The sequence below is a fragment of the Lynx canadensis genome, chromosome C1 (genome assembly GCF_007474595.2).
Source record: "Lynx canadensis isolate LIC74 chromosome C1, mLynCan4.pri.v2, whole genome shotgun sequence".
Classification (NCBI taxonomy): Eukaryota; Metazoa; Chordata; class Mammalia; order Carnivora; family Felidae; genus Lynx; species Lynx canadensis.
Genome location: NC_044310.1, coordinates 36,386,076 through 36,447,023, shown reverse-complemented (window position 1 = coordinate 36,447,023; position 60,948 = coordinate 36,386,076). Strand labels below are relative to the sequence as shown.

At 45.1% G+C, this 60,948-nt stretch overlaps 3 protein-coding genes and 1 pseudogene across 5 annotated transcripts; 2 read left to right on the top strand and 2 right to left on the bottom strand.

Annotated features, from left to right (window-relative positions):
* Nucleotides 1-1,795: 1,795 nt before the first annotated feature.
* LOC115520459 (cytochrome b-c1 complex subunit 6, mitochondrial) lies at nt 1,796-9,750 on the bottom strand. 2 transcript variants are annotated; one of them, XM_030324822.1, is made up of 5 exons: nt 9,603-9,622; nt 5,989-6,015; nt 5,353-5,500; nt 5,083-5,244; nt 1,796-2,011 (listed from the first exon to the last, which is right to left on the bottom strand). In XM_030324822.1, exons 3-5 carry the CDS (start codon nt 5,413-5,415, stop codon nt 1,979-1,981), a joined length of 258 nt encoding a protein of 85 aa, XP_030180682.1. In that variant the 5' UTR covers nt 5,416-5,500; nt 5,989-6,015; nt 9,603-9,622; the 3' UTR covers nt 1,796-1,978. The 2 variants fall into 2 exon arrangements, with proteins under 2 accessions (XP_030180682.1, XP_030180681.1); XM_030324821.1 differs by lacking the exon at nt 5,353-5,500 and having other exon boundaries at nt 9,603-9,750.
* Nucleotides 9,751-9,894: 144 nt separating this feature from the next.
* Nucleotides 9,895-30,318, top strand: LRRC41 (leucine rich repeat containing 41). 2 transcript variants are annotated; one of them, XM_030324818.1, is made up of 10 exons: nt 9,895-10,298; nt 14,364-14,450; nt 15,357-15,427; nt 23,614-24,757; nt 27,442-27,702; nt 28,219-28,383; nt 28,473-28,571; nt 29,107-29,229; nt 29,451-29,526; nt 29,621-30,318. In XM_030324818.1, the coding sequence occupies exons 1-10, from the start codon at nt 10,100-10,102 to the stop codon at nt 29,838-29,840; spliced, it is 2,445 nt and encodes an 814-aa protein (XP_030180678.1). In that variant the 5' UTR covers nt 9,895-10,099; the 3' UTR covers nt 29,841-30,318. The 2 variants fall into 2 exon arrangements, with proteins under 2 accessions (XP_030180678.1, XP_030180679.1); XM_030324819.1 differs by lacking the exon at nt 9,895-10,298 and adding an exon at nt 11,410-11,490.
* An 83-nt stretch (nt 30,319-30,401) lies between these two features.
* Nucleotides 30,402-56,447, bottom strand: RAD54L (RAD54 like). The gene is made up of 18 exons (XM_030324820.1): nt 55,848-56,447; nt 55,656-55,742; nt 54,281-54,400; nt 48,180-48,240; nt 47,323-47,458; nt 46,821-46,890; nt 46,433-46,721; nt 46,103-46,227; nt 40,597-40,747; nt 37,024-37,150; nt 35,742-35,816; nt 35,480-35,610; nt 34,837-34,947; nt 34,562-34,685; nt 34,125-34,203; nt 33,650-33,829; nt 30,744-30,907; nt 30,402-30,647 (listed from the first exon to the last, which is right to left on the bottom strand). Exons 1-18 carry the CDS (start codon nt 55,848-55,850, stop codon nt 30,437-30,439), a joined length of 2,244 nt encoding a protein of 747 aa, XP_030180680.1. The 5' UTR covers nt 55,851-56,447; the 3' UTR covers nt 30,402-30,436.
* Nucleotides 37,147-37,921, top strand: LOC115520461 (annotated as a pseudogene).
* Nucleotides 56,448-60,948: the final 4,501 nt, after the last annotated feature.

Sequence of the window (60,948 nt, the reverse complement as noted above, 5' to 3'; positions counted from 1 at the left end):
CACCTGGGTGGCTCAGTTGGTTGGGCATCCGACTTTGGTTCAGGTCTGATTTCACCGTTTGGGGGTTCAAGCCCCATGTTGGGCTCTGTGCTGACAGCTCAGAGCCTGGAGCCTGCTTCAGATTCTGTGTCTCCCTCTCTCTCTCAAAAATACTAAAAAGAAATTTTTTTTAAAAAATAGTAAATTTAAAACCTCAATACCTCAACCACATTTCAAGTGTTCAGTAGCCATCTATGGCTAGTGGCTACCATATTGGACAATACAGAATAGATACCAGTTGCCCCAATAATGTCCTTAATAACAAAAGGATCCAGTTTGAAATCACATGTTGCACTCAATTGTCTTGTCTCTTTAGTTTCCTTTTATCTGGAGCAGTTCTTCAGTTTTTCCTTGACTTTTACCATCTTGATACAAATGAGGATTACTTTGTACGATGTCTAGTTTTATAGAATGTCCCTCAGTTTTATTTATCTGGTTAGATTCAGCTTATCTATTTTTTGCAGGAATCAGTGATGCTGTGTTCTTCTCATTGCTGCCTACACCATGTGTCTCCTTAGTGGGGATACCAGCTTTGATTTAAGCTACAGTTTGTACATTCTCCTTTTGTAATATGTATCACCTTCCTTTTTTTAGGTTTATTTATTCATTTTGAAAGGGAGAAAGCACACATGCAGGTGGGGGAAGGGCAGAAAGAGAGAGAGAATCCCTGGCAGGCTGTTTGGCTCATGACCTAAGCCAAAGTCAGACACCTAACTATCTGAGCCACCCAGGTGCCCCCCTCACCTAACCTTTAATTGATTCACTTATTTTTATTAGCTTGGATTCCTGTATTATTTTATTCAATTGAGTTACAATCCAGTACTATCATTATATATTTTGATGCTCAAATTATTCCGGATTTGGCTAGTTGCTTTTGTGTACTTGACACATCCCTATCGTTCTTTGAGCATTTCCTTCTCTCTGGAACAAACAAATGTCTTGTATTTTCCCAGCTCTGGAATCACCCATTCCTCCAAGGAACCCTGGTTCCTTTTATTGGAGAATAAAGCCCTCTTTGTGGGCTGAGCTAAAGAAATATATATCCCCTACATGTTTATACACTGGCATCTGTATTTACTTACATTGAAATCTGTATTTATTTCGATCATAAATACCTCAACACTGCTCAAATCCTTCTGGTTTCTTCCTATTTGTAACTCATTCTCTCCTAGCACTTATTACCTTCAATATACTAACTTACTAGATGTCTTCTACTCATATGTATGTAACCAATTTCCCATTGCCAGCACTGCCTACCCAGGTGCCCTTTTTTCATCCTTCTTGGAATCCACTACCTTTCCCCTCACAAACTTATTATCTCCTCACTCCTTTTTAAAATATGTATGTATGTTATTTCTTAAGTAGGCTCCATGCTCAGCGTGGAGCCCAATGCAGGGCTTGAACTCATGACCCTGAAATCAAGACCCAAGCTGAGATCAAGAGTCAGATGCTTAACTGATTAAGCCACCCAGGGGCCCCCTAAATATGTGTATTTTTAAAAAGCAACCTTGTTGAATACTGAGACCAAAAACTGTCAAAAGACGCTTGTAAGAGAATTTCACATGGACTCAGCATTCGATGAAATTGAGCCATCCCTGTTCATGTTAACTGTGATAATGGCATCAAGGTAAATTTTGTATCATTAAGAGATGCATACTTGCTAGGCGACGGGTACACGGGAGTTGATTATTGTTCTACCTAGTTTTATGTTTGAAATTTTCAAATTAAATTTAAAAAAAGGACAAGAGGCAGCAGGTCTGCAGATCACTGGCCTTTATTAAGAGGAATCACTGCTAATTACATAGAAGCTACCTGCCTAGCTAAAATCCATGAGGTTCACATGAACTTACAGTTACACAAATAAACAAATGGCATGGTCAAAACCATAAGAAAGTATCCTGATGACCAGGTCATGAAGGCTGGGGTGAAGTCTGCACATTTATTTCAAGCTGTTAAAGAGTTTGTGGGCCACCTACATGGGGGAAAGAAAAGGATATCATCAAACGGCAGCTTTAATATCCTGGCTTACAAGGTCCTTCATGACCTGGAACAATACTGCTTCTTGTCTCTCCACAGCGTTCCATACACCCACACCCCTCTTGAGCCCTAGTGAACTCCCTAGTTACTTGAATACTATCTCCCTTCTACCTGGAACTCTTTCCCACTGTTTTCATCCTTTATTTTTCCTTTAGAACTTAAGTTTACATGTAATTTCTTGTAAGCCTTCTCTAAACAAACTCCTATCCCCACACAAATGTGTCTCTCCTCTGTCTTCCCCACAGAAACTTATATGTCCCATATCACAGAGTTTATTAACTCAACAAATGTTTATATATAATATCTACTATATGCCAGGTACCCTTCTAGATGCTGAGTAAGCTACAATGGTAAACCAGGTAATACCTCTGTCTCTTAAGGAACTTACACAATGACAGAATTATAAAATACATATAAGATTAACTTCTGATAGTGAGGAATGCTCTGAGGAAAATAAAAAGGCAGGGAGGGCTAGCAGCTTTAAACAGGAGGATCAGTGAAGGCCATCCTGAAAAGGCTACACCCAAGAGAGTTTACTACTCTACTTGTCTTCTATGCTGGCTCAATTTGGTGAAGGAAAGGACCATGCCTATTTCATCCCCAGATCTCAACCCAGTGCTTGGCTCATAAAAGTATTTAAATAATATACAATTTACCATTTTAACTATTTTTTTTTAAAGTAAGCTCTAGGACAAACATGGAGCTTGAAATCACAACCCCGAGACCAAGAGTTGCACACTCCACTAAATGAGCCAGCCAAGCACCCCCATTTTAATGATTTTTAACTCTACATTTCTGTGGCATTAAGTAATTTACTGTCTAGCAATTATCAATCTCCAATTTTTTTCAATTTCCCAAACTGAAACTATGTACCTATTAAGGAATTCCCCATTTCCCCTGACAATCATCATTCTACTTTCTGTCTATGAATTTGACTACTCTAGGTACCTAGTAAGTGGAATGACCTATTTGTCTTTTTGTGATAGGTTTATTTTACTTAGCATGTCTTCAAGGTTCATATATGTTGTAGCATGTCAGAGTTTCTTTCCTTTTTAGGACTGAACAATATTTCATTGTATGCATATACCACAATGGACATTTGGGCTGCATCCATCTTTTAGCTACTATGAGTGCTGTGAACATGCATGTACTAATCTGTTTAAGTCCTTGAACAGTCTCAATTCTTTAGGGTATACAACCAGAAGTGGAACTGCTAGATCATATGGTAGAATTTACATTTTTGAGTAAAGTACATGATTTCTTTTTACTGCCAAATAATATCCCATTATACAGATATATTACATTTTATTTATCCATATATCAGTTGATATATGTTGTTTCTCCTTTCTGCCTATTATGAATAACGCTTCTGTGAGTATTTGTGTACAACCTTTTATATAGACATGTTTTCATTTCTCTTGAGTATATAGGTAGGAGTGGAATTACTGGGTCATATTAACTCTAACTTTTTGAAGAACTGCCAGACCATTTATCTATAGGGCTATACCAATCTATATCCCCATTACTAGTGTATGAGGTTTCCAATTTCTCCACATTTCACCAACACCAATCTATTTCTTTCATGATATGGAGAATTACAGACACATATTTTGTATATAAATTTTGCTTCTTTCCACTAAAATTATGTTGAAAAAGAAATGCCTCTATTCATATTTTATATGTAAATGTATCTATGATGCCATTTTTATTTAAAAATCTGATAGTATATACAAGAAAACATGGTTATCTCTAGCCAGTATGATTTCAGTTAGATTTTTCTATGTTCATAAAATACCTTCCTTGATTATCACAATGTGTTTAATGGGGGTACTTGTGTACATTTGTGTATTCCCAGTGTATATTACAGAATTAAAACACAAATATTGAATTGTTGAAGCATAAAATTGGTTGAATGGAGATCATTAACTTTTTCACGGGAGCAAATGTCATTTATTTTCTCCTTTTTACTTTTTGACCCCCTTCACCCATTTCTCCCTATCTTTTTGATTATAGCCATCCTAGTAGGTATGAACTGGTATCTCATTATGGTTTTGATCTGTATTTCTCTGAGGGGTAAAGGTATTAAGCACCTTTTCATATGCTTATTAACCAATCAGTTTTAATGTAACCAATCATATCCAACTTTTGCCTACTCTAATTTATTTACAATACCTTACTCTTACATGTAAAAGAGTCACATACAAATTTTAAAAATTTAAAAAAAAAGGAAGGGGCACCTGGATGGCTCAGTCTGTTGAGTGCCTGACTCTTGATTTTGGCTCATGATCTCCTGCCTGGGATTCTGTCTCTCTCTGCCCCCTCCCCTCCCCCCACCATTCTCTCTCTCAGAATAAATAAACTTAAAAATAAACAAATAAAAAGAAAGAAAACTTTTTGGACCAACTGCTATGTATAAGACATGCTGAAGGATATAAATTATTATTAAAAAAAATTTTTTTTAATGTTTATTTTTGAGAGAGACTGCATGCATGCGCACACATACACCCATGCATGCACACACGCACTGAGTGGAAGAGGGGCAGAGAGAGGAGACAGAGGATCTGAAGCGGGCTCTGTGCCAACAGCAGAGAGCCCGATACAGGGCTCAAACTCACGAACCATGAGATCATGACATGAGCCAAAGCTGACGCTTAAGTGATTGAGCTACCCAGGCGCCCCAAGGATATCAATTATTTTAAAATAGCCTGTTACTTAAAGATACAAAATCCAGCTTTCTTACTGGATTCCCAATCCAAGTTGGGACATCATTTCTCTTCTTTAAGCCTTAGTTTCTTATCTGCAAAATGGGGATAACGACCCCTTATCTCCAGTGAAAACAGAATTAGATAAGACTATTTATGTAAAGTGCTCAGAACTGGACCTGACATATATTGGGCCAATAAGTAAATGCTTATTGACAGAACTGTCCTAGGATGGAAAGGCTGTCAGCACCAAGTCTGCCTGGCCACTATAAGTTTCCCCCTTCCTGACTTTAGGCTGACTTACACAATGGTCCCTTGCATGCAGGAAGTCAAAGAGCTCCTCTGTGCAATCCTCCTCTGTCTTTGACCTGGAGGATACGCGCTCATCACAGAGCTCTAGCCGCTCCCGAGCCTTTACACATTTCTCCAGCTGCTCGCATTGCTCTCTCACCGTTGTTAGAGGATCCTGAAGGAGAAACACAGAGAAGAACCAAAATGGGGTTATAGGAGGAGACCCACAACCATCTGCTTTGATTAATACAACCACCAAACCAAGGTGCTGCCTCTGAATTACCGTGCAGAAGGCCAGCTGGCAGAGCCACACTGCCGCCAGAAATGGCAGAATGGGGTCTCCCATTCAATTCTGATGCTAAGTAGTAGGGGAAAGTTTCACATTCCTGCCTTCCAAGGTTGCCAGTATGCACTGAAAGCCTCAGTCCTATCTGAAAAACAAGGTGGTAAAGGAAACCTAGCCAAACTTGAAGTAGATCTAAAGGAGGCCTTACTTGTTAACATAGCATTTTGGGATATGTAATGTCTGTGAATTTGAATTCTCCTCATCTGACAGCCAGGCCTATGCAACCCCAGCTGTCCAGCTAGAAAGGCAATGTTAACATGGAGAAGGACTATACAAGAAGAGTTCCTTCCAGAATTCTTTATTAAACCACAAATAGCAGATAATTGAGTACTAGGTCCTCAAGATGCTGCTCTGCTCCCTGACGCCATGACTAAAGCCCCAAACCCAGAAAAGACTATTTCCCAGGCCCACACCACCCCCCAAACACTCCACAGCACAGGAAGGATTAAAGGCCTTTTCCACTTCCATCTTTTCCAAGGTGTCAAGTAAAGACGCCTTAAAATGCCCTTAAGAGTTTCACGAAGCTCAAACTTTCTTTTACTGAGATAGTTCCAAACCTGAGACGGCTCTTACCACTAATTCCTCCTCCTCCTCTTCCTCCTAAAAAAGGAAAACAAAATTAATGTCAGCAGCAATTTAGGAAATACATATTCCCAATCACACTGATTGTTGTAATTACGGAGGATAAGCATTGTATTAATTGTGTTTTTTAAAATTTTCTGTATTTTATGATGCTTTGACATTGTAGGGCATTGCTACGTTACTAATCCAGGAGAGAAAGCCCCTCCCAGGGCTGGCTAATTTCTAGGCAGCAACTTGCTTTACGGACACATCTTTCATATGTAAACCAACCAATCCAAAACCCTTATCACCAACTACCTCCTTTATCTAACTCTCCTACACTAAACCTGTTATTGTCCCTGCCCTAATCTCCTTAGAGTCAAGTACCAAACAACTGGAGACCACCTCTATAGCCCAGAACCCAAGGAAATTATTCAAACTATCTAATCCTAACCTTGCCAGAGCTTGACTATCTTGCCTCACCCATTCTTTCCCTCAGAAACAAAAAGTCTGGTTTCCCTTGCTCTCTCCGCTGGTCCAGGCACTTTCCCATGTGGCCCTGGGTGGTGTGGCCTTCCCCCCTTCTCTTGGAACCCATACAAACTCTTCTTTCAAGAACAGTTGTCTCCATGCCTGTAACCTTACCATACCTAATTAAAACAAACCCTGAGTACACTGCAACAAGGACACACTATCTCACTTTAATTAGCAACAACCTAAAGTGTGCAGGACACTCTAAAGCCTCTAAAGTACTTATCTGTAATTTGATTAATCACAACAGCCCCTTAAAGGGCTCCCAGTTTAGAAATAACAAACACTAATTAGACATTTTTTTAAGTGAGCTCTACACCCAGTGGGGCTTAAACTCACCACCCCAAGATTTAAAAAAAAGTCGCATGCTCTACAGCCTGAGCCAGTCAGACACCCCTAATTAGACATTTTCTGATACAGATTCAAGCTGATGTTCACATGGAACCTATATAACTTAAAGTATTTTGTTTGGAATTCTGGTAGGTCCTACTAGCACCAAAAATAGCTTCATCCTTACATCCCAAATGAAATTAGGAGGAAAACATTTTTTGTAGACACTGAACTTGAACTGGGAATATGAAAATGGCCAAACCTAAACTCTTCTATAGCCAATGCTTTCCAGTTACTGCATTTGGCTTGCTGAACCCTCAGGACTCTAAGTAAACTATCAGTGTTAAGTGCATCAAAAGTCTAGAGTAGTCCATTCACAAACTTGGAACCACGCCCTAACCTATTTACTTCTGATTCAGGGACACAACCTCAAACTTACAAATAATGTAAACTTTTACAAATAATGTAAAAGATTCCCTGTGGGAGCATCAGCATAGGCTTAAATCTCAGGCATAGCAGAGTCTGAACTGCAGTATCTCAACCTGTCTAAATTAAGGTGTTTGCCGTAATTTACATTCACAGGAATGTGAATGCACATGTCCACATTTGGGGAAGGGAAAGAAAAGGTATATACGAAGATTAAAAAAAAAAAAAAAAAACCCACAACAAATTAGCTTAGCAATCCTTCATTAAGTTTTCAAAATTCCAACACAATTTGCTTCATTCTAATGAAAGCTGGGAAGGGTAAGGCAGCTTCAACCCAGGCTATTTATTCTCACAGTTAGCAAAGATCTCTCCTAAACATGAAGATGATTTTTATGATGTCAAATTCCAGTTTTTCATTAAGGTTTCTTAACCTTGCTCTTTAAAAAAAATTCATACTGAAAAAGTTTTTCCAGGGGCACCTGGGTGACTCAGTCGGTTGAACATCCCAACTCTTGGTTTCAGCTCAGGTCATGATCTCACTGTTTTTGGGCTTGAGCCTCACGACAGGCTCTGTGCTGACAGTGCAGAACCTGCTTGGGATTCTCTCTCTCCCTCTTTCTCTGCCCCTCCCCAGCTCACTCACTCATTCTCTCAAAAACAAAAACAAGGGGCACCTGGGTAGCTCAGTCGGTTAAGCGGCCAACTTCGGCTCAGGTCATGATCTCACAGTCCGTGAGTCCGAGCCCCGCATCGGGCTCTCTGCTAACAGCTCAGAACCTGGAGCCTGTTTCAGATTCTGTGTCTCCCTCTCTCTCTGACCCTCCCCCATTCATGCTCTGTCTCTCTCTGTCTCAAAAACAAATAAACGTTAAAAAAAAATTTTTTTTTTAAACAAACAAACAAAAAAAACAAACAAAAAATCCTCCCACCCACCAAATTGAAATTCTACCCTGCCCGAGTTAGAAACCTGAAATTTGTATCCCAGAAGCAAGACCTTTGTATCATTTCCCTATTAGCAATGCTACATTGATCATTTCGATGATTTTGTAGCAGAAGTATCACAGCATGTTTTGGAAAAACAAATCCAAATCCAAGTCTGAAAATGGGACTACTTCATATAAAATTTCCAGTCAATGACAAAAACCAAGGTCACACTAGATAAAAAGATTTATTGTCCAAAAGGTATAGATAGGTTCTTCATAAAAGACCTCAGTTTTCTTAATTAAAACAAAAAAACAAAAAAAAAAACCCAAAAAACAAAAAAACTGACTACTTTCTTTTTCTCATCTGCTGCTGTGGTGAGCTCTACTGAACTTTCTGCTATACTTCCTGCTGAACTTCCTGAGGCAAGCTCCATTTCTTTCTGGTCCTCTTTCTGAAAATAACACTAAGAAAAATCATGGGATCAACTAGTTTCCAACTACTCTGAACCCATAAACCCAGAACAGCTGCCCAGAAGTGACTAGAGAACAAAACAAAGGATAGGAAATATGACTGAAAACCAAAAGTTAGCTGGCTTCTCTAAAGCTGTATAGCGCTGTGGCTAAGTCTTGGCTCTGGAACCATGTGGCTTGGGTTCAATTCCTCGCTCCATGATTTCTTAGGTGTGGTCCTTAGAAAAGATATTTAACCTCTCTATGCTAGCTTCCTCACCTGTAAAATGACAACAGGAATAGTACCTAATACTTACCTCATAGGACTATGGGGTGGCTTAAAGGAATGAGTACATATAAAGAACTTGGAATGGAATAGTAAGCTGTCAATAAATTATTACTAGGTTGGAATTCTTCCTCTGGGAAAGAGCTCCCTCTTCCATCCTCACAGAATTATACTGCACACTCCTACGCCGTCCCCAAATATACCTCCCACTCCCACCCCCACCAAAGAAAAAGAAATCCCTTCCTCACAGAAACTAGCATAAGGCCAGATCTCCGGAACCTCAACAGAAGATGTAGCAGGATTCCTGACCTGAGCGGAGGGAAGCGCTAGGGTTGGTCTGCTTGCTCCCTGACCTTGTCAAACCAGGATCTCAGAACACCTGATTGACTAAAAACACAGATACTATTTTTACAAAAGTTTAGGCGACACAGCATTTTCGTTCTCGTTAAACCGTCACCGCTTTCACAAGACGGGGAAACCAAGGCCCAGAGAAAAGCTAGTCATCTACTAGCCCCAGATGAATCGACGAATTCTGGGGCTGGGTCGAGGGAACCAGTAAATCCCAACCGTGCAAACTCCAGGGGCGAATCCAAGGCCAACAGGGCCCCGCGTGTATTTTGGCGGGCTTGGTCTTGAGCCTCAGGGCAGTGACGAGGGCCGAGTCGGTCGCCTTGCCTTACCTCTTTGGGGTCTCCGGACCCAGTCAGCATCTTTCGCTCGTCCTCCAGCCCCATGTTCCGCTACGGTCCTGAATTCAACACCAGCAGCAACAGCGGCACCTATTCCACTCCAGGATCAAGAAGGACTTGTAAGGGTCACTCAGCGGATATCCGGCGATCTGGCCGGAAGTGCGGCAGACTCGTCGTAGTCGCGAACACACGCTCGGATTGGCATATACTACCGTCCACAGGCAGGGGACAGGGGGAGCTAGTATTCGTGCCTAAGGAGGATTTGCTAAGAAATACCCCCTTGATCGCGCCAGAGCCAAATACATTGATATACGAATTTATTTAAAGTATTGGCTTCTAAGAGACTTGGTAAGAATGCGCATTTACTCGACATTCCTTTAGCGCAGTTCCCAGTCTTCCCCACATCGCTGATGAAACCGTCCTAACTGCTGACCTTTTCAAGATGGCGGCGCGAGGGTGCCACTCTCGGGATCGCGCACCTCCCCAAGATGGCGGCGCCCGAGGCCTGGCGCGCCCGGAGTTGCTGGTTCTGTGAGGTAGCGGCGGCAACGACCATGGAGGCCACGTCCCGGGAGGCGGCGCCAGCGAAGAGCTCGGCCTCGGGCCCCAGCGCTCCCCCCGCCCTGTTCGAGCTGTGCGGGCGGGCGGTGAGCGCCCATATGGGGGTTCTGGAGAGCGGGGTGTGGGGTAAGTCGCGGGGTGAGGGGCTACCTCTGGCAACGAGCGGAGGCGGCCCAGCGGCCGGGGGGCGCGGGGGGCGAGGCCGGGAGGCCTGGGGCAAGGCCCAGCCCGGGGTACTGGAAGCCGCACCGTCGGGTCGGAACACGAATTCCGTGACTGACTGGACTAGGCAGAGTAAAAGCAGGGACCAAATCGGCAGGTGGACCTGCACCGCGGCCTGGCTAGGGGGTCGCGGGGGGCGAGGGCAGGAGGCCCGGTCTGGGGCCAAGCAGGCAGGGCCCGGACGACAGAGGCTGGAGTGACGGACCGGCTGTGGGCACCGAACTGACGCTCGAGACGGGCCGGGCTGGGGAGTCTCGGATGTCGAACCGACGGGCAGAGATGGCCCTGCCGCTTGGGGGCGGGGGCCGAGGTTGGGAGGCCCGGCCTAAGGCAAGGAGGCCAGGCCCGGGGCCACCTGACGCGCGGGGCCTCCGGTGTCTGCTTGACGGACCGCGGGTGCTGAGACTCCCGAGGCCAGGCTGATGGGCCAGGGCAGCCCAGTGGAATGGAGAGCGAGGGGCTGGGGGAGAGGCCGAAGGCTTGGGGCGCCGAGGCCTGTCCGACGACCCAGGGCTGAGGGGAGCGCACTGACGACCGGGGCCTCGGGTGCCCAATTGCTTCAGCGCAGGACTGACTGACGGGCAGGGCAGGGAACGCCGGAGGCCACTCGGACTGGCCTGAGCGGAGGAAGGGCCCGAGCGGGTGAAGGGAGGCCGGGAGCGGGTCAGCAATCTAGGGAGGCTCGAATGACGGACAGGCGGGAAGGGCCAGGGAGGCCCCAGGCGGGGCGACGGCCCGGGGATCCCGGCTGGGAGGGGGCGCGTCGCAGCTAGGAGGCCTTGGGCTGAGTCGGAGCCAAAGGAGGCACCGGGCCCGAAACCTGCCGGGACCGACGGCCCGGCTCCGGGCTGAGGGTGCCCAGGCTGAGCGGCCAAGGCGGGCGGCCCGCGGCCCTGGGCCGAGGGGCCGGGAAGGGCAAACCGACCAGCCGGGCTGGTGGGCCTGGGAGTAGGGCGGCCTGGAGCGGGTCAGGTAACGTAGGAGAGAAGGCCCGCAGCCGGATGCGCACGCGGAGGCCGGGCTTTGGGGTGGGCCCCGCCGCCCCAGCCTGGCAGCTGGTGAGGAAAAACTCGGGTCGGCCTGGCGAACACTGATGGTGAGAGTGATAGACAGCAGAGTGAGTGAGGGCTCCGGGGGGGGGGGGGGGGGGGGGGGGGTAGGCCTGGCCGCACGGGGATGAGGGAGGCCTTGGGCCTGACAGACTGGTGGTGTGAGGGGGTGGGGTCCAGAGGCCCGGCCGAAGCTGGGTGAGGAGATCTAGGCCAGGCCCAGGGCCCAGGGAACCCCGAGGGAGTGGCAGGAGAGAAGAGGAGGCCCCCAGGCCTTGAAGGGGTAGGGGGGGTGAGGTTCTGGAGAAGGCCTCGGGAGTGGTGGTAGTGCCTCTGCCAGGAGGAAGGCCCTGGTAAGGTCAGAAGTGAAGGCTTGAGGTCCTGGGATTCTGGGTTTGAGTTGCACTTTGAGGAGATGGCTGTGAAGAAAGGGCCCTGGAGTTTGACGGGTTGGGCCTCCAGGAATAAGGCCCAAGGCTGTGGAGAGTGGTTAAAGAAGGCCTAGGGATGTGGGAAGGCCCTTGGTGAGGTGGGGGTGGGGTAGCGATCCTGAGGAGGCCCAAGTGTCTTCCTGTAGTGGGGAAGACTGTTAGAGTCCTCAAGCTGATGGGGGGAGGAGTTGTGGAGGCCCTGTGCCAACAGATGAGAGGAGAAGGGTCAGGCTGACCCATGGGGAATAGGTGAAGTCTCAGTGGAGCTGGGCAGGGGGCTCAGAAGAGTCCTGAAGAGTCTGCCTGGAAGAAGGCAGAGAAAGGATTGGCTCTATCAGCCTGGAGCTTATAGAATGCTAAACTTGGCTAGGAGGGAAGAGGACTGGGTATAGAGGCCCCAAGTTGGGAAGAGGAGGCAGTAAAGGTAGAGGCTGGAAAGAAGCAAGGAAGAGCCTGGCTTAAAAAGAATGGAGAAAGGAAGAGAGGAGTTTGTGGATAATAGGGGATGAGAATCCCTATGGCTGTGAGAGGGGATGGCTAAACAGAGCAGATTGGAGGGACAGAGGAGGACGAGCTCCTATGGGCCTAGCCTAGGTAAATAGTCACACAGAAAAAGCTGAATCAGGTTAGGCCTCTTAGGAGGGCCAAGTAAGAGGCCTGGGAAGAAGTGCTGCTTTGGAGGAAGGTCTCAGTGTGGGCTAACAGCCAAGAAAGGCTTCCTGGAGGCAGTGGACTAGCGTTGCTTTGTGTAGGGAGAGAGAAGGGTAAAGTGAGTAGAGGTAGCAGGAAAGGACACAGTGAGGAAACAAGTAGAATAGGTATGTTATGCCTTGAATGCCAGGATATGGAGCTTGAATGCAATAGAGAACTTACATTAATGTAATAGTTTAGGGAATTAATACTTTCATTCAGCAAGTACACTGAGTACTATGTACAAAGAATTGTACTAGACTGTGGACATCAAGATTCACTTATTCCACAAGTAAAGATAAAGGGAGATCCTAGAAGTTTTGAAAGATTTTCCTTAGATATGGTATACTCTAAGATCTTAGACTGTTCTTGGCAGGACAGAGATGGTATTGACAGGATAAGGATAATAATAGACAACATTTAGTGAGCTTATTATGGCCAGGAATGGTCTTAAAAAGATTACAGGTATGATCTTCTTTAATTTTTATAGCAATATTATGAGGTAGTTATTATTACTTCCATTTTAAAATTGAGAAAACTGAGTCTTAAAGATGTTAATTTGCCCAAGGATTCATAACTAAGTAATAGAATCAGAATTTCACTCAGTTTTGTCCAACTCTAGAGACTAAACTGTTTAGCCATAATACTGTAAAGCCTTTCGGCTCTAGACGTCAGCAAAAGCAAGTTTTGTTTTTATGATATGTTGAATTAAGAGTTAGGGCTGGATTATTTCTATTGTTCACCGGAAAGTACTAGTTCAGAATATAGTAGAGGCCCAAAGGATGGGAGTCACCAACCTGGAAGAGTGGGAAGGGGATTCAGAAAAGGCTTGATAAAAGGCACATGATACTTGGAAGATGAATAGTTAATATGATGAAAATGGCAAGGACATTCCTAGTAGAGAGCAGCATGACAAAGGCACAGAGACAGAAAATAGTGTGACATGTTAAATAAATGTAAAAGTAATTTAGCATGGATGAAGCATAGGAGACAAAGCAGGGAGCTGGAAAAGTTAGTACGGCCCAGATTATGTTGGACATTTTTATCACACATATTCAATAGGAATTTTTATTTGTTTTGTATTTTTATCTTTTTTTTTAAGTTTATTTATTTTGAGAAAGCGAGATCAGGGGAAGGGGGAGAGAGAGAGAATCCTAAGCAGGCTCCACAATGTCAGTGCAGAGCCTGATGCGGGGCTCGACCTCACAAACTGCTAGATCACGACCTGAACTAAAGTCAAGAGTCGGACACTTAATCGACTGAGCCACCCAGGCACCCCTTTTTATCTTTTTTTTTTTTTGAGTTTATTTATTGTGAGAGAGAGCAGGGGAGGGACAGAGGGAGAGAGGGAGAGAGGGAGAGAGAATCCCAAGCAGGCTGCAAGCCGCCAGCACAGAACCCGATGCAGGGCTCATACCCACAAATTGTGAGATCATGACCCTAGCTGAAATCAAGACTTAGTTACCTAACCAACTAGGTCACCCTGGTGCCCCTCAATAGGACCTTTCGAATGCAGAATGTTTCATTATGCTTGGGCAGAAATGAACTGACCAGCTCCTAAATGAGTATATCAGCTTGCTTTATTATCTCACCCTTGAAGATGTGCATGTCCCTGAAATTCCAGGTGCTAACTAAGTGGCTGAAGATAAGTGGATTAGAGTTTGAATTAGACTTAGGTTAGCTTCTGGAGGTTCCATTTGCCAAATGAGAAGTCTGCCCTTCTGTTTTCCTTTCCAATAGGATAAATAATGCTTGGAACCCTAGGAGAAAAAAATAAATTTTGTGTTTTCTTTTTGTAGCTCTCCCAGGCCCAATACTTCAAAGCATCTTACCTCTGCTCAATATATATTACTTGGAGAGGATTGAGGAAACTGCCCTCAAGAAAGGTGAGTGTTTTTCTCTCTTTCTCATTCAGTGATTATAAGCCAGGCACCATAATGTTCTGGTAAATATTACACCTGATACCTGTGTAGAACTCACGCTTTTCAAAAGTACCCTCACACCTGCTTTCTTACCAGATTCCTTACAGTGTCCAGTGAAACACAAAGCAAATAAATGATCCCAATTACACTAATGAAAGTGAAACCATAGGCAAGCCACAATTAATAGCTAAGTTAGACTAAAACCCAGATCTTCTGAATCTTAGTTTTTCTATTTTACCTTGCTGTTTCCCAAACCACTCATTAGACAGATCTTTTTTTTTTTTAATTTTTTTTTTTTTTTAACGTTTATTTATTTTTGAGACGGAGAGAGACAGAGCATGAACAGGGGAGGGTCAGAGAGAGAGGGAGACACAGAATCCGAAACAGGCTCCAGGCTCTGAGCTGTCAGCACAGAGCCCGACGCAGGGCTCGAACTCACAGACCGTGAGATCATGACCTGAGCTGAAGTCTGACGCTTAACCGACTGAGCCACCCAGGCGCCCGTAGACAGATCTTTTAATAGCCAGCATTTATCTAACTAATCCTGATGTGCCAAGCACTCTCCTAGGCACTTTACTTGGAGAAACACATTTAATCTTTTCAACAACTCTATGAAATAACTATTATTAACTATGTTTTACAGATAAGGTAACTGAGGTACAGAAAAATGAAGTAAACTCGCCCAAAGTCACACAGCTAGAGTGTGGTTGGCTGATATTTAAACCCAGGCAGTCTGTCTTTAGAGCCAGTGCTCTTTACTAGTCTGCCATATTGCTCCTGTGAATCCAGAGAAGGCAACACTAAAGGCTGATGTACTTCACTCATGGTGGCCAAAGAGCAGCCAAATAAAGGTGATATTTCTCCCCACAGGCCTCTCCACTCAAGCCATCTGGCGCCGACTATGGGATGAGCTAATGAAGACAAGGCCTTCCAGTTTGGAAGTAAGTTAGCACCAGGTAGAACTCTGGCCTGACTTTGCACAATGAAAGCAGGAATAGCTTACAAACACAAGCTGGGTACTGGTAAAGTGCAGACACAGGGTTGGAATGAATTTGGGAGGAGGGCTCTGATGTCTTGTCACAAGGTTCTTTCCATTTGGCATTTGTCACTGGTTTGATTGCTCACCGTGTTTATAGGTAACACAAAACAGAGGAAGGTAGTGATCATAATGGAAGGCAGAACCCAGATTCGTAGAGGTCTTGACAGGGCTGGAGCAGTGGTCAAACCTAACAAGATAGAATTTAACAGAATAAACCAATTCCTCACTTGAGTCTAAAAAATTCCAATTGCATGACCTCAGGGAAAGAGGTGAAGGGGCCTGGCTTAGCAACTTGTATAAATGATTAAGGGGGTTTGGTCAACAGTGTGCTAAAGTCATTCATACAATGACTATACCCTGAGCTGTGTGAATTAATGTAACTATAACATATGCTAAAGGACAACGGGGATGATAGACCTGCCTGGCTTTGCAGTGGTCAGGCTACCCTTGGAGTATGGAGAAAGAAGTCAAGGCCACATCATGTGAGTCACACTTGGAACACTGGAGATGTTTTTCCTGAAAAAAAGAAGACTTGGGGAACATGAACTGTCTTGAAATATTTGAATGATTATCATATAAAAGAGGAATTAATAGACTTGTATGGGTAGAAGCTAAAGGAGGATAAATTTTTGCCAAAGTGATTGTAGAACTTTTAAACCCTGAACTTATTGGTGATGAAACAAGCTAATTCCAGAGGTAATAAGCTTCCCATCACTCAGTGTTCAAATAGAGTCTAGATAACTACCTGACACAAGGATATTGTAGAAGAAATTCAGCATTGTAAGAGAGGTTGGACAAGATGACTTTTAGGGCTTCTTGTAGCCCTGCAGTTCTATTATGTGTTGGTTCAGATATAACTCACTGGATCTCTCTTTTAAGCAGAATTTCTTTTGCTGCTCCATAACTAGGTGACAGAACAGATTGAGTTCAATAAACATTACTAAAACTTCCCACATGCCAGGTCTTATGTTAGATATTGGAAGTACAGACACAGTCCCTAATCTTCAGGAACTTCATGTTTAGCAGGAAGTCTGCAAAGAAATACATTATGCATGGGAGGATAAGTGGTGTGATAGTAACAAGAAGGTTGAGGGAGAAGGGAGCATGAAAGTGTTTCTTGGGAAGTAGTATTTGAACTGGTGGGTGAGGCCAAGTGATAGGAAAACAAGCTGTTATCAGGAATTGGAGATTTAATTTCTGGGGATGCACTGGGTTCAGTAACATTCAGCTCCATATCCTTCAGCTTTTCTACTTCCAGATCTGGATGCAACTCTTGAAGTTCAGTGAGATAATGCTAAGGCCCAACAAAATCTTCAGGCACTATATACAGGAATTAGGCCTCATGAGGAGAAGTAGATGCAAGATTTGAAAACAGTAACAGCTTCCTGAAACCTTTAAAGAAGTATGAGAGTCACTGTGGCCTAGTGTTTCCCAAGCAGTATGTTTTTTTTTTTTTTAATTTTTTTTTTTTTCAACGTTTATTTATTTTTGGGACAGAGAGAGACAGAGCATGAACGGGCGAGGGGCAGAGAGAGAGGGAGACACAGAATCGGAAACAGGCTCCAGGCTCTGAGCCATCAGCCCAGAGCCCGACGCGGGGCTCGAACTCTCGGACCGCGAGATCGTGACCTGGCTGAAGTCGGACGCTTAACCGACTGCGCCACCCAGGCGCCCCCCAAGCAGTATGTTTGACTAGCAGTTGATGGAGATTGTAATATCTTTCACTTAGAATACGCTTTTTTTCCCAACATTATCTCAAGCTTCCTGGTAAAGAATATATGTTTGTTATCTTTTCTTGTCTCAGAGCATTTCAGAACATTAAGGAAACCCCAGGCTTGGTGGCCTAACAGTCACCTAGACAGAGGTCCTGACTTGGATCATATCCATTCCAAAGGGTGCCTCTTTTTGTTTCCCAGTTTTGCATGACAGTAACCTTAACCTCATAATTCAGAAACACTTAATAAGTGCCTGCTCAATTCCAGGCACTATACTAGGTTCTAAGTATACAGTGGTGAACAAGATAGCCATGGTCCCTGATTGCTTATAAAGAAATAGAATTTCAAATTGTGCAGTACTTTGTGTGTATTAAGAGATCTGATATTCTGGAGACAAGGCAACAGGGAAATGAAGGATTATTCAGGAAATGATTCTCTAGTTACTGGTTCACTATTTGGAAAAAATCAAGTTAGAGCCTCATTTTACAATATACTCAAATAATTTCTATATGGAACTAAAGACTAAACTGTAAAAAGTAAAAGCATAAAACAACTAAACAAGAATAAAGGTGTCTAATCTCAGGATGGAGAGTGTTAATTATTAAATGGGCAGAACCAAAAAAAAAAAGTATGGACAATAAATGCCAATACAATAAACACAATTTAAAGGTACATAAACTAGGAAAGAATGTTTGCAACAACATTTGTAAAACGAGGATACAGAGAATAAGACAAAGACAAGCTATTCCAGTAGAGTACATAAAGATTGGGACAAGTCACAAAATATACAAAAATCTCCAATAAAGTGAAAACTATTCAATCTCAATAATAAAAAATGGGAAAATAAACTTATAACTCTCAAATTAGTGAAGTCTTGTTTTGGTTTGTTTTAAAAGATAATTCCAGGGGTGGGTGAAACTTGCATTTTAATATGGTATTGGTGGGAGCAGAAATGTTACATAACTGTCTTGGTGGACAATCTGGTGATAATTGTCAAGAGTCTTTAAAATATTCTTAGACTAGAAATTCTATTTCTTAGAATTTATAGTACATAAAAGTTGAGATACTCATGAAGATTTATTTCAAGACGTTCATCGCAGCAACTTAATATCAAAACCTGGAAATAATTTCTTCAATAATGCATGAATTATTGAATGTAGTACATCCAAATTTTCAAAATATTAACAAAGTCATGTTCTAAAAACATTTTAATACATGGTGGTAAAATGTAATGACACGGTGGTATAATGTTTAAAAAGCCCAGAATTTGGGGCACCTGGGTGGCGCAGTCGGTTAAGCGTCCGACTTCAGCCAGGTCACGATCTCACGGTCCGTGAGTTCGAGCCCCGCGTCAGGCTCTGGGCTGATGGCTCAGAGCCTGGAGCCTGTTTCCGATTCTGTGTCTCCCTCTCTCTCTGCCCCTCCCCCGTTCATGCTCTGTCTCTCTCTGTCCCAAAAATAAATAAACGTTGAAAAAAAAAATTTAAAAAAAAAAAAAAAAATAAATAAATAAAATAAAATAAAAAGCCCAGAATTTGAAATTGTTCAAAATTGTCTCAATGTTATAAAAACAATTATAGCTATATGGGGCCCTTGGGTGGCTCAGTCGGTTAAGTGTCCAACTTCAGCTCAGGTAATGATCTCGCCGTTTGTGGGTTCGAGTCCCGCATCAGGCTCTGTGCTGACAGCTCGGAGCCTGGAGCCTGCTTTAGATTCTGTGTCTCCCTCTCTGCCCCTCCCCACTTGCACTCTCTCAAAAAAAAGAAAATAATAAATGTTTAAAAATTAAAAAAAAAAAAAACAATTATAGCTATTCACATTTACATATACATTCCAAAGAGTTGGTATACAGATTTTATCTCTCCGCAAATAATATTTCTGTTATCAGAAAAATAGTGGACAATAGTTTGTGAACATTTGCTGGCTCTGTTTAGTACAAGAAAATATTTAGCCTTCTCTAGTTTGTACACACACTTCTTCCTCCCCAGCTGGTGCCTAAGCCACCAGCCTGTGGATGGGCCAAGGACTGTGTTGGTAGACAAATGTTATTTTACCTCTTTGGTGGTGCCTTATTTCCCCTACTCTTGCTTGAAAGAATGTGTGTGTGTGTGTTTTTAATGTTTATTTATTTTTGAGACAGAGAATCCCAAGCAGGCTCTGCACTGATAGCGTGAGGCTCAAACTCATGAACTGTGAGATCATGACCTGAGCTGAAAACAAGAGTCTTATCACTTAACCTTGACTGAGCCACCGAGGTGCCTCCAAAAGAATGTGTTTAAATCTTTTATTTTTGGGGCGCCTGGGTGGCTCAGTCAGCTGGGCATCCAACTTCAGCTCAGGTCATGATCTCATAGCTTGTAAGTTCGAGCCCCACATCGGGCAGGCTCTGGGCTGACAGCTCAGAGCCTGGAGCCTGCTTTGGATCCTGTGTTTCCCTCTCTGCCCCTCCCCCACTCTCACTCTCTGTCTCTCAAAAGTGAATAAACATTAAAAAAAAAAATTTAAAAAACAATCTTTTATTTTTAAATTTATTGAGTTTATTTTGTTTTGTTTTTTTTTCAACGTTTATTTATTTTCGGGACAGAGAGAGACAGAGCATGAACAGGGGAGGGGCAGAGAGAGAGAGGGAGACACAGAATCGGAAACAGGCTCCAGGCTCTGAGCCATCAGCCCAGAGCCCGACGCGGGGCTCGAACTCACGGACCGCGAGATTGTGACCTGGCTGAAGTCGGACGCTTAACCGACTGCGCCACCCAGGCGCCCCTATTGAGTTTATTTTGAAAGAGAGAACATGAGCAGGGAAGGCTCAGAGAGAAGGAGAGAGAGACTCCCAAGCAGGCTCCGCACCGCCAGTGCAGAACGCAATGCAGGGCTCAAACTCATGAACCATGAGATCATGACCTGAGCCAAAATCAAGTCCCACGCTTAACCGACTGAACCAGTCAGGCGCCCCAATTTTATTTATTTTATTTTTTGATAGACTGTGTGCACACATGCACAAGCAGTGAGGGACGGGGGCAGAGGGAGAGAGAATCTTAAGCAGGTTCCACACCCGGCATGAAACCCAATGCAGGGCTCCATCCCACAACCTTGAGATAATGACCTGAGCTGTGATCAAGTGTCGTAAACTTAACCAACTGAGCCACCCAGGCACCCCCAAAAGAATGTGTTTAAATCATTTTGTATTCGATAGTGTATAAGTTCACACAATGAATGGCTTGAACTAGATCTCTTAGCTTGTTTTCAGTTTTGAAATTAAAAAAATTAATGTTTATTTTTGAGAGACAGAAAGTGGCAGAGAGAGGGAGGAAGACACAGAATCCAAAGCAGGCTCCAGGCCTTGAGTTGCCAGCACAGAGCCTGATGCGGGGCTCAAACCCATGAACCATGAGATCATGACCTGAGCTGAAGTCATGCTTAACCAACTGAGCCACCCAGACACCCCTCAACTTTGAAATTTTAGCAGAGATTCTTCTAAAAGGTGGTGATGGAATAAAACGCAGTGAACTGCTGTCTGCTCATAATTAATTGACATAATTGTCATAACTAACTTTACTCATCTAATCCTCACAACTCTATGATGTAGGTAGGTTTAGTTACCTTCCTCACTTTATAGATGATGAAACTGAGGCAGATAGAGGTGAAGTTACTGTCTGAGGTTATAGTTAGTGAATGGCAGACCTAGGATTCAAGTTGAGGCAATTTGGCTCTGGAGTGCCTGCTCCTATTCACTATGTCATGCTGTTCTCGCAGCAGTTACCACATGTCTGGGTGTTCCAGTTTCAAATATTCTCCCACTGTCTTCATCAACCAATAAAATGTGGGGAGAGGGGAACACTAATATTTAGTTACCAAAACTACATATTACATGTGCCTCCTGGTCAGAAACAGCCACAATATCTTGGTTCACATTTTTGTCCATATTTTAGGCCTTGACTGTCTCACTTGTGAAGTTGAAGCCTTGCTAGGTTACCTGCAGGTGTTTTCCAAGGCTGTGAGCATAGGCCAGCAAATGTGTAGGAAAAGTGTTAGAGATAGGATTCAGGAATACCCGCTCTGCTTCTTCTGTAGGCTGAGTGGAGATTTGGTTGTCAGGTATTTTTTCCTGGTCCCATAATGCCCCTACATTATTGCTGGTGAGAGGTCCTTCCCCCTTGTTGCTGCCATGCAATTAGCTCAAACACGAAGAAGTCATTCCCAATTATTACCACAGCAGGCAGTGTCATAGGGAATGGCCAGGGCAAAGGGAATGACACTTTTGCCTAAGAATAGGGGCCCAACTCTTGCCAAGAACCTCAGATATAAGTTGAGGGTGACTGTGGTATGAGTGAATGCATAGAGGCAGGGCAAATACCAAAGAGAAGTGCCTTTTTAGTCTTGGGGAACCTCAGGCCCCTACTGCCTTTGCTTCAGGCTGAATAAGCACCCTGCTTAACAGGCTCTGCCTCCATCAAGTTCATTTCACATTGCCCATCTGGGCTATTATCATTAGCAGTAACAGAAGTAACATTTTGTATTTTACAGTTTACAAAGTGCTTTGACTTGCATGGTCTCATTTGATCTTCACAACAAACCTGTGAAACAAGTGATATTATCCACCTTTTACAGATGAAGAGATTCAAGAGGTCCAGAGTATAGTGGCAGAGATAACACTTGTATCAAAGTCAGCAGACTTTCTACTGCACCTTAGGAGAGAATGGGAACTTAAGGAAGGCTGTGTGCCCTTTTGGGGGTGGGGAGGGTAGGTAGCAGTAAATGCTGACCTCTGATATATATCAGAATCATCTGGGGGAAGTTTAAAAAATAAAGATGCACAGGCCTTGGTGGCTCAGTCAGTTAAGCGTCTGACTTCGGCTCAGGTCACCATCTCGTGGTTTGTAAGTTCGAACCCTGCATCAGGCTCTGTACTGACAGCTCAGAGCCTGGTGCCTCCTTTAGATTGTCTTTCTCCCTCCCTCCCTCTCTCTCAAAACTAAATATTAAAAAAAATTTTTTTTATGGGCCTTACTGCAGATATAACATAAGAGGATCACCAAGTCTGGGTAGCTGACATGAATTTTGGAGAAACAAAAGCTCCACAGTAAATCTTGATGTGCACCAAAGGTTAAGAAACACCTGCATTCAGAGATCTTCTAAATGTACCAGAATAGTCTGATAAAATCTCATGTGCATCAAAGCCAGTAACTATTGCCTTGGAGAAACCAAATCTAGGATTTGGACCTTGATCTCCAGGAATTTTTCATCTGGTTGGGATAAAACATGTGCAGAGACAACACCATGAGACAAGGTTACCAATGTCTAACACCTGAGTAGTCAGATTATCAGAAGAGTCCCACAAGAGAGGCAGGGGAGGGGTAAAAGGGGGCACACAGAGACACTGAGATGAATAACCTCAAGAAGAGTAAAATGTTGGGGCACCTGAGTGGCTCAGTCAGTTAAGCATCTGTCTTTGGCTCAGGTCATGATCTCACAGTCTGTGGGTTCAAGCCCTCCATTGGGCTCTGCTGACCACTCAGAGCCTGGAGCCTGCTTCGGATTCTGTGTCTCCCTCCCTCTCTCTCAAAAATAAACATGTAAAAAATTATTTAAAAAAAAAGTGGAATGTTAGTAGGTCTTCTCAGGAAGCCTATTTGGTCTGGCAATGAAGAGCATTTCTGGCAGATGTAGGAAAAGCACGTAGAAGGCAGGTCTCGGTCAATAAGGTGATCAATTTGTCCAGAGCAAAACATTCACATGAGCAAGATGTGGGAGATAAATCTTAGAGGCCACATTGTACAGGGCTTTCCCTCCCAGGCTAAGGAACTTCAGATTAACTCTGAGCAATGGAAAGATTCTGAGGGTTTTAAGGCAGAATGTAGTCAGGCATGTTTTACAAAGATGAATCCAGTGGACTTGTGTATAAAAGTTTGGGAAGGAGAAAGAGATGGGGGAGTAATCAGGAAGCTAATGGTCAGGTGTGAGGGGGTAAGGGTCTGAACAAAGGTGGTAGTGGTAAGAGTGGAAAGTTGGGGTCAGGTTCTAGAAACAAACATGGAAGAAACTACAGGAGTGAATGTTTCACTTGAATGGCAGTCAAAATAATAACAAAATAACAAAATAATCTCTGGAACCAAATTTCCTGGGTTCAGATCTTGATTCTACTATTTACCTGTGTAACCACAGGCAGTAACAACTTTTGTGCCTTATTTTTCCTACCTGTAAAATGGGGATAACAGTAATATAAGCCTCAAAGATGTGAAGATTAATTTGTATAAATTATTTAGAATGTTGCCTGACTCATCAAATAGCTATTGGAACAGAGGAACTTGGGGAAATGATGGTTCAGTGGGTAGCCCTTAGTATCACAGCTGTCTGGCATGTTCTCTGCTTTCAGAGTGTGACCTGTTGGCGAGCCAAGTTTATGGAGGCCTTTTTTTCCCATGTTCTACGTGGGACCATTGATGTATCTTCTGACAGGCGTCTCTGTGACCAGCGCTTCTCACCTCTTCTGCATAGCTCCCGCCATGTCCGGCAGCTGACCATCTGCAATATGCTGCAGGGTGCGACTGAGCTGGTGGCTGAGCCCAACCGCAGGGTTCTGGAGACCCTGGCCAGTTCCCTGCACACCCTCAAGTTCCGCCACCTGCTGTTCTCTGATGTGGCTGCTCAGCAGTCTCTTCGGCAGCTGTTGCATCAGCTTATTCACCATGGGGCTGTCAGCCAGGTGTCGCTGTACTCCTGGCCTGTGCCTGAGTCAGCCCTTTTCATCCTCATCCTCACCATGAGTGCTGGCTTCTGGCAGCCAGGCCCTGGTGGTCCACCTTGCCGCCTCTGTGGAGAAGCCTCCCGAGGCCGGGCCCCATCCCGAGATGAAGGGTCCCTCCTGTTGGGCTCACGCCGGCCTCGCAGGGATGCTGCTGAGCGATGTGCTGCAGCCCTGATGGCCTCCCGGCGGAAGAGTGAAGCCAAGCAGACGGCCAGAGCTGCACCTGCTACCCGGGTAACACGCCGGAGCACACAGGAGAGCCTGATAGCAGGTGGGACAGACCCTAAGAGGGATCTGCACCCTCCAGCAACCTCCTACGAGGCTCCTGGCACCAAGCGGCCACCCTCTGCTCCAGCCACCACCTCCTCTGCCTCTGCTTCCTCTTCCACATCCTCATCCAAACGGGCTCCAGCTAGCTCAGCCCCACAGCCTAAGCCCCTAAAGCGTTTTAAGCGAGCTGCAGGGAAGAAGGGTGCTCGCACCCGTCAGGGGTCTGGAGCGGAGTCTGAAGACCTGTATGACTTTGTTTTCATTGTGGCTGGTGAGAAGGAGGATGGGGAAGAGATGGAGATCGGGGAAGTGGCTTGTGGAGCTTTGGATGGATCAGATCCCAGCTGCCTGGGGCTTCCAGCACTGGAGGCCTCCCAGCGATTCCGAAGCATTTCCACCTTGGAGCTATTCACAGTTCCGCTCTCCACAGAGGCGGCTCTGACACTGTGCCACCTGCTGAGCTCCTGGGTGTCTCTGGAGAGCCTCACACTCTCCTATAATGGTGAGTGCCCTGCAGGGGCAGAGATGGGTCTCACAGCAGCACCAGCCGTGTGCCCAATCCTGCAGAGGGGAATAGGGAATGCGATCGAGGAGCTGGAGATGTGGCCCAGCCTGCGTCAGAGTGGGGCAGAAGGCACATACATGAAACAGTGGCAGACTTTCAGTGCTAGGGAAGAACATGAGGTTTATAGGCTTTAGAGTTGGAAGGAGTTCCTGAGAGACAGTGAGAACCTTAAGAATGGGTACATTTTAGATATGGTAGGCAATTCCCATATTGTGGGAACAGTATAGTGTATGCAGGCCCACCAAGTCTAAGGTTGGGTCCCACCACTCATATCAAAGCAGCTATACAGACAAGGTGTAGACCACATTTTTATCAGACCAGCAACCTGTAAAGCAGTCCTCAGTTCTTACCCACCTGGCTGTGCCCAGCGAGCCAAACTTCAACTCTGGGTAAATCCATCAATCTACTTAGGATGCTGAGTACTGATGGAGAAAATCACAACTGTGCAGACCAGTGCTACTGTATATTCAGTCATCATCCTTATATGAATCCTGTGTTTGTAACATTAGCTCCCATTCCTACTACTTCCAAATCCTCCCTTTTCCTTTCTTAGCAGATGACTTCACCTCCTACTTCAGAGAAAATAGAAGCCATCACACATGAACTTCAACTTATTGTTAACCTATAAACTCTCCTACATTTACACTCATCCTTTTCTCCTTCATCACAATGGAAGAGATGGCCATCCTATCTAAGGCTAACTCTTTTACCTGTTTTCTGGATCCATATCTTCTTGCCTTCTTAGGAAAGCTTGTTTCTCAGATGCCTTAGTAATAAGAACTTTTATATATTGCTTAGTATGTATCTGGCATACTTTAAGCACTATATGAATTGAATCCTTACACCAACCCTATGAGGTCAAGTGGCTTGCCCAGGATAACCTCACTGAGCCAGGATTCAGATCCAGGCAACCGGATTCCCGAATCCAAGGTTTTCACCACTCCTTAATGCTGCCTTCCTTCTCCAAGGTCCTCCCTGTTGCTAAGTCCAATACATATGTTTTAGTCCTCCTCTCACATTAATTTTCGGCAGCATTTGCTGCTATGAAGTAGTCTTCATCAAATATTCTCATTTCCACTATCTCAAAATCTATTTTTCTCTTCTCCCTCTCTGGACATTACCTCTCTTATCTCTTAATGTTCAGAGTTTCTCAGAGCTCTGCCACTTTATACATGCTTCCTGAACAATTCTGTCCATTCTTGTAGTTTGAAAGGCCAACTATGCTGAAGATTCCCCAATCTATGACACTGGCCCAGATCCTTCTCCTAAACTCCAGAACTATTTAGCCAGCCGACTACTAGATATCACTTCATAAACCACAAGCCCCGCAGCCTGAATGCATCTTCTCCCGATAGCTCTGTTCCGGCAGTGACCTCACAGCTGACTCAGCTGCCCAAAAGAAAGCTGGGTTCTTTCTTTTGCACCACATATCTTTATGATCTCTCAAATCCACTTACTTCTCTATCTCCACATCCTTAATTTGAGCCATGATTACTTCTCACCCGGATTCATCATTTCAGTAGTTCCTCCTGACTTCATACTCACCATACAATTCACAGTCTACACTGCAGCCCAAGTTTTGTTTTTTCAATGAAAAGGTCATTCATTTAAAAACCCTTGAATGGTTTCCTGTCACCATACTTAATTTACTTACAGGTCATTTGTGTTCTCACTCCTGCTTACCTTCATAGTGGCATCTTGAACCCTCCGCCCCCCCGCCTCATACTTTACACAGCAGCCACAGTGAATATTTTCAGTTCTTGGAAGTTGCCACTCTTCCTCCTTCAGGCTCTTATATATACCGAGTTCTCCCTGCCAGTCCCTCCCGTCCCTCCTTTTAGCCTGTCTCCTTTGTGTTCTTTACAACTCAGCTGTAAAGTTTTTACTGAGGGAAGCTGGACTGGGTGCTAAGTACCCCCATCCTTTGTGCTTCTACAATACTCAACTTCTCCAGTTCCCCTCACACATTTTTGTTGTTAATCAGCCTACATAGGCAGGAGCAAGAGCTGTTGCTGGCTACTGTCTAGCAAAAACACACAAAGAAAGCATTTACTAGGTGCTGGGTGAGGTTTAGTTGAAGAAATGGATCAACAGGGGCCTTCTCAGTCTAAGGGGAGATAAGTAGGTTCCAAGAAATTATTTGCTTTGTGGCATTAAGCATCTGCTCTAACCCTTCTGCATCCTGTTCCCTTTTGTGGGATGTGGTTATCCTTTTCTGCTCTATTCCCATCTAATTAATCTTTTAAAGTATTCCCTATTGAGTCATTGCCACTCCCCTTAGATTTCAAATGTTCCACGTGACCTATAAGAAAAGTCCAGAGATTTCTGCTGCCCTCTGGGCCTGTCATTTAGCTGGCAGCACAGTATGCCCCACCACATCCTCTTATTTTGTGACTGCCCTGACTGATGCTTGAGGGCATAGCCCAGTACAGTAGACATCAGTTTGCTGGTTACCTGAGGAAAAAAGCAAGATGATGAATAGTTGAGACAAAGGATTTTAAGTAATCTGATCGGAAGCTCAAGAAAATTGGTGGTCATCAACAGAAATATCTGGAGTGGTCTCTGAATGTTATTCTTGCTGACACTCCCACATGACTGACCTAACCTCTTTCCTGCCATAGGCCTGGGCTCTAACATCTTCCGCCTGCTGGACAGTCTGCGGGCCCTGTCAGGCCAGGCTGGATGCCGCCTCCGTGCCCTGCATCTCAGTGATCTGTTCTCACCACTGCCCATCCTGGAGCTGACACGTGCCATTGTGCGAGCCCTGCCCCTGCTGCGGGTCCTCTCTATTCGTGTTGACCACCCCAGCCAGAGGGACAACCCTGCCGTGCCAGGGAATGCAGGGCCCCCTAGCCACATAATTGGGGATGAGGAGATACCAGGTGAAGCACTGTGCGTGTGCGTGTGCATGTGTTCACACAAATGTGCAGGTGCATTTGTGTGGAAAAGGTGGGAAGACCTAATCCAGACCTAGCAACACTCATTCCTGGCTTATCTGAAATCCATTCCCTCTTTAGAGCCTGCTGTTAAAGATGACCATGGGCTGGACAGGGCCCAGACCACTACAAGCCCAATAGAAAGTGACCATGGCAGATGAGTCTCCAGAAAAGGGGTCTAGGTCCCCCTTCTGTATGTCCCCTTGGATCCTGTTTCCTAGCTCACCACTCTTGCACACTCCTGTTTGCTTGTCTGAATAGTCTAGTCTTCCTGGACTAAAAGCTCCAGGAGAACAAGGACTAAATCTCCTAGTACTCTCTTCCCAGAACCTAGTGTTATAGCAGGCACTCAATGACAAGTAAACAAGATTTTTCAGTGAGCCTCTAAAGGACAGGATGGGACCTGCTCTGAGAATAGAAGAGAGATGGCCCACTGGAATCTTTTCTCCCTGTCATATCCAGAAAACTGCCTGGAACAGCTGGAGATGGGATTTCCACGGGGAGCCCAACCAGCCCCACTGCTCTGCTCTGTACTGAAGGCCTCAGGTTCTCTGCAGCAGCTGTCTCTGGATAGTGCTACCTTTGCCTCTCCCCAAGATTTTGGGCTTGTGTTACAGACACTCAAAGGTAGGACCCAGCTAGAATGATAAAGGGAGGGTAGGAGACCCTGTTATTCTTTGGGAAAGCTAAGGCCCGTGGCCTCTACCCCCATGCAGAGTACAACCTAGCCCTGAAGAGGCTGAGCTTCCACGACATGAATCTGGCTGACTGTCAGAGTGAGGTGCTCTTTTTGCTACAGAATCTGACTCTTCAAGGTAAATTCATCATTCAGAACCTGGGGCATTGCTGGGTCCTCATTGTGGCTCTGCCACTGTTCTTTTCTTGGCCTTATATCCTCAACTGTAAGTTATAGAAACTGCATCATCTTCCTTCTAAAAGGTCCCAAATTCAACTCCTCCTATACTTAACATGGGAAAATTACTCAAGTTTTTCTTACCTTTCAGTGGCCAACAGAAATAATGGTGGTGGGGAAGGATAAATATGCTGTCAGGTTCCCCTCATACTCTTGTCCCTAATCCCCACCCCTGCATAGAGGGCAAGCAATGGATAGAGGGAAAAGAAAATGGAGAACTGTCCACACAGAGGACCTCTCTAGGGTGAACCTCTGGGTTCAGTCTCTGGTTTAAATCTGATTTAGTTCCAGTCTTGCTTGGGGTCTTGGACAAATTCCTTTCTCTTTCTGGGCCTCTATAAAATGTTCAGACCCCTTCCTAAGGCCAACTGGGGCAGGAGGGGCAGCAACAAGTCCTAATGTTAGCCATCAGAATTTATTCTAATTTCTCTTGACAGAGATTACCTTCTCCTTCTGCCGTCTGTTTGAGAAGCGCCCGGCCCAGTTTCTGCCTGAGATGGTTGCTGCTATGAAGGGCAACTCCACACTGAAGGGCCTCCGGCTGCCAGGGAACCGCCTGGGTGGGGGCAGGGCCCTGGGAAGGGACAGGGGTGAAGGAGCCAGTTCTTTGACCTCAAAATTCAGTGGAGGAAGGCATAGGCCTCTCCACTGGGAACATAGGGGTTGGAATATAGTTGTGTGCTGGGGCTTTTGGAGGCTGGGCTTCTCCCCACCAGAAATGGGTTGGGATACCATTGTTCCCTGTTCTTGGGTGATTAGACATTTCTCCCCTTCTCCCCAGGGAATGCTGGCCTGCTGGCCCTGGCAGATGTTTTCTCAGAGGATTCATCCTCCTCTCTGTGTCAGCTGGACATCAGGTACGTGGGGAGGAGGAGGGGACAAGGGATGGAGCTGTAAGGATATAGACTAGGGATTGTTTCCTGGGTGTCTAATCCGTCTCACCCCTACCAGTTCCAACTGCATCAAGCCAGATGGTCTTCTGGAGTTCGCCAAGCGGCTGGAGCGCTGGGGCCGTGGAGCCTTTGGTCACCTGCGCCTCTTCCAAAACTGGCTGGACCAGGATGCAGTCACAGCCAGGGAAGCCATTCGGCGGCTCCGGGCCACTTGTCATGTGGTTAGCGACTCGTGGGACTCATCCCAGGCCTTCGCAGATTATGTCAGCACCATGTGATGGGGCCCATGCTTCACAGGCCCATGCTCAGCACCATCAGCTTGCAGGGGCTGAGACATGGGCTGCCCAGAACTCCCAAACACCAATTCTGTCTTTCTCTTTCTGCAACCTTTTTTTCTCTTTTTCCTTCTTCCCTTGCACTGAGGTCCTGGAGGTCTTGCTGGGCTCAGCAAAGGCACTCTCACAACTGGGTTTAGAGCCTTTGGGCCCCTTACCCACTACTCTCGGAACCCTGGGCCAGGTTACAGTGCTCATCAGTCACTGAGGACAGCTCCTCTCCCCCTGCCTGAGGTTCCTGCTTTCCTTCCTCAAGCAGGTACCCAGGCTTTAGAGAAGTACAGGAGTGTCCACTACCAGGCCTCTTCTCTGCTGGGCTCACCATGCTGCTCCCAAGCCTCAGTCCCTTTCATACCTTTATTCCTTTCTTTTTTTTAACCAAAAAAGTTTTTCTTATAAAATAAACTTTGGGCAAACATCATGCAGCCCTCCTTGATGATTTTTGTCCCAGAGAACAAAATTCAGTAGGGTCCTATGGGGCAAGGAGCCCCCTTTCCCTGTCTCCTTCCTCTAACAGCTACACCCAGACCAGCTGGTTATCAGTGGAGACCCCGCTGCTCCTCATGAGACTGCTGGTGGAAGACGAATGTGATGGCTGTGGAGGCAGCATCCCAGGCGGCCTGGAGTACCTCATCCTTAAGCCCCCGTTTATCAGTGTTATGGTTCCACTGAGCCAGGTCTGAGGTGCAGTCAGAACCATCAGGGGGTGGCCGGACCTGGTGATTGTTGACACAGCGGCAGCAGCGCAACCTGGAGGCAGAGGACAGAGCCGTGGTAACTATAGAGCCCGTCTCCATGCTGTGCAGGGAGTTCAGAAGTAATGGCCAGCAAGGGCACCCCACCCACCTGTCATGTGTGTCACTGAGGCTAGCCTCATCCAGGGTAAACAGCTCCTTCAACTCGCCGAGAGAGAAGTGCCGCTCCACATCCTGTTCCTCATCCACCACACAGCTGCTCAGTGCCTTCTTGTGGCTCTGGCGCTGAAAGATCTTCTCCTCAATGGTTCCTGCCTGGGGTGGGGGCGCCCAAGGATGTACAGCTAAGTCATTCCCAAACATAGGGGGCAGGAAAACCCAGGGGTTGAAACTACAGCCACCCAAGAGAAGGGGAAATGAATGAGAAGTAAAAGTCCTATAGCAACACATCTGCTCAGCTGAGCCCATTTTCCCAATCTGTCTCTTGGGAACATGACTTGTAGCCACTGCTCACCCAGGATATTTTCTGTACGAATGGAGGGTTTCATGTCTTGGCTAAATTCCTTCAGAGTGATCTGAGGTTTGCAGCAGCTTCACCAGACCTCCACACCAAGCCCAGGCCTCTCATACTCAACAAATATCATTTGGGTATCCTATGCCTGGCTCTGTGCCAACACTAGGATACAAAGAAGAATTAAATATGATCCTTATTCCTGAACTCCTAGGCTTCTGGGAGAGACACATAAACTAATTGGCACAATAACAGAAACCTGCATAGGATTCCCAAGGGCCCACAAGAGGGGTAGTAGAGGGGGAAAATGATGAAAAGCTTGAAGTAAAGATGATCCTTGAGTTGAATCGTAAAAAATGAATAGATGGTTTACAAGGGAAGAGAGAAGGAAAGCTCATAGGCCCCACATAGGACAAAGGCATATGCCTGGCCTACTGGAGGACTGAGGAGTTGAGCCTGTCTTGAGGATGGTGGGAGTGTAGTAAGAGCTGGGACTGAGTAAGTCAGCAGAGGCCATACCGGAGAAATATGGATGCCAGGCTGAAAGAGCTTTGCCTTGTCCTGCAAGTGATGAAAAGTGATTTCCAAAATCAGGATTTTTGGAAAGTTCATTCTGGAAGCAATATGTGAAGAACAGGTTAAGACCAAAGGTAAAGCATTAGGAAGCTGCTGCAGTATCCAAGTGAAAGAGAACTGTGACTTTAGCACAGGGTAAAGAGGAAGGTTAGATAAGGAAATTGCCAGAAGACAAATAGTGATTTGTTGTTAGCAGACAGGGAATGGTCCAGTAGGATGATACCCAGATTTGGGTTGGTTGGATAATGGAGCCATTAAATGACAAAATTCAGAAAGGAAATGAATTTAGTCACCTTGCATCTAAAGTGTTCATGAGACATACAAGTGGAAATGTACAATAGGTGATGGAAATACGGGTCTAAAACTCAGGTAAGAGATCTTGGCTAAACATTTAGAGATTTGTCAATATAACGAGTAATCACAGAGATAGGAAAACCAGAGTGGAATTTCCAAAGAGAATAGAATTTTAAAGACTAGCAGTCAACAGTGTCAGATACACAGAGGAAAAATCAAGAGTTTCTTGTTCTGGCAATTAGGAAGCCAATATTACATTCAAAAGCAAGTTCAAAAGCGGTCTGATGAGTGAATAGAAGATGAGGAAGTGAAGTTAATCTGTAGGCTTTGGAAAAATGTGACGGTGAACACATGGAAAGTAACCCAAGGTAGTGGCTACAATAGGACAGAGAGTTAAATGGTGAGAGCTACCTCAGCATGTTTATAGACTTAGGTAAATAAGAGAGACCTTAATCAACTAAGAAAGAAGGAAAACAATCCAGGGCAGAGCTGGAATGATGAAGCTCAAAGAAGGAAATTATCTTCCTCTGAGATGGGAAGGGAAGGGCAGGTCTAGAGATACACAAAAGACAGGTAAGAGAACTCAAGCCTGGTAGCCTACATTTTTTTCTGTGAAGCAGAAGACAAGGTCTCTGCAAAAAGATTGAGAGACAGGGTTAGGTAAGAAACTTGAGGGAAGTGGTGAAGGCTTGAAGTGGCTGTTGAAAGAAACGAGATACAGCCCAGCCCAAAATGGAATATGTGAATTTGTGGTAGTGCTAATCTACACCCGCAAATTTTACCTGGTGCAGAACTTGAGAACAGTTGTAGTGATCCAACTGGAGTATTACAGAAAGAGTGACTGAAAGGATGCACAGTAGGAATCAGGCCAAACAAAGAGAAGTGAAGCCAGACTGGGGGAAAGGTGAGGTACTAGGGACATTTAGGCTAAAGCAGATATAGGAGATATGAGAAAACTGGAAGGACAGGAAGTTGAGAATAGAATGATAGTTTTGGGTACTGTGTATAGTTTTGGCATTACTAAAGTTCCAGAGTGTGGCCTTGGGAGTAACTAAATGGGAAGGAGTTGAACTGGTCATTAGAGATGAGGTCAAGGAAACATGGAAGCCAGAGTGCTAGATAACTGCATAGTCCTTGAAGTCAAGATGATAACTGAATTTGGGGAAGAAATGAAGGACTAGACGAGGCTGGTATCCAAAGTCATCAATGAATTAGGAAACTAGCATAGGGTAGATGACAGTGACAAGGAAGAAAAGAGAGTAGTCAAGTCAGAGAACATGAGCTTTAAAAGAGAACTACAGTCTGTATGATTGATCACTGAGAACTTGGGAGAATGCCAATACTCCTTCTTAGTCCCAGGGGACACATGGAGTATGAGAAGATTACAAGGCAAGTGCACAGCAGAAATCAAGGTATGAGGGAAAGCAGGTGTCCTGTGAAGAGATGAGGCCACAGGGGAGTTTGTCAACCACTGAACAGGTATCAGGAGGCATAGGTTTTGAAGGAATGGGGTGGAGAGAGGGAGAAAGAACAGAAAAATACAGGGGTCTGGCTAAGCCCATAGATTGGCCACTGCTAGAGGCAGAGGCAAAACAGGTACTGAGAAAAAACCCAAGATGGTCCTAAAGATCTTTTTCACGACCCACCCCTACTCTGACCACTGTCACCATCCTTACAGACAGCAGGCGATAGATGTAGCAGGTCTTCTTTTGACCATCACGCCAGACCCGGGCCATGGCTTGTTCATCATTAGCCGGGTTCCAGTCAGGGTCAAACATGACCAGTCGGTTTGCTCCAATGAGATTGAGGCCACAACCCCCAGCTTTGCTGCTCAGCATGAAGACAAAGTCAGGGCTCTGGAAAGAAAGGAAGCAGGAGAAAAGAACCTCTTGCAGCCTGAACTGGAATCCTATTCAGTCCAGCCAACAGTTCTCTCTCTCATACATCTGTACTCTTATGCTGTGAGGATCACCAATTTGCCTACCAATTTCCCAGCCCCACTATCACCAACCAGGCTAATTCCACCACACCCACCAAGGGGGGGGGGGGGAGAGAGAGACCCTAAAGCAGAGCACCCATCTAGTTTCTCTATCAACCACTGATTCAGATGTTACTGCATTGGTAGTATGGAAACAGGGGCTGTACATTTACCAATGGATTGTTGAAGCGCTCTACAATCTTGGCTCGCTTCTTAATGGACATTGTGCCATCCAAGCGGACATACAAGTACCTGAAAGGGAATTCAAACATCAAAACCCAAGAAGGAAGCAGAGGCTTGCTACTGAAGGACTTGAACTAACCAGGCTTGAGGCTACTCATGTAGAGCCTGAGGGCCTAAACTCCCAAAGGGAGAGGCAGGGGACTAAGGGCTAGAACTCTGTCCTCTGGAAGTACCTGAAGGACCAGGGGCTATTCTGCTTGGAGATGGAGTCAGGATCATCACAGTAAGAGAACAGATATTTTCTGGGAAGTCCCCCCTGCACCCATTTCTTGCCCATATCCACCAATCAGAACACCTACCATCTACTCTTCCTAGGGGGACGGTAGGGGAGGCACTCCTTTGGCAAACTGATTTGACTCTTCCCTACCTTCGAGCCCGGCAGAGCTTCTCAAAGAGGTCCAATGTCTGAGTGTAATTGGACACCAGCACTACTTTGTCACTGCTGCGGCTTCGGGTCACTGCCAGAATGTAATCAAGGACCAGCATCTTACCTGGGGAAATCATCAACCATTAGCTCCCAACAGGCCATCCCCATGGCCCAGGATTCTTACTTTTGATATCATGCCTTGAGGTAAAGATACATCTAGCACAAAGAGACAATTTCCCACCTTTCCTCCCAGAGGAGCCCAAAGACTGGCTTACCTGATAGCTGGGGCTCTAGAGCCTTGGAGCTATAACCAGGGGGGAATATTTCCAAGGCACCTTCAAAGCCACCCTCCTCTTCCACACACTTGTCATAGATTAGAGCTGGATCTGAAAACAACAACAAAAACAAAACCCAAAATGCCAGCTACAGTGCTTTCCAGTTTCCACTTCGATGCTCATTGGAATCTCCTCTAGAAGCCTACCCAGCAGACCTTCCTCAGCGCCAGACTTACCAGGTCCCAATTCCTAGTTTGCAGTCAGTTCCATCTAGGACCACCTTGCTTACTAGTGTGTTCTCCCAGCAAGAAGGGAACTATACCACAGAGGGCAAGATTTGTTATTTTTCCTCCTGTCCAACATTTTATATGCACAGGTGTGCATGCATACTCCCATGTACTCACAAGTCCCATATACTCCCAAGCATCAAGCATGGGCTGGGCAAAGGGTAAGCAAACTTTTCCAAAGCAAAGGGTCTGGTATGGAGTACAAATGTAGGGTTCATGCCTTGGGGAGGGCTGGAATCACAGGTGGCCTTTATGAGGACTCTAGACAAGTTTTGGTCAAGGTGGCTGGACCTTACAGGAGCCTAGCCTTCCTTGCTTACTCTCTCAGGGGACCCCAGGACATGGACCCAACTCACGATTACAAAGCTTCTTTAGCAAGGTGATGGAAGAAAGGGAAGACACACTCATCTTGCCCTCACGCAACTCTTCTGCTGGCTTGGCCTGTCTCAGAAACTTCTTGTATAACTCAGTCTGAAGGGATGTCAGCCTGAAAAAAGGGTAGCTGCGTTAGTGGGAAAGGCTGGACGACACCTCTGCCCTGAGAATACTGTGAGAGCCCACCCATGCCTCAAGGGCTGAGTTTTTACACACTCTACACCCCTCAGTTGAGTTCAGTACCTACAACAAACCACCTGCTCAATTTTCACAGGCAGATATTTAGAAAGGATATCAGAGGTCCTCCGTATCAGGCACCTGGGGAGAGAAGATAAAAAGGCAAGAGGCTGGTAAAAATGCCCTGCTAACTACTAGAATAAAAGCTACCACCCAAAGAACCCAAAAGACTGTCTCTTTTGTAGAATCAAATGTCAGAGACACATCAGCTCTATGGCAAAGAAATCTTTATCAGGGTCTCAGTCATGGGAACAGAGACTCTTTCGAACAGTCTAGCTTACAGTGACAACTCTTCCTCTTCAAAAGTTTAGCTAGTCTTCAAGAGAAGGCCAAGATCTCCCATTAAGCCTGGTGCTCAGACAGGAGAAGGAAGCTGCAAACCACCAAGTCCTTAGAGGAGTTTCTACTTGCACTTGCCCAAATACCACAGGGCCCAAGGTTCAATGAAATTAAGCCCATACCTCCTGGCTGACCAGGAAGGACCGGGATCAGACACCTAAGGAGCAGCTCCTAAGAATATAATGACTCTCCTTCCTGCCATCGAAAATTGGGAGGGAGAGAGGGCGGGACTCCAGGATATAAATCAAGTGTATTACCTACAACAGGGAATCTAGAATGTACTTGCCTTTTGGATTATGTGGACCCTATGGAAAAGCCCTCTTAGTCTGGGAGCCACACCCATCAGTCAGATCTATTTCTACCTGTCACAGAAGACTATGGGGTCTGAGAAGGGAAGCCTGGTGCTTTAGGTCTAAGACTGACTGACAGGAAGCTTCTGAAGTATTAACAATGCTCCAAGGGATATTCTGTTCAGGGAGACCAGCATCAGAGAAGAGCTTCCTCAGCAGGATGCTAAGCAGCCCAAAGCCAGACCACAGGGTCCAGACCAGGAAGAAAGCAGGGACTTGGCTTGCAAGACCTCTCCATTTATTCAGTGGCTATAGTCAGGGCACAGATCCCACTCCTTTCCCAGCCTCATGGGCCAAAGCACCAAAGAATTGGACTTGGATAGTTTAGTAGGCAATTCTGATGACCTAACTTGGGGGAAAATCCCAAAGAAAGGTGCTGCTGGGGCATCTGGGTAGCTCAGTCGGTTAAGTGTCCAACTCTCGGTCTTGGCCCAGGTCATGATCTCATGGTTCATGAGTCTGAGCCCCGCGTTGGGCTCTGTGCTGACAGTGCAGAACCTGCCTGGGATTCTGTCTCTCCCTCTCTCTCTCTCAAAATAAACACTTTAAAAAAAAAAAAAAAGTGCTGCTGCCTAGCCCAGACCCCACCCTGCTATTACCTATTCACAATGCTGGTGAGCTCCCGTAGCCGCTCTTCTCCTAGCTGCCTGTCCGCCTCACTGGCAGCTGCATCTCGACTCTTCAAAATTGGCAACTCAAAATGCTTCTTGAACTCATGGGCAGTTCCTAAGACAAAAGAGAAGGGAAAAATAAAATACTACATAAAGAAAAAAAAAGGTAGGGGAGTCTCGCTCTTTTACATCCCACTTCTAGCCACTTGCTCTTTTTGCCATGTGTTCCCCGGCACCCCTCCTAGCCAGGCCTCACAAAATTGAAGAAATCAAGGACTTTTTGCTCACAGCCAAATGAAAGGATGCCAAATCTGCCAAGATCAAGAAACGTAAGGGCGCTTGGGTGGCTCAGTCATTAAGCATCTGACTTCAGCTCAGGTCATGATGTCACAGTTTGTGAGTTTGAGTTCTACATTAGGTGAACTCGAGTGCCACTTTGGGTGAGCTCAAACCCTGCTTCTCTCTCTCTCCCTCTCCGCCCCTCATGGGATTCTCTTTCTCAAGGAAAAAAAAAAAAAAAAAAAAAAAAGGGTGCCTGGATGGCTCAGTTGGTTAAGCTTCCAACTTCAGCTCAGGTCATGATCTCATGGTTCAGGGGTTCAAACCCTTCATGGGACTCTGCGTGGACAGCTCAGAGCCTGGAGACTCCTTCAGAGTCCGTGTCTCCCTCTCTTTGCCCCTCTGGCACTCTCTCAAAAATAAACAAAAAACAAAACAAAACAAATACTATATCAACTTCCTTCTTAAAAAATTGAAAACATAAGGAAAACATAAGGATAATGTGAAGGTGAAAGTTTCATGCAGCTTGGTCATCACAAAAAAAAAAAAGGCAGAGAAACTGAAGCAATCCCTACCCCCAGGTCTGGCAGTGAAGGAAGTGAAATGAACCTGGCACACTGATTAGAACTGTATTAAAATTTTTAATTAAAAAAAAACAAAAACAAAAACAAAAACAGAATGATTATCCCACTGCCAATAATGACAGACTGCTTTGTTACAGACCACCTTCCTGCCAAGAACAAAGCTGAACAAATTATAGGCAATTTCTGTTTGAATGGATCAGAAAGCTAACCAAAGCAAGGGAGACTTGAAAGGCCAAGTAGGTTAAAACTCAAATATATAACTAATTACATTATATATAAATGGACCAAATAATCCAATTAAAAGACCATACAATTGTCAGACTGGGCTTTTTTTTTTTTTAAAGCCCATCTATATGCTGCTCATAAGAGATGAAGTAGCATGTATGATACGTGCTACAATGCAGCTGAAATATTATACTAAGTAAAAGAAATCAACACAAAAGGTAACATATTGTAGAATTCCATTTATATGAACTGTCCAGAATAGACAAATTCATAGAGATAGAAAGAAGATTGGTGGTTGCCAGAGTTTGAGGTTAAGGAGAGATAGGGAATGAAAGGGCGGGCCTACGCCGGCTGACTCCATCTTGTTCTGTGTCCTTCACCTAGACCACGCCTCCTCCCCTTGAGTAACCTCCCGCTCACCCATTCAAACTTCCTGATCAAAACACGCCCAGCAACCTGCGTAACAGGACTCTGACCCTTCCCCAGCCAATCGGCCGAGGCCACGCCCCCTCCCCAGCCAATCGGCTGCCCCTAGACCCCTATAAAACCTTTGTGCTTTTGAAACTCGCCCTCTCTCCCTGGTATCTCACCGCTGCGTCGGTGCAGGTAGGGGACTGAGCTCGAGCTAGCTCGAATAAAGGTTCTTTTGCTTTTGCATGGGACTCGGCTCCCTGGTGGTCTTTGGGGATCACGAATTCTGGGCATAACTCTAAATGGCCAATAAACATATTAAAAGGTATTCAACTTTATTAAACATTAGGTAAACACAAGGTATCACTAAACACCCACTAGAATTACTAAAATTAAAAAAAAAATTGGGGGGGGGGAAACCCCAAATCTTTAATTTTTCTCCTTGCCTGGTGCAAGGACTTGAGAGACACCTGAGCTTTACAAACAGGAGACAAACGTCAGCCACCAGGGCCCTCACCGGGTTCAATGCAGGCACGAGGCCCCTCCCCTCAGAGTGCATCACAGACTGGCTCCCATGTGGCCCTGAAGTTCGGCTCATCAGTGCCCTGACAAGTCCATGGTGAGGGCAGGGAGGGCAGAAAAAATTTTTCTCAAGATAAATATTAGTCATGGTATAGAGTAGAGGTGAGCTAACTACAGCCATGGGTTAGCCACATGTTTCTGTAAATAAAGTTTTATTAGAACACAACCGTGCCCATTCATTTATACTTTATGGCTGCTTTCATACTACAGTATGAATTGAGTAGTTGTAACAGAGACAGGCCTGCAAACCTAAAATACTACCTATCCCTTTAAGAAAAAATTTACTAACCCCTCATGTAGAGACACTAGAATTCTCATACACTTCTGGCACACTTTGGAAAGAAAGCCAGAGTATCTACTAGAGCTGAATACATGCATAACACATGAACTAAACACATGCATACCCCAGAAATTCCACTCATAGGACAGAGAATGCATATGTACACAACAGAAATGCATACTATGCTCAGATAAAGACGTACAAAAATGTTTACATCATTATTCAAAAGAATAAAAAACTGGAAACTCAACTGTCCAACAGAACAGATAAAGCCTGGTATATTCATGAAAATGAAATACACAAACAAGAAAACAAACTACTGCACAACATGGACTGATCTCACAAACATAATGAACAAAAAGAAACTAGATGCCAAGGAATACTGTATTATTCCATTTACAAAAGTTCAAAAATAGGACAAACCAATCTTGAGTCAGAAGAGATTTCTGGGGGAAAAGGTGAGAATAATGATTAGAAGGGGGTGTCGCTGAGATGGTGGCAGTAATTGATCTGATAGTGGTTACACAAATGTGTTCACATGAAAATTCTACTGCTTAGCTGGTTCTTGCCTAAAGCCATCTTCCTAAGCAACAGCAAGTTGAGGTGGCACTAAGACATCCTCCCATAGATATTTAAGCGCAAGAACTGTCCACCTGTGGTTTCCAGAGGCTGGGAGGTGAGGGGGGATGGGACATGGGGAGTTATTATTTAATGGGTAGAGTTTCAGTTCTGAAAGATGAAAAAAGTTCTGGAGATGGATGGTGGTGATATTTGCACAACAATGTAAGTATATTTCAGGACACTGAATTGTACACTAAAAAGTAGTTTAGAACAAAACAAAACAGCCCAAGACAGTCTGTTCTGAGGCCAAAGCTCTTATGAGGCAGCTACAATGCAATGAGCAAAAATGCCTAGGGGTAGTGTTTCCACCCCCAGCTCATAGTGACACCATACTGTGCATAGCCCCTGCTACCTCTGTACTGGAAAAATGGCTACAGTGGTCCTTGCTGAGCTGTTCAGCAGAACCATGGTCTCCCAATGGCTTTGCTACTCCCTGACAAGAGAAGCCTTCCTACAAGAGTGACTAGTGACCCACATGTTATAACTAGCATTCTCTCCTTTCTCTATTCAGCTAGAGTTATACTCCCAAGGCCAAGGCAAGGCTCCTCTCCAATGTAGCAGAAAAGGCTGGAATCTTACCTAGAATGCCCGAATTAACAAAATGTACCAAGCTGAAATACTCAAGGAGATCATTCTGGATGGGGGTCCCAGAGATAAGCACCCGCCGGCTGGTGTTCAAGCTGTCCAGGGCCTGGTAAGTCTGATTCTCAGAGTTCTTAAGTCTGTGTCCCTGCAAGGAAATTAATTCTCACTTAGGCCTGGGCATGATAAGGCATCCCTAATGATAGCAAAGTCTTGTGTAGACAGGAAAAGAGGAAAGAGGAATCAAACATTACAGGTTCTGGGGCCTTAGGAACTGGGCGGGGCACAGCAAGAATGAGAACCTACCTGCTTGCTTATGGAGAAATGTCATGTTCAAGAGATAGACCTTCAGTTTCCAGACCACTAGTGTTACATCCATCCATAAAACAACAATTCCCTGGATTATTACCTCACCTCCTTTTCCCTGCCCTAACCTCCAGAGCCCTAGCAGCCTGCCTATCCTCTTCAGAGACATTCAGCCACATTAGTGACCCATGCTTTCAGGGAATCCTCCCTTCCCACGAGCCAAACCAACCCAGAACACCTCCTGAGCCAGATGCTTTCTGGATTGGTTTACAGGCCATGTCTGGGTTGTCAGAGCCCAAGTCCCTCTGGACTTGGCCCAGGCTCCTTCTTCCCGCTCCCTGCAGAATCCTAAGAGCCTCTCTTCCTCCCTTTGTATCTCTTCCCCAATTCATCACCCATCCTTCATACACACCCTGTTACTTCTCTCTTTTAAGCCCTTTTCAAGGAAGTGGTAAAGGACCCTATCATCTTCCCTCTTTCCCCAAGAACCACATGGGCAAGATCAAGCCTGCGCCTGTTCTATCTACAGTCTCCATTTCAGCCCCAAATGCAACCACCAATGAAAGAATGGACAAACAAGTCAGCATGCTCCCTCTGGCCAGCCTTGTATGATGAAATTAAACACAGACCCTCTACTGACCCTCCTGTGTCTAGGATCAAGTCCAAGCTCATTAGTTTAGCACTTCTCAGTAAGACCCCAGCTAACTTCTCTGACAAGTCTTCACAGCTCGTCTTAGTCCAGGAAGCCATAACTCCTCCTCACTCCTAATGTTGGAGTTCCTTAGGTCTCTTTGCCCATGCCATTCCTCTGCCCAGAATTCTCTCCCACAGGCAAATTCCTCAATGTCACCTCCGATGCAAAGCCCTCCTCACTGACACCAAGCTGTTGGTGTCTCCCACTTCCATGCTCCTATGGCACTCTGTACATAATAGCTGTTTACTAAATCTTTTCCAAGTGCCAGGCACTGGACTAATAAGCAGCATTTCCTGTATATTCTCTTCTATAATCCAGATAACAATTAGATGAGTGGGAATTGTAATACCTATTTTAGAGAAAATGAAGTTCAGAAAGGTGAACACACCAAAATCCCACACTGGTAAAAAGTAGCAGAACTAGGGGGTGCCTGGGTGGCTCAGTCGGTTGAGTGTCTGACTTCGGCTCAGGTCATGATCTCGTGGTTCATAAATTCGAGCCCCACGTCGGGCTCTGTGCTGGCAGCTTGGAGCCTGCAGCCTGCTTCGGATTCTGTGCCCCCTCCCTCTCTGCCCCACCCCTGCTTGTGCTCTCTTTCAAAAATGAATAAACATAAAACAATTTTTTTAAGGAAGTAGCAGAACTAGGATTTGAACTCAGGTCTGTGTGATTCCAAAATCTGGGCACTGTACTACTCTGCCTCTCGTCTACTGCTACACAGAGTACTAATCATACTCTACTGTATGTACTCAATCTCCTCACCTAGACAGGAACTTCTTCAAACAGAGACCATGTCAGATTTGCCTTTATATAACTTGGTGTACATGACAGAGTCCCCCACAGAGAACTGCTCAGTAAATGTTTGTTAAGTGAAAGAATAACCAACGTTGCTATTAAAGAAGAATTAGACATGGGGCGCCTGGGTGGCGCAGTCGGTTAAGCGTCCGACTTCAGCCAGGTCACGATCTCGCGGTCCGTGAGTTCGAGCCCCGCGTCGGGCTCTGGGCTGATGGCTCAGAGCCTGGAGCCTGTTTCTGATTCTGTGTCTCCCTCTCTCTCTGCCCCTCCCCCGTTCATGCTCTGTCTCTCTCTGTCCCCAAAATAAAATAAAACGTTGAAAAAAAAAAAATTTAAAAAAAAAAAAGAAGAATTAGACATAGAATTTTAATCTTTAAAAATGACTGGATGTTGTATACCTAAGACTAATACAATGTCATGTCAATTACATTTCAATTAAAATAATTTTTAAGACATCCAAAACAAACAAAAAAATAAAAAATGATTAGAGGCTCCAAGCACTGGTCCTGAAAACAGAAGACTGAGACTTTGGAGTCAAAGAGGGAAATAAAACTTGAAGCTTGTGAGGAAATTCCCCAAAAGACCCCAGGGAAGGGCACCTGGGTGGCTCAGTCAGTTAAACGTTCAACTTTGGCTTATGTCATGATCTTGCGGTTCTTGGGTTCAAGCCCCACGCAGGGCTCTGTGCTGACAGCTCAGAGCCTGGAGCCTGCGTTGGATTCTTGTCTCCCTCTCTCTCTGCCCTTCTCCTGCTTGTGCTCTCTCTCTCTCTCAAAAATAAACATTAAAAAAAAATTTTTTTTAACAAACAGAAAAACCCAAAAAATACCCTAGGGAAATAGGGGTCAACAATTGGGTCCCTCTAAACTGAAGCTCCCTGAGGGCAGATATCAATGGGATTCCCAGGGCCTGATGCATGACAGGCACTTAATAAATAATCCAACAAATGAACTGGGCTGACACACTATCCCTGTGGGTCTCTGTGGAAGTGTAAGCCAATACCAGCTCCCTATGGGAACACCCCAGCTCCAGACCCAGCTCCTCCCACCATCACCCACAGATTTAAAACCCAAACTCTCTGGGTTGCCTGGCTGGCTCAGTCAGAAGAGTATGCTACTCTTGATCTCAGAGTCCTCAGTTTGAGCCCCCGTGTTAGAGATTGCTTAAAAATAAAATTTTAAAAAAATAATAAAAATAAGACCCAAACTCTGGCATCTCAGCAAATCAAATATTTGGCCAGATGAAAAGCTGTCAGAGCTCTTATTAATAAGCTGCTGCTGAATTTCTGTTCTGGCAGAGTTCTCCGTTTATCCTTTTTAAAGACAAAAGGGCCAGTCTTTCTATACCTAAGCCAAGCTTCCTATACCACGTTTTGGATTATATCCAAGGCACTAAGGGATAAGAGCCCGGACTTAAAACCCCAGGCCTGAATTCAAGTCCCAGCTCACTAGGTCCTCACAGGGGAAACCCTAGGCAAGTCACTGCACTCCTAACCTCCAAAACGGAGATGACAATGATGTCAATCCCTCACCTATTCATACACTTTCCAAAATGCTTCCATAGATCTCTCTTGATCAGGATCGTGTCCCTTTCAGGTATACCCTGTGCCATCCACTGTACAGAGGTCACTGAGTCTCTGAGCAGTCTCTTCTGCATTGTGCTTACAAGTGGCAACACCAAGGCTGACCCCATGTCTTCTGACTTGCCCTAGTAACCTGAGTAACCTAGCTCAGGTTACTATGAGGGATCAAAGATTTTGTACACAAAGTTATTACGCAGCACTTCTGTGTTCCAGAAAGACCCATCAGCTAGAAGGAAGTTGTGGGTATGAACAGGACAAACCCTCCTAGAGTAGGCAGTCTTCCAGGACTGGCTTCCTCAGGTCTCTGACAATTGACAAACTGCTGACAAATAAAAGGTAGATGAGTAAAAAGGCAGGCCAGGATGCTAAGTGTGACAAGCAGCAGCCTGGTCCCTTCTGCCCTGCAGAGTCAGCTCAGAAAACAAGAGAGAATGAGAAAGAAAACACTACAGAGCAGAATAAAATCCAGATGGGCTAGGACCCTGAGCTTCATAGGGTTTATCACACATATACCCTACCTCAACCTCCTATATCCTTTACTCTTACAAGAACAGCCCATCAAGGTATCAGAAGTTGGCACACTTGCCCAACAATGACTAACTCTTTATTAAGGACAAAAGCCTAATTGGGAAAGAGCTTATAAGTAGCAAGCATGGCATCCCAAAAGTAAGCCTTTCTTCTCTGTCCTGTCCCAAAAGTCCCTCGGATACTGAGCTAATAACCTACAATTCCCAGAGCACAGTCAAGCTTCCCAATCAGTTGACAAATGGGGGCCAAGTCTTTCAGCCACATCTCCACTAAAGACCCAGGGGTGTGCAAGGTGGCCTTAATTCTTCCCAAGAGGTACAAATAATGGTAGCAGCCTCAGGGTAGCCAAGCACCCTGAAAACCTGGAAAATTCATTTTTTAAGTTTATTTATTTTGAGAGAGACCTTGAAAGCGCGAGCAGGGGGGAGGGGCAGAGAGAGGGAGAGAGAGAATCTTAAGCAGGCTCTGCACTGTCAGTGCAGAGCCCAACGCAGGGCTCAAACCCACAAACCATGAGATCATGACCTGAGCGGAAACCAAGAGTTGGACTCTTAACTGAATGAGCTACCCAGGTGCCCCTGGAAAATTCTTTATACTGGGAAGCTTCCACCACCCTCATTCCTTTCTAAGTAGTAGCATCATTACCACCATTCATGCATAGTGGTGGAAAAGGCTAGTAAGTAACTACTGCCACATTTCCCTCTGTCCCAGCGAGTCAATACGGACTGGTGTAAGGTGTATGGACTGTCCACACTGGACTTTCCTACCTCTGTGCTTCTGTTCATATGCATTCCCCCAGCCTAGAATAAAAAAACAGAGTTCTATGACCTTTACCAAAGTCTTAGGACATACCAGGCACTTGGTAAGAGCTTTCCCTCATTCACCTCATTTAACCCTCACAATAACCCATGAAACAAATATTATAAGCCCATTTTACTGACGTGAAAATAGAGGCTCGGGTGGTTAACTTGTCCGACGTCATTTTACTGGTAAGTAGAAGAGCTAGAATTTGAAAACAAGTCTGACTCTTGGGGTGCCTGGATGGCTCAGCCGGTTAAGTGTCTGACTTTGGCTCAGGTCATGATCTCACAGCTTGTGGGCTGGAGCCCCACATCAGGCTCTGTGCTGACACCTCAGAGTCTGGAGCCCACTTCAGATTCTGTGTCTCCCTCTCTCTCTCTGCCCCTCCCCCACTCACACTCCATGTCTCTCTCTCTCTCTCTCAAAAATAAATATTAAAAAACAAACAAACAAACAAACAAAACTAGTCTGGCTCCAGAACCTGTTCCCTTAAACACTATACAGTCTGTCTCCACCTATCCAAATCCCTCTCATCCTTCAAAGTCCTTCTTCAGTCTAAGAATACTGACTGGAAGCAATCAAACAGCCCACAGTACCTCACCCTCCTCAAGTTCCAAGCACTGCTTAATCCCTTTTGGCAGGCTGGTATCAAAGGCTCTCCCTCTCACTTGCGTCCTCTAAGGCAACAAGCTCTGTCCTTAATATTCCCTGGTGACTGGCACAGCCTTTGGATGGCAGTTATTAGGAGATTTCAACACTTCCTCCTACCACCCAGACTGCTGAGAGGCAAGTACCTCATCACAGATGACCAGTCCAACACTCCCTTTCTGGAGGATTCCAACGTGAAGGCGGAATGTCTCATAGGAAATGATAAGGATGGGAGAAGGCACTCGGGCTCCACGCTGGTTCATGAATCCTTCTACAACAGAAAACAAGTCAAGGGAACAAATCTTAGAATACCTTAAACAAAAAAAGTTTCACGGTTCTTTAATTTAGCCTGAAACTACTTCAATTATTTTCCATGGAACTCTCTTCCACCCCCTCAGTGCCCTCAACCTACTGGCCATCAGTGAGCATACACACAAGAAGCGAGCAAGCTCTATGGAAGAGTTAAGGCTCCATACCCAGTTTTTGGTCTATCTCGTCCTTAGAGCCTCCATCAATGGCCAGAGGTTGGATCCTCCCTGCAAGCCATTTCCCAACTTCATTGTACCAGTTCTTCACTAGGCTGGAGGGTGACACCACCACTGCCTTGTCAATTTCCGGTTTGCACTCTGGACTCTGGCGCAAAAGCGTCCACATCAACGTGATGCACTGCAGCGTCTTGCCCAGACCCATCTCATCAGCCATGATACAGCCGTGGCTGCCAGGGATGCGCCGACTGGTGACACACTCCCACAGGAACTTTACTCCCTGGGGAATAACAGCATTCAGGCCACTTTGATCCACACTGCTGCAGCCCCAGGGATGACAGCCTCCCATCTCATACCTCTTTACCCCAGCTCCCCTTACCTCTCTCTGATGGGGCCGTAAGACCTTACTGAGAATGGGATCAACAACCACATGGACAGGGAGTTTTTCCCTGAGAAAACACAGCAAAGAAAATATAGTGCTCAGACATGTGCAAGGCCACACCCTCAGGAAGTTGTGTCCTGCTGATCTAGAGGCCAGAGGCAGCTGCCTAAGAAAAGACCTTCTTAGCCTGATAATCAAACCATAGCAAAATTTTGCTCCAGGAGTTAGAAGGTGTCATCAATCCCTCCTGCTCCCTTGAGCAAGCTTGGCAGGAAGGGTGAGGAACCCCCACCAACTGGACATGCCCACAAGCTCTTCCCCACACACTCTCCTTCCCCACCTACCCACTCTCTGGATGATGCAGTGGTCATGACAGCACTCTGAAAGCATGCCAATCCCAAGGGGGAAAAAAAAAGTCACACCAAAATTCCCTCTGCCCTCCCAGGTATGTGCACTTAACAGAAAACCAAACCTGTTCAAGAAATACCAATGCACATACTTGTCAAGCTTCAGCTGGTCGTGGGCACTCAGAGGGGGAGGCTCATACAGAACCAAGGCACCTTCTTCCAAGGGGTCATGGAGGGCCCGGCGGACCCCAGCCCTTTTGAGGCCCAATGCACGAGAGCCCAGAGGACCTAGAAACCAACAATCTGTCACCTGGGGCTCTATATTGAGATCAGCACGCCCAGCTTAAATACTTATCTTTCATATGACCTTTAAGCTTGCATACGACCTTCTCTCTCCCAGAACCTCTCCAAACCCAGCGGGGCACCTCTACCTGACCATTATCCCAACCTGCTTCAGATCAGTTTTTCCCCATTTTGTTTCTTCCATTTAACTATAAACTTCTGGAGGGTTGGGTCTTGTTCATCTCAAGTCAATCCTAGAAAGGTGTGGAACCCAAAGGGCCTTTCAAGATGGAGGGCTCTTGAAAGTTGGCCTCCTCCCTCTCCAGTCCCAGTTTTAGCACAATAATATGCTCTACAAAGGTCAGGGAAAACGCTGTAGAACCCAGGTCTCAGACACAGCCAACCTCAGACACAAGATGCTACTGAAATTACTCAGACTGAATGAAGCCTGGGCCCGTCAACCACCTGGGGCCACCAGGAGATTCCTGAGCACTGGCACATCCCCACCAAGGAGATGAGGGGCAGTCAGGTGTGGCAGCCCTTGCTCAAACTATCAAATACAGCCTTCATGCAAGCCTCTGGAGCCATTCCATACACAGACACCACTGGGCTGGCATCTTCAATTCCAAAGTAAGCATGTATTACAGAAGCAGAGGTTTTCCTCTATTCATTTCATCATACATTTGCACATGATTGATTCAAAAGATAGAAAAGTCTCTATTTTTACCTTGATAATTTGGAATGGGAATTTTAAAAGGCTTTGACAAAATGCTTCGAATAAAGGCTTCCTAAAAAGAAAAAGAAACAGGGATTCAGGACTGATTGGATAATATTTCTACAAATGCAGTCTAAAATTTAAAGATAATAAATACATTCAGAGTATTATATTTTGATTACATCTCACTCAGATGCATTTAGAACATAAGGAGGAGCATATGGGTGGCTCAGTTAGTTAAGCGTCTGACTTTTTTAATGCTTATTTATTTTGAGAGACAGTGCACATGGGGAAAGGGCAGAGAGAGAGACACAGAATCCAAAGCAGGCTCCAGGCTCTGAGTTGTCAGCAGAGAGCCTGATGCGGGCTCGAACTCAAGGACCAGGAGATCATGACCTAAGCTGAAGTCTGAAGCTTAACCAACTGAGCCACCTAGGCACCTGAGCACCTAAGCGTCCGACTCCGGATTTCGGCTCAGGTCATGATCTCATGGTCCATAAGACTGAGCTCCCCCACCCCACCCTACCCCTGGTCAGCATAGGGCCTGCTTGGGATTTTCTGTCTGTCTCTACCCAGATTACATGCATGTGGCTCTCTCTCAAAATAAATAAAAACTTAAAAGAAAAAAAACTTAAAAGAAAAAAAAACATAAGGACATGTGTTCCTTATTAGGTTATTAGGTTTTATACAACAGCTTTCATCTTTGAGGCTTTACATAAGATTCCACAAATACTCAGGGAGAGGAGAGTGCATTTAGAACACAAATACTCAGGGAGAGGAGAGTGCCACTGGCAAGTAACCAACCTCAATCAACCACAAGGCTTAGACCCATTCGTTCATGAAAGGCCATGTCAGTGAGGACAATTAAATATTCCCCAGGGTGCAGCACCTTAAGAAGAAAACACCAGAGGGGCGCCTGGGTGGCTCAGTCGGTTAAGTGTCCGACTTCGGCTCAGGTCATGATCTCGTGGTTCACGAGTTCGAGCCCCGCGTCGGGCTCTGTGCTGACAGCTCAGAGCCTGGAGCCTGCTTCCGATTCTGTGTCTCCCTCTCTCTGACCCTCCCCCGTTCATGCTCTGTCTCTCTCTGTCTCAAAAGTAAATAAACGTTAAAAAAAAAAAAAATTTAAAAAAAAAAGAAGAAAACACCAGAGGGGTGCCTCGGTGCTCAGTTGATTAAGCATCCAACTCTTGGTTTAGGCTGAGGTGGTGATCTCACAGTTCATGAGTTCAAGACCCACGTCAGGCTGGGGCAGGAGACAAGATAGGGAGAGAAGGTAGGGGAGTCCATAGCACCAGCCCCTGAGCCAACTCTGACAACTCCCATTAAAGTTCTGGGTGTGTGTGTGTGTGTGTATGTGTGTGTGTGTGTGTGTGTGATGTCCCTGAGCCCTCTGGGGAATTACAATGGCCTGTGAACCTCAACAAAACAAGAGCTAAAACCCAAGATAGCAAAGAGAAAAAACAGAACCCCTCACGGTAGTTTTAATGGGTAATACATTAGTGGAAAAAGAAATAATGAAAAATACTCCCCTCAAACAAAAAGGTTTAATAGGGAAAAAAGCACACCTGTCTTGCCCTGAAATTTTTTACCTTTTTATTCTGACCCACTGCTATACTGATCATAAATTTCTAGAAACTCAGTGTACTTTAAATAGGAAAAATGTAATGAACACATTTGACAATCTACTGGAAGACAGAAAAAGAATGTGGAGAACTGAACTTCATCACATTAAATAACATGACAAGGGAAGGTTGGAGGAAGGCCCAAATTCTCTGTTAATTGCATATTTCTTTGCAGCTGAATAAAATCTTTTATTGACTATAATAAGCATATTGACTATGCTTATTATAATTATGAATAGCAATGATAATGAGAAACATATGAACAATGCTATCAAAAAGCTACTCTTCAAAGGAGAGGAAAAGAAAGGAGATGGACTCTAATTTCCTTTCTAATTTAGCTTCAATTCTAAAACAATTTTTTCAAAGATTTTTAAAAAATTATTTATTTTTTTTTACATTTATTTTTGAGAGCCAGAGCGCAAGCAGGGGAGGGGCAGAGAGAGAAGGAGAGACACAGAATCCAAAGCAGGCTCTAGGCTCTGAGCTGTCAGCACAGAGCCTAACATGGGGCTTGAACCCACAAACTGCGAGATCATGACCTGAGTCGAAGTTGGATGCTTAACCAACTGAGCCACCCAGACTCCCCTAAGATTTTTTTTAAGTCCCACTTTGGGTGAGCACAAGCCCTGCTTCTCTCCCTCTCTCTGCCCCTTGTGGGATTCTCTCTTTCTGCCCCTCACTCACTTGCACCTCCCCCTAAAAATGAAATGAAATGAGGGGCGCCTGGGTGGCGCAGTCGGTTAAGCGTCTGACTTCAGCCAGGTCACGATCTCGCGGTCCGTGAGTTCGAGCCCCGCGTCGGGCTCTGGGCTGATGGCTCAGAGCCTGGAGCCTGTTTCCGATTCTGTGTCCCCCTCTCTCTCTGCCCCTCGCCCGTTCATGCTCTGTCTCTCTCTGTCCCAAAATTAAATAAACGTTGAAAAAAAAAAATTAAAAAAAAAAAAAAATGAAATGAAATGAAATGAAATGAAATAGATTTTTTAAAAGTAATCTCTACACTCAATGTCCCAATGTGGGGCATGAAACTACAACCCCAATATTAAGATTCTCACACTCCACTGACTGAGCCAGCCAGGCACCCCCAAAAAACTGAAATCTTCTTTTCAATATGTTCAATACAGAAGGCTAGATTTGAGGCTCAGGGTAGCCAAAAACTTATGCACAGATTTAAAAAGCAAGACTTTCAATAAAACCCAGTAACCATAGGGTCCGCAGGGAGAACTGCAAGTTTGTACAACTAGCATGAGCATCCCTGGCCAAAAACACGAGGGCACAGCCTGTAAGACTTGCAATGGCCTGCTTCAGAAAATCTGGTCTGGTAAGACTGACAGAGGCAGGGGAGAGAGCATGCTCTCACTTTATTTAGTTACTGAAAATTCATACCATCCCTTCCTTCTGATAGAAGAGGAAGAGTATCCCTCCTTCCCACCAAGGTCAAAGCTTCCCTCTTCCAGAGAGATTCACTCAATCAGTTCTGCTAGATCTTTCCTGTATCTCAGCCTCTCCCTCCCTACTACCACTTTCCCACCAGCATTCAAAACATGCTTAACTATCTTAAAAACAAAAATTCCTTTGACCTCTTATCTCCTCCCTTTCAAACTGCTACAAATTGTCTGCTTCCCTTTTCTAATCTTCCACTCCTGGTATCTTCTGCCATTTCTACTCCTCTGAAATGACTGGCCAAGATCACCAATGGCCTACATGACCTTAATTCCAGTGGACATGTCCCTATCCTTATGTTGGTAGAAGATAAAGCTGGCCACTCCTTCTTCTCAAATATTCTCTGCCTTTGAATTCCATGACACCACTCTCCTACTATTCTGACCTCTAGGTCAGGACCTAGAACTTCATGCTCAGCCCCCTAATGAGCTCTTCTTTCTCTGCTTAACCCCCTTAAAAGTCAGTGTTTCTCAGGGCTCAGGGATTGTCTCTCAGCTCCTGAATGCACACTCACTGTGACACTCCAATACACTTTGGAGGTGTCAAATATCTCTATGCTAAGGATCCCAAATCTATTCCCAGTCCCCAGCTTCCTCTTAGGCTCCACACCTACCTATACTTGCAACTATCCCCAAACCTAGATATCCTATCAGACTTCAAAACACATCACATCTAAGTGCTCATCCCCAGGGCTGCACTTTAAGATTTTTCTAGGCCTGAGGCACTTTTGCCTTTAGAACACACCTAGAACACCTCCCACTCTCTTCACCTGGCTGACTCCTCATATCCTTGAGGACTCAACCTAATCGTCCTACCCCTCAGATTCAAGTCTTCACCAACCTCCAGGTGGTTAGACCCCTGTTGTATACTCCCACTACACCTGCACTTATGTCATATGCTTACATAGGACAACTTGAATGAATCCTGAATGAAGAGTCCCATAGGAAGGGAAGGAAAAATAAGATTAAAACAGACAGGGAGGCAAACCATAAGAGACTCTTAAATATAGAGAACTGAGGGTTGCTGGCTGGGTGCTGGGTGGGGGGATGGACTAAATGGGTGATGGGCATTAAAGAGGGTACTTTTTGGGACAAGCACTGGGTGTTGCATGTAAGTTCATCACTAAATTCTATTCCTGAAACCAATACTATACGTTAACTAACTTGAATCTAAATTAAAAAAATTTTTTTTTAATTTTTAAAAATTAAAAGAAAAAAAAGTCCCAGAGAACTACACACCATTTTTAACGGCTCAGTAAACCATTAAACAATGTATTATTTAGTGAATTATATACACATAACTATCACAAAAGCAAGGGATGATGAAGATAATTCAGGATAGTGGTTACCTCTCAGGATGGGAAAAGGGATTATGACTTTGATGTTTTAGTGCAGGATGGCGGGTTCACAGGTGTTTTTTATCTCACGTTATATGCATATTCCTTTGTATTTATCAAGTATTACATAAAAATGTTTTAAAATGTTTGCTGAACGCACAAATAACTAATGTCCACTATATATTCCCATTTTTCCTGCAAAACGTCCCTGTAAAGGAAAAACACACTCCTGTATGTCTCCCCCATTCTACCACAGTACTTCACTTGACACCCGATGTGTTTTCTATATACAAGAAATTATTCAGCACCACCTGGGTGTCCTATAATTTAACTCATTTCTGACACTACCTACCTGGAGATAGCATCAGATCCCACACGTTAGGGGCTCGGTCTCACAAGCCTGCCTCTCCCCACCACTTTAGACACCAATCCGAAATCCAGGTTGCTCCCTGTGCTTCTGACCAACAAGCTCTAGATCAGAGGGTCCCAACCCCCTCCTGGGGTTTAATTAATTTTCTAGAGTGGCTCACAGAACTCAGGAACTAAGTTTACCCATTAGATTACCAGTTTATCACAAAGGCTATTAAAGGACATGAACAGGGGCGCCTGGGTGGCTCAGTTGGTTAAGCATCCAACTTCCGCTCAGGTCATGGTCTCATGGTTCAGTTCGTGAGTTTGAGCCCCGAAACGAGCTCTGTGCTGACAGCTCAGAGCCCGGAGCCTGCTTTGGATTCTGTGTCTCCCTCTCTCTCTCTCTGCCCCTCCACGGCTCGCGTGAGCACACTCTCTCAAAAATAAGCAAACATTAAAAAAAATTTTTTTAAATAAAATAAAGGATATGAACAGCCAGAAGAGATACATAGAGCAAGGTCTGGAAGGGTCCTGCGCACAGGAGCTTCTGTCCCTCTGGAGTTTGGGATGTGCCACTTCCTGGCACATGGATAAGCTCCTGTTCACCTATTCATAAGCTCTCCAAACCATGACCGTTTGGGGTTTTATGGAGGCTTCATTACATAGGCATGATTGATTAAACATTGGCCACTGGTGGGTTGGTTCCCCTAGCAAGCAGCCATCAAGGTTAGGCACTTTACAAATGAAATCTCATTAACATAAACTCAGGTGTAGCTGAAAGGGTTTTTTATGAATAATAAAAGACACCTTTATTACTTATTCACTTCAGAAATTCCAAACATTTTTGGAGGTCCAGGCCGGAGCTCAATACAACAGTCCTCAGAAAGTTTGGTGGAAAAAGCTTTGGTGAAACTAAGCAGCTCTGACTACTCTGCAATTGTAATTTGGGACACATTATTTAATCCGAGACTCAGTTTCCTCATCTTAAAAAATGAGTTACATGAGATAATGTCCAGAACCTGTCATAGTAAAGATTACATTTGATTTTACTATAGGAAACACGTGAAACCTCTAAGTTAGGCTGAGTGAGAGACTGAGCTGGCATGGGGATCGTGGTTCCAATACCCTGCCATAGCCTTCCCTTTCCTCAGGAATCTGAGCCACCTGAGATCTGGTGCCCAAATAGCTCTAAACAAGGGGAGATTCCAAGTCAGGAACATATCTCAGAAGGCAAGAGGCCAGGACTCTTCCAGGCCCTCGAGGCTGTGGGTGGACCCACAGTAGAAGCCTCCCTAGACAAAGCAAGAAAGGCGCCTCCACAGGGCACACACATTTACCAGCAGGTAGCAATTCTGACTTACATGTTGACTACTGTCCAGACTGGGTGGTCGATTCGTTAGTTGAGTCAAAGGTTTCCGAAAAGGCGACAGGAAACACTCTTTGCTCTGGGTCCCACTGTTGGACTTCTGTTTCTTGGGAGTCTAGAAGAGTATTGGGAAAGGTGAAATCTGGAAGACCACAGAGTTTACCAAAATGACAACTACATTTAACACACTTGTTAAATGCCAGGCATTGTGCTAAACTCTTTACATGTATTATCGTGTATCATCTTCACAGTAATCCTATGATAAATATTTATTATACTCATTTAGCAGGTGAGAAAACCTTAGGTTAATGAGGTTACAGAACTTGTCCAATCTGAAGAAGGGTACCGGATGAAGTGAATGAAGTGAGCCAGTCAGCCCACACCAAGGCAGTGAGGACACTAGCACTGAAAGCATTTTTTAGTAGCAACCAGCCTCAAACAGCAACATTTATGACCCAGCTGCACGAAGTGCCGCCCCAAATTCAAATCTGAGACCCATGTGAGTAACAAGGGGCAGCCTTGTCCCTCACAGGTAGAGGAGCCTCCTGCACACCAGCAATGGTGCAACTACAGAGCAAGACCCCATGGAACTATCAGGCAAGCCTGTAGCAGCTTGCCAAAAGTACTTGAACTTTCAATGATCCTACGAGACACACCTGAAACAAACACGGGGTCTCTTCCCCTCTCACATACAGCCCCTGCCCAAAATTGTCTTCTAGACCTTCCTTAGCTAATCCCTTCCTCCAAAGTTCCAGTGGCCAAGCCCTTCTTTAACTCCTCTCTATCTCTGAAGTACATGCTACATTATCCTGTTGATTTTTATTTATATAGGTCCTGCCCACAGCCAACCCCAGAAAGCCTCAAAAGCAGGCAACAGAGCACAGGACCCAGACTAAAATCAAACTGTACTTGAGTATTAGGAGGGACTAGAAGGGCACCACTCCTCTAATCTAAGCCCAAGTGAGCTCAGGACCCTAAGGCAGGCCCTATAGTATTCTACTATTCTGTGATATTGGGCAGGGGACAAAGAGGAAAAAAAGCAGGCAGCTAGTTGCTATTGGGGAGCCATTTTTTCCCCCAAGGAAGCCAAAAGGCCCAACCCAAGCCCAACTCTTTGGCTTTGAAATATCCTTTTCTATCAGAAAAATTGAGGCTATATTAGATTTTAGTAAGCACCGTGAGAACAAAGATTTTATCTTGTTCAATGCCTGATGATGCAAAGTAAGCACTCATTAAAAGTTTACTGAAGAGGTTTCTGGAGGTGACCAGCTTCATTCCGTGTAACCCCAGAAACCAAGTCCAGGATTCCTTTCTGTCCAAAGAGTCCTGCATCCCACCTGTCCTATACCCCTGTGGGGTAGAGTACTCACCACTGTCCTAGGCTGCCAATCTTCCTCATCACCAGGTCTGCCTTCCGGTTTTCTCTTGGCCAGCTGGCTAGGAGCTAAGCTCTTCCTCTGTAAGGGGAAAATGCAAACTGAGCATCTCCAGAGATCCTGCAGCCTGAGTCCACTAGACCCAGACACAAGGCTCCCCACAGTCTCTCTTATGCCCATACTTACCATCCTGGGCTCAGGATCATAAAATGTCAAGTACCCATCAGCCAAAGATCAAAGGCATCCAACAGCTGGGAATGCAGAAGCAGGGCGGATTAAAGCGGGCTGCTGTATTATTGAAAGCATGAGCTAATTAAAGAGGGCGTGTGGATGGAGGGAATCCAGCCAGGGGCTGGAGTTTGAGCCCAAACTGTGAGAGTGTCGGTCGCCAGTTAGCCAAGGCGGGAGAGCAGGCCAAAGAGGAAGTATCCAAGGAAAGGTGAGTAAAAGTCTGGGATAGAGGGAGGAGGCAGATGGAGTGCCGGATTCGGCAGAGCTGGGATAATGGTCCAAGTGGACGTGACGGCAGGCAGTAGTTGAGGGGGGAAAGTAATCACAGGCCAGGGGAAAGGGGCTGGGGTGAAAAGCTGAGGCCTGGGGAGGGCTAGGCGCTCGACTGCGGAGGGGTTTTTCCCAGGTCTGGAGCGCGGAAGCCAGGCCAGGACTAGGGGAGGTCGAGCAGGGGTCCAGGCAGAACAGGTAAAACACCCAGGCTTGGGAGGGGAATCCCAGGAAGAGCTGGAAAGAGCCGCAGAAGTAAATCCGGGCCCAGGGAGCCCGGCTTAACCTTCCTCTCCACAAAGCGCGCGTTAACAGCCGCCGGGACTCTCCGGACGCGCCAGGCCCAGTGAATCGAACCTCCCGCGGTGCTGCCGCCGCATCACCCATTGGCTGCGTTCGAGGAGTTCGGCGCTCGCGGCCCCAGGAAGGGGGTGGGCCTAGTGCTGTGGTCACCGATGGGCGGAGACTCCGGAGAGTAGACTAAACCGACCTGCTAGGAGGTGGGACTTAGGGGTGACGGGCGGGGCCAACAGTGATGTGCGCAGTTGGGCGAGGTGGGCGGAGCAAGCGGGGCTTGCAGACAAATAAAGTGACATTGGCATCAGACTGGACTGCGGAGGAGTTGCCCCCTGTCGGCAGAAGGCTGGGTATTATGAAAGATGGCACGTGTCTGCACTTCCCCTGTGCTCGACCTGGAGTTGTGGTCCAGGGTCGGAATCAGATCTCGCCCACTCTCTGGATGGGGATAGTCACTCGGCCGGGACTACCTATCACTAGGTCTACTCCGCAGTGATAGAGCCTTCAGGGGAAGTAATTTGTTTGGTCCGGGGTTTCTTGAAGGAAGCTGTTTCTTTGCTAGGCAAAATTAAGTTGGTGGAAGTGTGATTCTTGGAATCAGGCCTGATCCCAGAGACTTACTGATTCAATCTCTCAAAACTTCAGTTTCTGCACATCTAAAATGTGCATTCTATTGGTATCTTCCCCTGAGAAGATACTATGTTCTGTATCTTATTCTGAGAATTAAGTAAATTAGTGTTGAAAGTACTCAACACAGAGGGCGCCTGGCTGTCTCTTTTGGTGGAGTGTGAGACTCGATCTCCGGGTTCAGTTGGATCCCCGGAGTGTGGGTGGGTGTGGAGCCTACTTTAAAAATAAATAAAATAACATCTTTAAAAGTAAATAAAAACAGTGCCAGGCACAACCTAGGTACTCACTAATTATAATAAGGGTATACATAACATTTACTACAAGCACTTCCAAGCTTCTTACATATAATTCATTTAGTGCTCATTACTATGAGATAGGTTTATTATTGCCCCCATTTTATAGGTGAAGAAAACAGGTGCGGAGAAACCAGTAACTTGTCTAAAGCCACATACGTAGTATGTGGTTCCAGAGTCATTGTTCTTAGCCACCATGCTAAGGAGGGTCAGAGCCAGGTTTTGTGGGGCCTAAAGCTTTTGTAAGTACTTGTTGAGACCCTCTAAAATTAGGCACACGTTAAAATTAGGAACACATATTAATATTTACTGAGAATAAAGGAAAAAGTACCCAATTATGGAATCTTGGAAATGTGGGTCCCTTTCTTCTGAAACCTCTTTAGGCAATTAGAAATGCTTCCTGTTGCAGTCTGGTTTCTTCCTAGTTAGAACACTGGTTACAAATCTCTAGTAACTTCCAGCACTCCCAGAGGCTATGCAGACAGGAGTCTAAGGGTCTAAGCTTACCTTTAGCTTGATGGTAAATCTGCCTCTGATGATAATTTTACTATTTGGGCGGTGGAGGGCAATAATGTTTTACTTACTGATTTTTTAAAGTTTATTTATTTTGAGAGGGAACGCACGCACACGGGAGAGGGGCAGAGAGAGGGAGAGAGAGAGAGAATCCCAAGCAGGCTCTGCACCATTAGCACAGAGCCAGATCTGGGGTTCAAACCCATGAACTAAGAGATCATTACTCCAGCGGAAGAGTTGGAAGCTCAACCGATTCGGTCACCCAGGCACCCCTTTACTGATTTGTTTTAAATGTATTTATTTATTTTGAGAGAGAAAGGGAATCTCAAGATCCCAAGAGGGTTCCACGCTGTCAACAGAGCCCCAATGAGGGGCTTAAACCCACTAACCATGAGATCATGACCTGAACAGAAATCAAGAGTGGGTGGCTTAAGCAACTGAGCCATCCAGGCACCCTGTTATTATTTTTTACTTTAGCGATTCTGATAGGTGTGAAGTAATATCTTGTGATTTTAATTTGCATTTCCCTAATTGCTCATAACATTGAACATCTTTACATGGGCTTATTTGACATCCGTATATCCTCTTCAGTGAAATATCTCATATCTTTTGCCCATTTTCTAATTGGATTCTTTGTTTTTTAATGTTGTGTTTTGAGCATGTTTTATATGTTCTAGTCCTTTGTCAGATATGTGGTTTGCAAGTATTTTCTCCCATTCTGTAGCTTTTTTTTTTAATCCTCTTAACAGAATCTATCACAGAACAAGCATTTTTAACTTTGACACAGTATAATTTATCAATTTTTCCTTTTATGGATCATGATTTTGGTGTTAAGTCTGAGAACATTTTGTCTAACCCTAGATCTAACCATAGATTTTTCTCCTATGTTTTTCCTAAAGGTTTTATAGTTTTATATTTTACATTCAAATATGTAATCCACTTTGAATTTCTTTTTTATAACGTAACATTTAGGTACAAATCCACTGTTTTGCCTATGGATGTTCAATTGCTCCAGCACCATGTTAAAAAAAAATCATTAAAGAAGACGATTTAGGTGATACAAACAAACTTAATTTAATACTTCATGAAGTGGACAGTCTCCATTTGGAGAACTGTGAAATGGGACAGAAGGCAGGAAGCATTTATAGGATAAAGAATAAAGAACAAGGAAGAGAAAAATAGAAAATATCTGATTGGCTGGGGTAACATAGTGAAACTTATTTGGGGTGGGAAGGAACAAGGAAATAAGTATAGAGCCCAGAGTTGGCTTGGTGTTTAGAGATTGGCTGAGTGGATGTACTGTGTTTCTGGTCAAGCAGAGCATTTACAGGGACATGAAAGTTATCTAAGTTTCTGTTTGCTGATCTGGCACCCTGGGCAGGATTGGCTCCAACTTGGGCCTAGAAATTTACTTCAATAACCATTTGTTGAAAAGTCTGTCTTGGGGTGCCTGGGTGGCTCAGTCGGTTGAGCATCTGACTTCAGCTCTGGTCATGTCTCGTGATTCGTGTGTTCAGGCCCCATGTTGGGCTCTGTGTACACGGCTCAGAGCCCGGAACCTGCTTCGGATTCTGTGTCTCCCTCTCTCTCTCTGCCCTCCCCTGCTCGCGCTCTATCTCTCTCAAAAATATATAAGCATTAAAAAACATTTTTTTAATTAATTTTTTTTAACATTTATTTATTTTTGAGACAGAGAGAGAGACAGAGCATGAACGGGGGAGGGTCAGAGAGAGGGAGACACAGAATCTGAAACAGGCTCCATGCTCTGAGCTGTCAGCACAGAGCCCGATGCGGGGCTCGAACTCACGGACCGCGAAATCATGACCTGAGCCGAAGTCGGCTGCTTAACCGACTGAGCCACCCAGGCGCCCCCCTTTTTTTTTTTTAAAGAAAGGAAAGTCTGGGGCACATCGGGCTCTGTGCTGGCAGCTCAGAGCCTGGATGGAGCCTGCTTCTGATTCTATGTTTCCCTCTTTCTCTGCCCCTTCCCTGCTTGCTCTCTGTCTCTCAAAAATAATAAACATTTAAAAATTAAAAACAAAAAAAGAAAAGTCTATCTTTCTTCCACTGAGTTGCTTTTGCCCCTTTGCCACAAATCAATTGTGGATATTTGTGTGGTATGTTTCTGGGATCTTTATTCCATTCCATTGATCTATGTGTCTAACCCTCCACCAACACTGCACAGTCTTTTTTTTTTTTTAATTTTTTTTAACGTTTATTCATTTTTGAGAGACAGAGTATGAGCGGGGGAGGGGCAGACAGAGAGGGAGACACATGATCTGAAGCAGGCTCCAGGCTCCAAGCTGTCAACACAGAGCCCTACACAGGGCTCAAACTCACCAAGTGCAAGATCATGACCTGAGCCGAAGTCAGACGCTCAACCGACTAAGCCACCCAGGTACCCCTTCACAGTCTTCATTACTGTAGGTGTATGTAAGTATTGAAACTGAGTAGATTTCTTCCTCCCATTTTATTTTCTTTTTCAAAGCTATGTCGGCTATTCTAGTTCCTTTGCCTTTCCATATAAATTTGAAAATAGTCTTGTCAATGTTTACAAAAAAATCTTGCTATGATTTTGATAGGAATTTAATTAAATCCATATATCAGTTTGTGGAGAATTGACATCTTTACTGGGTTGAAGCTACTAATCCACGAACAAAGTATATCTCTCCATTTATACAGATGTTCTTTTTTTCATTCATCAGCATTGTGTCATTTTCAGTATACACACACCTTGTACATGTTTTTTCACATTTACACCTAAGTATTTCTTTCTTTTTTCTCTTAATTGTAAACAATATTATATTTTTATTTTCAGTAGCCATGTGGTCATAGCTAGTATATTGACTTTTTTCTTTTTCTTTTTTTTTTTAAGTAGGTTCCATGCCCAGCATGGGCTTTAACTCATGACTCTGAGATCAAGACCTGAGCTGAGATCCAGAGTTGAACACTCAACCAATTAAACCACCCAGGCACCCTAACTTTTTTTAAAGTAATCTCTACACCCAATGTGGGGCTCAAACTCACAACCCCAAGATCAAGAGTTGCATTCT

What these genes read in the sequence shown, in the direction of transcription:
- LOC115520459 (XM_030324821.1), bottom strand. Translation starts at nt 9,656, where the DNA reads ATGGGGCTGGAGGACGAGCGAAAGATGCTGACTGGGTCCGGAGACCCC. An exon ending in AGGAGGAGGAGGAATTAGTG is followed by an intron (nt 5,245 to 5,988) that starts GTAAGAGCCGTC and finishes TTTCTCCTTCAG; the next exon opens with GATCCTCTAACAACGGTGAG. An exon ending in TGCATGCAAGGGACCATTGT is followed by an intron (nt 2,012 to 5,082) that starts GTAAGTCAGCCT and finishes TCCCCCATGTAG; the next exon opens with GTGGCCCACAAACTCTTTAA.
- LRRC41 (XM_030324818.1), top strand. Translation starts at nt 10,100, where the DNA reads ATGGCGGCGCCCGAGGCCTGGCGCGCCCGGAGTTGCTGGTTCTGTGAG. An exon ending in GCTGCCAGGGAACCGCCTGG is followed by an intron (nt 29,230 to 29,450) that starts GTGGGGGCAGGG and finishes CCTTCTCCCCAG; the next exon opens with GGAATGCTGGCCTGCTGGCC. An exon ending in CTGTGTCAGCTGGACATCAG is followed by an intron (nt 29,527 to 29,620) that starts GTACGTGGGGAG and finishes CACCCCTACCAG; the next exon opens with TTCCAACTGCATCAAGCCAG.
- RAD54L (XM_030324820.1), bottom strand. An exon ending in GTCTGGACAGTAGTCAACAT is followed by an intron (nt 48,241 to 54,280) that starts GTAAGTCAGAAT and finishes TTTTCTTTTTAG; the next exon opens with GAAGCCTTTATTCGAAGCAT. An exon ending in GAGCAGGTGGTTTGTTGTAG is followed by an intron (nt 35,611 to 35,741) that starts GTACTGAACTCA and finishes CCCTTTTTTCAG; the next exon opens with GCTGACATCCCTTCAGACTG.